This window comes from Ptychodera flava, chromosome 21 (assembly GCF_041260155.1).
Source record: "Ptychodera flava strain L36383 chromosome 21, AS_Pfla_20210202, whole genome shotgun sequence".
NCBI classification, from domain to species: domain Eukaryota; kingdom Metazoa; phylum Hemichordata; class Enteropneusta; family Ptychoderidae; genus Ptychodera; species Ptychodera flava.
Genome location: NC_091948.1, coordinates 20,579,245 through 20,651,333, shown reverse-complemented (window position 1 = coordinate 20,651,333; position 72,089 = coordinate 20,579,245). Strand labels below are relative to the sequence as shown.

General features: G+C 38.5%; 3 protein-coding genes across 4 annotated transcripts; all 3 read left to right on the top strand.

Moving 5' to 3' along the window:
• Window positions 1-37,423: 37,423 nt before the first annotated feature.
• Window positions 37,424-51,347, top strand: LOC139121691 (CUB domain-containing protein 2-like). 2 transcript variants are annotated; one of them, XM_070686775.1, is made up of 12 exons: window positions 37,424-37,560; window positions 40,988-41,002; window positions 41,768-42,121; window positions 42,785-42,901; window positions 43,588-43,938; window positions 45,696-45,812; window positions 46,090-46,443; window positions 47,176-47,289; window positions 49,296-49,645; window positions 50,116-50,460; window positions 50,860-50,908; window positions 51,195-51,347. In XM_070686775.1, the coding sequence occupies exons 1-9, from the start codon at window positions 37,500-37,502 to the stop codon at window positions 49,583-49,585; spliced, it is 1,773 nt and encodes a 590-aa protein (XP_070542876.1). In that variant the 5' UTR covers window positions 37,424-37,499; the 3' UTR covers window positions 49,586-49,645; window positions 50,116-50,460; window positions 50,860-50,908; window positions 51,195-51,347. The 2 variants fall into 2 exon arrangements, with proteins under 2 accessions (XP_070542876.1, XP_070542877.1); XM_070686776.1 differs by having other exon boundaries at window positions 50,860-50,916.
• Window positions 50,049-50,465, top strand: LOC139122243 (bone morphogenetic protein 1 homolog). The gene has a single exon (XM_070687671.1). It carries the CDS (start codon window positions 50,049-50,051, stop codon window positions 50,463-50,465), a length of 417 nt encoding a protein of 138 aa, XP_070543772.1.
• A 7,020-nt stretch (window positions 51,348-58,367) lies between the features above and the next one.
• LOC139121690 (tolloid-like protein 1) lies at window positions 58,368-71,776 on the top strand. The gene is made up of 12 exons (XM_070686774.1): window positions 58,368-58,507; window positions 60,461-60,481; window positions 61,014-61,361; window positions 62,299-62,415; window positions 62,963-63,313; window positions 63,906-64,022; window positions 64,590-64,940; window positions 66,200-66,313; window positions 66,892-67,239; window positions 68,617-68,961; window positions 69,911-69,960; window positions 71,565-71,776. The coding sequence occupies exons 1-11, from the start codon at window positions 58,438-58,440 to the stop codon at window positions 69,922-69,924; spliced, it is 2,196 nt and encodes a 731-aa protein (XP_070542875.1). The 5' UTR covers window positions 58,368-58,437; the 3' UTR covers window positions 69,925-69,960; window positions 71,565-71,776.
• The last annotated feature ends 313 nt before the right edge of the window (window positions 71,777-72,089 follow it).

Sequence of the window (72,089 nt, the reverse complement as noted above, 5' to 3'; positions counted from 1 at the left end):
ACAAGTTGACGTACATCTGTACATGGACTTTAATCTCCCAGCGCTTAACAAAAGCCATGCAAAGAACGAACTTCGAACAAAGCCAGTCGTACGAACTATTCCCATTCGCATAGAATTAAATTGCAGGCAAAATAGATCTTTTTCTACCGTAGACTACGTTATAAATTCAAAGTTGGATTGTTATGTTCCACGTCACACAAAGTGAGTAAAATTAGATCCTCTTTCGCCGCGTGCAAGCACGTTTAATGCAATTATGCCTACAATAGTGCAGACGTCGTGCGTATGTAAAGCGCATTCAAACTAACTTACAATTTTCTCAAGGAAAATTGAAGACCTTTCGCTGAGTCGCAGAATTAGACTTTCTGTACATGCTGCTATGCATACATCGCTACTAGTAAGATTAATCAAAGATGCGGTCATGATCCATGTGTATTTAAGCTTTCGGCACTGACAACGTCGCTCAAGGGCCATCTTTCCTTTGAAAATCTAGGACAAATGCACGAGTAGAACCAGGTTCTTGATAGTTGAGTCACACATTTCATAAAAAACTACGTGATGATTCGGTAGTTTGAGTTTTTATTACGCCACATGGTGATATCATTTTGGCGCTGCAGGGGCTGATACATGCAGAGAAAGGTGACGGGTCAACAGTTTTGAAATTTCTACACCGACCAGGTAAGGGACCGTTCAGTTTTTACGGCCGGGGGGGGGGGCCGGCAAAATCCGGGGGGGTCATCATAATTTTGGAATCCGCAAAGGAGGGGGTCATCGCTTTTCACAGGTAGGAAAGGGGGGTCACCACATTTTCAAAAACATAATACCAACAATAAAGTTCACTTTATGCCATTGCCATGATCGACCCTCTTTTACGGCGGGCCGCCTTCGGCGGCCCACTACAATAAATATACATTATGTATTACCCATGACCCTCTCAACGGGCAGACGCCTTTGGCGGCCCACTCCAATTAGGTTTACTTCATGCAATGGCCATGATCGACCCTCTTTACCGGCGGGCTGCCTGCGGCGGCCACTACAATAAATTGACTTTATGTAATACCCCACAGCAATCTTACCGTGAAATTCCCAATTGAAGCCGCGGCTTGTATTAGAAACATTTTTGAGGGACCCCTGGGATCACGCACTGAATAATGGTAATGGCCGCGCACTTCAGCGGCCCTGTCCAGTAAAGTCTATTTTATGCAATAGCCATGATCGACCCTCTTTACCGGCGGGCCACCTTTGGTGGCCCACTAGAATAAGTTGACTTGACCCTCTTAACCGGAGGGCTGCCTTTGGCGAACCACTCCAATAAAGTTTACTTTATACAATGTCCATGGACATGAGTTGTCTATGGAAATGAAGTTAAAATTGCCTTACAGTCGTCCTAATTAACAGACGTTTCAATGGATGTGGCTGAGAACTTTGTGCACTGGCATCTCTGCTACACGAATAAAGTGCGCCGCGTACCGGAGTTCAAATCCAAACCATGCGGGTAAACTGGACATCATATGGGTTTTGGTTATTTTTCAGGGGGGGGTTCATCAATTTTTTTCGTCTGACAAAGGGGGGGTCATCTTTTTTTCACAAAAAATGCAGGGGGGGTCTATATTTTTTTGAACACCGGCGACAAGATTTTGCCGCCCCCCCCCCCCAGGCCGTAAAAACTGAACGCTCCCTAATAATTCAGACAACTGATTTCTTGAAAAAGAGAAAACGCTATTTAAGCATGCACATATTATAGAAAACATAAAGCAAAGCTCGTGGTGTCATATGCGACCGAGAAAAACGATACGGAGAATTCCCCGCTTCTTCGGTGAGGACAGTGGTTAGAGTGTTCCGGAAATCATGCATTGGAACAAATATTAAAAAGTCCAGAAAGTTACTCGTGTAATTAAGATAGTACGTACCTCGAAATCGAAAGACTTGAAGTTTTGCTCAAATTTCTCGTTTCAACCAGTCTCTTTCGAAATCAGGAATAACAATCGGGGGTCACCGAGCAAACTTTGGTACTATCATGGAAATACATGACCTTGAATTTATCGATATTTGAAATTCAAAATGACCGCCATACCTGTGTTAACTCTATGGGAAAAAATTAAAAACAGACCGGTAAATACTTCAGTTACTTCAGGAGCTTAAAAATGAGACTCCTCAAGTGGCAGGCAAAATAGCATGATCGTAATGTTTGTTTGCAGTAGGTACATCAAATAGCACGTGGATTATTATTAATGACATATTGCCTGACCTTTGTTCATGATATAACGGTCGTTTTTTACCTCTCGTGGTGGTGAATTACCAGAAACACACTGGTATATTCCGAGGTCAATGCATTTATGGTAACTCACAGTCTCTCGGGGTATTTGGCAGGTGCCAGGGCTCTCATAACCAGATAATATGTGTCCGCAAAAAGTGTATTAAGGAAGTAAAGGCCTCGAAAGTTAAAGCCTTAAACTGTTGCTCAAACTTTCCTCAAAGAATCTGTCAACCATAAATTTCTTTAAAATCATGAATAAAAATCAGGGATCACCGTGCAAAGTTTGGTACCAGAGAAACAAAACACCTTAAATCGACCTATATTTATAATTCAAAATGGCCGCCATCCTTGTCCTAACTCCACAGGACAAACATCAGTTTTCCATTTCCACAAAAAAAGACGATGAAACTTTTATTTACTCTTTAACAGCTTCAAAATGAGCCCAACCAAGCGGTAGCTCAGAAAAGTATTGAGTCCGAATATTTGTCCTATAGAGGCGCATTCTCCCTTAATAGCTGCCTGGCATATCGGTGGTACCTGCAATGTTTTGTGGTTTAATGCTCGGAAGCAGAAGACTATCTAACGGTCACGACGTGAACCTATGCTATGAGATTTATTGTGTTACGATAAGCTGCATTCCGCTTATTTGCGAATCGCATAAGCTTGAAAGGTTGTCGGTAAACAATTTCCTTTCCATATCCCTGTCATGGCTGGAATTACTGTTATCCAGATGCAAATTCGGAAAACGGACCCTTCACTTAAAAGCGCTGGAAAAATTCATTTTAAGGTTTATAGCTCAAGGCATGAGGAAAATTTCAGATGGTACATGTCTTAAATGTTGACATTGCCAGGTACACGTGCCCTGCAAGTGAACTATGGACGAAGGAGAGAGTTTTTAGTAATGGCAAAGCGATGAAAAGTTAGAAATTGTCTTTCTTATTGGGTGTTCTTGCAAGTGCTACTCAGGGTTGTTGAGCTTTTATGTAAAAAGCCTATCTCCCTATTATCAGTGCCTTCAAAGGGAGTCAAGTGAAAAGCAATCTTGCAAATAGCTCATGTCAAAAATATGCATTCTTACAAGTCGCTTTAAAGATAACAGAGACCTACGTAAATTTCGATGACCTGATCACGAATTTATCAAATGTTGAAGTCCATCTGTTGGTCACGGAGGGACAGCGTGTGACTATGGTAAGTATATTAAATAACAATCACAAAAAGGAAAATACCGCCTCATGTTTGCTAGTGTTACACTTTAAAGCCAGTACGCTGACAAATTAAGAATCAAAGTTTATGTTTATGTCGTCTTGACACTAACTATAGCTATACAATATATATAATATAATATATATATATATATATATATGTATATATATATATATATATATATATGGCGACAGCGATTATCAATCCATCTAATTATCTTTCTGTTATATATATGTCTGTGATCCCGTGTATATGTATGTATGTATGTATGGCGACATAGGAATTATATAAATATATATATATATATATATATATATATATATATATATATATATATATATATATATATATATATATGACATGATTTACTTCAAGTACAAAGTAATAGTATTTGTATAATAACATTTACAACGCTCTGTTTTTAACACCATGCACTGTAATTTCCCACGAGCAGATCTGTATACTTTGATATATATATATATGTGTATGTATAATCAAAGTTGTGTTCATTTGCCATAGAAATACGATGTACTATGTACAGAATGTCAAGAATGGTGTAATATTTTTAAAAAATATACAAAAAATGTAATAGTGACATTTCTGCAGAAAATATATTGCTATACAATTATTGGAATGTGATCTATGGCTGGAAAACAGGAAAAGCTTAAGTTTAGCTTGCATTATCTGTTTCCCATTTAACTATACAGAAAGTAACCAATCGCAAACTACAGGGGTTTTTTACAATAAGTAAACGAAGTAAACTTGTAAATTAACGCACGGTTAAATACACAGTGTTGTACTGACTAAAACAGATTAATGGGAAGGAATGAGGCGAAAAATGAGCTATTAGAAAGAACAAAAAACACTTAACAAAGAGAAAAAGAATAAAATGTAGCAAGGTGAATTTGGTTGATCACTGATTGATAATGAAGTAGTTACTCAAGGAGCGAATATTCAGATGAATTAATGATAAGGCAAACCAATACAAAGCACATTGGAAGCATTGATGCATGAACCGGGTTTCCTGTAAATAATCCCTAAAGTAAATTTTCCAGAACTCAAGTGAAATTCTAACCAAATAAATTCACTGAAAGGTAAATCAACCCCGTTTAAAACTGTGAAATTTAATTTGTTCCAATGCGATGAGTTACATCGATGCCACTCATTGATATGTTAATATATATTGCTCCGGAATGCCATGTATTTCCAGGTTGTCTCTTCGTATGTACTGGTCGAGGTCATCTTTGTCAATTTCTAGCTTTTCTACTCTTTCTTTTAACTCTTCATCGAACATTGAATTCATAAAGTCAACGGAGACCTTGACCGCTTCTGTGTTTTCATCGACATGTTCAATTTTCTCGTGTATATTCTCCAGTTTTTGAAGTCTTGTATTGATTTCGTTTAGTTGTAATAAGAAATCGGCAGTGAGCGGCGTATCAATATTTTGACTTACACGAGATGTTTCACCAGCAGCTTCAGATGCAACAGAAGGTGGCGGAGTCTGAAGTAGAAAATCTCTTCCTCTTGCAAGATTTACACAACATCAGGTCTCCCTAGGGCACCATTTTACAAGTGGTATAGCCACAAACTGATGACGTCAAAATCGCCGTACACAAAACACAGACGCTCCGTAATTGCGGCACCGACTAACTTATAAGGTTAAAATAATATAAATTTGCACTTTCTTCAAATCACTGTCACAATCTCCGACTGCTTAGTTTTTGTATTGGGTGAAGTACAGTGGGGGCCAAGAAATGGGGTTAGCTGACCAAATTGTCGGAACGGAGCGAGCGAAGCGAGCTGAGTTCCGACAATTTGGTCAGCTAACCCCAATTTCTTGCTCCCACTGTGCTTCACCCAACACAAAATCAAGCAAATGAAGACCATCACAGACTTTTTAGGGTTAGGTTAGTTAGTTCATGTGATCGCGGCAATAATTCCGTCTCATTCCGGGTACAATATGTCCCCTCTCACGTTTTATTCATCAAATATGTTGTCATGTACAAACTGACCCCGACGGCAATGGCCATATTGACCCCTTTTCAATATAGCCGTTGCCAAAGTCGGCACATAGTTACATAACAGAATTCAGTGTACATTCAAATGCAAATAATAATCGATATGACGGCCAAAAAGTCTTTGTATGTTTCATTTGCATTACTTCTTCTACAGACGGAAAATCACACCTGTACATTAGTTCAAACTCTGTTATTGATTGGTTTAATCTTTTGTCCACAAATTTGTTTCCTTTATCTTTGCGATCATGCCTCCAAATAGATTTTTAGCCCGGCTGTATTATGGAAATTTATGAATACACGGATGTAAACAAAAAAATCATCTATAATGAATTCAAGTTCCGGAAGTCCAAATACAGCTTGAGTCGACACAGTGAGAGACATGTGGTGATTGGAGTCATTGGTCGCGATATTTGTGCTTGCTTTTTAATTTCTGTTGACCGGCGTACATAAAGCCAATGCTTTATCGATTTGTTCCTACAGGTTTCAATATTATTCCGAAGAATGGTAGGGGGCTTATTCTTCGTTGTCCAAGTCTCCTCAGTTCTCTCATTTCACCGCTAATCATTGTCTTCATTTTGTGGATCCTCAAACCTTCGCCCACACCAACACCTTTGAAGGCATGTGGATGCATGCCATGCGAACTTGGATTGGCTTCACACCTTCAGACTTATTTCCAACTTGTCTTTATAGACTATTATGAGTTCATGTAGCGGAGGCGTTTCGGCGATAAAGCTAAGGCGTGGATTTTACTTGTTCAACATATTTCAATTCTCTGTCCTTCAAGTTTACAGTCTCCTTCATCGATTCATTGCAACTGTGCACATAACACCATATTGTGCCAAATGTTTTGAGACGGTCTAAAAACTAATATCACGCCTAAGTTTACAACTCATGAGGCCACTGCCGCTGATGTGTGACACTAGGAATGCACAAACAAGACGAAGTTCGTGCTAGTGACAATATTTGCACCCCAAATCATTATATTGGCAGCGAATTTCGTTTGCTTCTGTACTTAATTCACTTCGTCGATGGGTTGAATTTTTATGTTATTTCCGTGGCATATCCAACGAATTGTTGTTCACGTTTTCATCTACAATAGCAATGAAATATTGCATTTCATACATGTTGAGTGATGAACCACTTTTATATAAAAGTGTATCCTGTCAAAAACGGAACACACACCTTTCGTATTGTAAAAAAGGCAGCAAATGACAAATTCAATAATAAATGTCAAAACAAAGTTTTCAACATATAAAACATCCTAAACAAGTGACAATTTTATACTTTAACTGTGCAAATACAACAAATAATATGAAAAATATTCAAACAATAACAAATCTGCACAACAAACACGACAATGCAGAGAAAAAATAAAGACAGGCAATAAAGCAATCAATGCAGAGGCATAAATTCAATAAAAGAAGGAAAATGTGTAAAAGACTTTCAAATCATTACAAGTGAACATTATAAATTAATCAGTTCCTGCTTAGCATTATCATCCTAACGTTATATGAAACATTGCATCCCTTTCTCGCAACTTGTTCTCGTGGAGCAGAGGTTATAGGTAGTTGCTGGAGGTTCTGGGTTTCGACCCCCGGCAGCGGTAATTGTTGTGTGTAAAAAAACGTAACTAAAAAAAACGTTTCTCTCTCTCCCTTGTCATTAAACATCCGTTGCTTCCACATAGATATCAGCTGGCTGAAGAAGACGCGGATAGAGTTATAGGGTACTACAAAAAGAGGGAAAGGAGTGAAGATGGTAAAAATTGGGACCCTTCTTTTCAATCATTTCCCCCTAAGTTTCCAAGCCCCCATTCCTAACTCTTACCCCAAAATAATTTATCGCCCCTTTTAGAACATAACCTTTGACCTCATTTCCATAAGTATTCACATCTTTGACGTCATCATTTTGTGGCTATACCACTTGTAAAATGTTGCCCTCCCTGGCAAAGCTTTACACCCCTGTTACCTTCACAGTCCTCACACCGTGGCCTAGACATAGTTTGTATCTAGATTTGTGGAAAAATTTTGAGTTTTCCAAGGGCCGACGCGGTCGAGTTGCTCCATTGAAAGCGCCCTCTATCCATATAATATATATATATATATATATATATATATATATATATATATATATATATATATATATATATATATATATATATATATATATACATTTGTATATATATATAGTGTGTGTGTGTGTGTGTGTGTGTATTGATAATATGGCGACATTGGGAATATATATATATATATATATATATATATATATATATATATATATATATATGTATAGTGTGTGTGTATTGATAATATGGCGACATTGGGAATATATATATATATATATATATATATATATATATATATATATATATATATATATATATATATATATATACACGATAACGAATATTTATACGTGTTTCTTCCCACATTATTCGCGTCTATTATGCAAATTGGTCCTCTTCCTTGATCCCCTGCTAAAATTGCTAGCAGCCCTTGTTTCCATGCCGTTGTCACGTTCCTTCAATGTATATTATGCAACACTATCCGGCATACCTATCGAGTTCAGTCTTAGGCCACATAAACTCGAGACCCCTATTCAATAATTGCCTGGTGTATCGTACGTGAGAACACATACATGTGCAAAATTGTTTTAATGAGTAAAATCGGTAGTTCGCTTAGTTGGCAAGGTGATGCAAATGAACAAGCAGTGACACGCATGTCGACTTACGTGGTGCTTGTCGTTTCGACGTGCTGTTGGGGACATGAATCGCGGTGCATAAAGAGCAAGGTTATGATGAAAAATGTCATGCTTACATAGCACTCCCCGCATTGTCTTATCTATAATGTTCGTGTCGATAAAAGTACAATGCATATGCGAAGTCATGTAATGGGACATGGTTTATGCTGTGTATCAACCAATTAATATTACATACTTAGAATGTAACTAGACGGGGTCCAGATCGATTTTTGCGATAGGATGATTTCGTGTAATGTAGTGAAGTGGCTGAGATAGCTGAAGTATCTTGTGTCGACTGGAGGTTATGCCCTATCGGTGCTTCGGACATGCTGTTCATACGCACGTACCTGATGCTGCTTATCTCCTATATATTAATACTATGCATAGAGGTGCTTTATCGAACGTGACTAAATGAGAAATTATTAACCCATTTCATGTTGAAAAGGAAGCTTATAATCTTACATGAAACGTGCAGTGACTAATAGAATCTCACACCCCAAGGACCTGGGATCAGATTTCTCACACGAGTTGGGGACATTTTGTCTCACACGAGCCTGCGGCTCGTGTGAGACAAAAAATCCAAAACGAGTGTGAGAAATCTGATCCCAGGTCCTTGGTGTGTGAGATTCTTTTTCTCATATGACCACAAAATGCTTTAAATTCACATTGGACACGTACAACATTATCCAAAATCGTGACAAGTCTGTCGTCTGCCACTGTACTTTGACCTGCTTACTTTGTAGTTCTGGTCTGTGTGGTACTCGTCGTGCCATTGGATAACATTTTGCGCGTGGAACAAACAGACTGTATATCATCCAATCAGAGCTCGTGTAATATTTACTGCAGAGTGTGGGACGGTTTCTGAGAGTGTGGGATCGATTTTTCTCACATTCCTGGCCGCTGGGAGTGCGGGATCGACAGTGTGGGAAAAATCGATCCCACACTCTCAGAAACCGTCCCACACTCTGCAGTAAATATTACACGAGCTCTGATTGGATGATAAACAGTCTTTTTGTTCCACGCGCAAAATGTTATCCAATGGTACGGCGAGTAACACACAGACCAGAACTACAAAGTAAGCAGGTCAAAGTACAGTGGCAGACGACAGACTTTCCACGATTTTGGATAATGTTGTACGTGTCCAATGTGAATTTAACGCATTTTGTAGTCATGTGAGAAAAAGAATCTCACACACCAAGGACCTGGGATCAGATTTCTCACACTCGTTGGGGATATTTTGTCTCACACTCGCCTGCGGCTCGTGTGAGACAAAATATCCCCAACTCGTGTGAGAAATCTGATCCCAGGTCCTTGGGGGTGTGAGATTCTATTATTCCCACACCGTCGATCCCGCACTCCTAGCGGCCAGGAATGTAAGTAAAAAATCACTGTCGTCAAAGCGAAAGCGAGAGAGAATAACACATTGGATTTCTAAGAAAAGCATTAGAGTCTACTGTGGTTGATGGGAGTTGTAACATCTTGCTGTACTAGCTAGATTAACTATGTTGAGAAAATGGTACTGGAGGCCCTTGCACGGAAATGTTATATAGGGCCGTTCACAGTTTACGTCTCTGTTCTCTCATTAATATGCAAAAATAAATATTTGTCAGCATTTTTAGATTACGCTTTTGAAAATTACGCATGCAAGAACGACGAAAATACATCTCAGTGGGCGACTGCTAGTGTAACAGTGAATACTAAAAACATATTCACGACTCAGAGTACAAGCTGCAAAAACAGCCACGCATGCAACATTGATAAAATTTGTCCGCATTTCAAGCTGCGTGTCCGATGTCGCGCGCGTACAGCTATATTTAGTAACAAACCTATAACCGTGAACAAGGCTATTCTAGGGTAACTTGAACTTGGAGAGCGAAATGAAAATGCCTTCCCGCTGCCCGGTATTCCCATATCGTCACAGACAACTGAGAAAACGCCTTGACAACGCTCTACCCCGGCATTACAAAAGCTCTCTATAAATCTCTCTCAGTCACATAATTTTGTCCCATACCATTCGTAAACTACCGGAGATAACCAAATGCAATTATCTGCCTTTCCTCAATTTTCCGAGAAGCTTACTGAGAAAAGAATAGAACTTCCCAGCTCCCACTTACCCTCCTATTAACACGAGTAAAAAAAAACTTTCTTTTCGCCCGCAAAGAACAAGGAGATCGCTTTTGACGAACAAAGCGCTGTTGGCCGCCTTGACAGGCGCTGTTTCAATACACTACTCTGGATACCATATCTCTGAAATGGATGTGGGACATCAGAGAGAGAGAGAGAGAGAGAGAGAGAGAGAGAGAGAGAGAGAGAGAGAGAGAGAGAGAGAGAGAGAGAGAGAGAGAGAGAGAGAGAGAGAGAGAGACAACAGACAGACAGACAGACAGACAGACAGACAGAGAGCAGTTTGCGTCGATGGCTGAATCAACCTTAATACACCGGTGGAGTCAACCCTCTCTCCAATGACGAAAAGCTCTAAACATTAAAATATTTATAGTGGCATTTGAGTCACCAATCCCCAGCAGATCAGTTGTAAACAAGGAAAGCTGGCTTCAGATCACCGCGTTTTACAGGTTTACTGTAGTTTAATAATGTTCTAATATTGAATCTGTACTTATTATTTCAGAAATCTCAAAGCGAAGCAACGACACTCGACACATATTATACTTAATACTTTTAGCCGTCCGGAAGAGGAAATAAGGAAGATGAAAATCAAAATTTGATTGGCAAATTTACTGCGGCAGGAGTACAAGAAGAAGGCATCGAACCACTTTTCAAATCAGTGTGGTATTCATATGAACACTTTATGTCGGCAACATCAGGACCATGAAAGAGTTAGAGAGACGACGGGAAATTACTCTCATGAGACTCGACGAAACAATACGCACAGTAGCTGTAGGCGCAGTAGAATTTGAACGATCACAATATTGACGATTTTACGCCCTTATTGGCATCTAGGATAATGTATCCTTTACGGATGTGTGTTTTTGTACACGTGTCTCTCTCCGTTTATCTGCGGTAAACTGGGTTTATTTTCGATCAAAAATTTTCTGATCTGAGATTTTTGAATATCGGGCCTAAATATTTACGATATGTATAAGATGTCTACGTTTTAATGATTATTTTCGTTCACATAGAATGAAAAGACTAGTTAATGTTACCTGGTCTGATAATGTATGAATAAAAAATAGAAGTATCGTATGACATTGATTTCTGCGGTCTATACATTTAGATTTCTAATTTATTATCACATGTGCATTTGGGGTCAACATGTTCTTATCGGGAAAAATGCCATGTGTCTGAATGGATCAGTTTTTTTTGTCAGCGGATATTTCTAACAGAATGTACGAATAAACCTAATATGCTATTTATTTGTATCAGTGTATTGTCATTTACAAATACTTCAAACAAACCATTTTATATTGTCGTTTCTTAAACTGACGAGTTCATAAATGGTTAGGGAATGCCGTGGTCTGTTGATAAAGTTTTAAATTAAAACCAGTCTTTAAGGTAGAAGGCGTCTCAGGGACAGATATTAGGACTCACAAAATTTTACAACTCTTTTCTGATCTGGCGCTTTTTGGGGTTCATTTTAAAGCTCTTTGTGTAACAACACTTTTAACCGTCTTAATTTTTCGAAAATCGACGATTGTATTTTTATCAATAGTTAACACAGGGGTGGCGGCCATTTTGAATTTCAGATATCGGTAAATCTTTGGTCATTTGTTTTTCTCTGACCAAAATGTCTATAATGACCTCCAATTTTTATTTGTGATTTTGAAAAAGGAAAGTTGGAAGATTTTCTTTAGGAAAGTTTAAGTCTTTCACTTTCGAGACGTATGCCACCTTCAGAAGGGGGGAATATTAAAACCTTTTCCACTGGTCACCCTTGCGAAGACAGCACTTCTTGAACGTGGTCGCCCTGTGCCAGTCACGTTATATTTTACATTTTAAAGGCCTTCAACAGAACAGCCACCACTCCCGTAGCATGTGGTCAGTGGTCACATGTAATTGCAAGCACCAATTTGCTACAAAACCTATCTGCAGTGGTATGGTCAACATATCTGACTCTGATAAAAACCTTTGTCAAGAAGTGCTTAGATTGAAAGACTATAAGCTTATCGACTTTATATTGTGCATCACATTGTTTTAGAAATTAAAGGCATTTATCATGATTTTTCACGAGATTTATGTTAATCAGCTTAATCATTACAGTTATCTTTTCCTAAATTCACCATTCAGCATACCACCCACGTCGAAAGTAATGTCACACCCATCATCCGGAGCTATAAAAAATGTCATCTTCAAATATTGTCGCCTCTTCTTGGTCTCGTTTGGGACACTGTATATAGATTCGACCTTGTACTGACTTGCGACATTTTGTATTAAAGTCTACACGAGCAACACGTAGGCTACCTATAAATGCTTTTATTTGCATTTTATCGTTATCGAGGGTCAACGATAGAAATGTACCCGTCTTAAATTCGATGAAAAGAAACCAGAGATACCGTGAAAGACATTGATTGAGTTTTGAAAGCAAGTCTATTATATGAATCTGCTCGGAATCGAGTTTCACATCGTGAAAGTTGTGCAGTCACGTGACCATAGTTTGCTAAATTTTGTCAATGGGGGACGTGTTTTCCAGAAAGCGCCCACTTAAAGTCCGTGTAAATAATTTATGACAACAACTAAGCAAACCCGATACCTCACACTGAACTTCGTACTTGAGATACCTGCAACCTGGGGGTAGTTAAAATGATCATACAATCCGACCTATTTGGTGAATTTCACGGGCGGAGTATCTCGGTTTGCGCTTTGTAACGATTAATGAGGCTTTCCAGTCAATTCCATGGAGCCATCTCTCGCATTCAAAATATCAAATGGCGGCATCAAGGTGCCTAGTGTCAAATGTCTTCACCTTGAATTTACCACAACCACCTATTTACTGATGATGTTCCATCTGCGAACAAAAATTTCCCGAAGATGAGTTAATGGCACATGATCAGATTTTTTTTCTTTGCTGCCAAATAAAGACTAGACTCCCACTCTGATATCCGTAAGAAAATTGGATGCCCTACCACGGGTGCAGTTTTGTAAAGGCCACACGATTGCAGTGGAATAATATGTAAATGCGTGTATTCTAACTGTACTTCTTTCAAAGAGAGCTTTTAAACAAGAACGTTCAATAAATTCTTACTATCATTGTTATATTTCTGCGTCACAGACAGTGTGCCTTTCACATATGCTGTCCTATCCCCTCTTGATGACCAACAACAAATGGAATGCATAGTGTTACTTTCACGGATGCTGTCCTATCCCCTCCGGAGGACCAACAGCAAATGGATGCACAGTTTGCCTTTCACGTATGTTGTCCTAATCCCTCTGGAGGACCAACGGCGAATGGTTGCACAGTGTGACTTCCATGTACGCTCTCCTATACCCTCTTGAGGACTATCAGCAAATGGGTGCGCCGGACAAGGGAGCAGTAGAGCGACGGGCCACTCTCAACATATTAGGGAGCGTTCGGTAATTAAGGCCGGGGGTTGGCTGGCAAAATCAATGGGGTCAGCTTATATTTGAAAACTGCACAGGGCGATCATGTATTTTTCGAACAGCACAGGGGGTCACTTGATTTTCAGAAGTATCCATCCCGTCAGAAAACAGTTTCAGTGACTCTGTACAAAAATATTCTGGGTAAAATAATTGTCTAAAAATAATTAAAAAAATAATTGCCTGCATGATAAAGTCGTTTCACTTTAATCCAAATAAAAGTATATGTATTATCTGTCACAAAAACATTTTGCCATAACAACTCTGTACAGGCTTGTCTTCTTCTAAAATGAGCTCGCTGAGGGCAAATGAGCAATTCCTATAAGCCTTTGGCTGGGGTGAGACAATGATTAGCTATATGTTAAACAGAAACCTGGTTTACATTGAAAGGTTCCCCTTGCGCTGTAGCATGTAGGGGAAAGCAACTCCACACATCGTTCATATCTTGCTTGTTTGCGTTGTGTGCATGATAGTGCGTATACTATCAGTGTATATTCCCCATGGCGGAGACGTACCCATAATCTGCGTGTCTTGCACAGACCCCGCACTGGAGTGGAGAGGCTGTACGACACTGCGATCCTTTGACGCTACGTTTCGAAAACAGAGTTTTCTTCATCAGTCGCTTAAAATTCAGTTTTAGTTGGTGAATCGTATGGAATGACCGATTGCATGAGTTGCCATGTTGTTCCACTGAAGTTTGTTCTTCAAGCAGGAAAGCTAGAATGTCTATGGAACGGTCATACTTTGTTGTCATTTAAAATTGGATCACCATTTACTCAAGCAATTTGAAGGGGGTCATCAATTTTGGGGAAGGGAAATGGATGGGGGTACCTATTTTGACTGATGTAAAAGAAGAATTTACCAGCCATAATAACTGAACACTCCCTTATTATAATCAAATACTTAGTTATCATTCACTTCAAATTGTATGCTTCTTGCTCCGGTAAATTTTCCTTTCCGGTTTTTACCGCTTTCCTATTTACTCTCTCGCTGATTTACGCACATCTGAAATGCTGGGTTTTCATCATTCGATAGAACCCGAATCATCACCTGGGATTATTTGTAATCGCCATTGTCTTTGGCACTGCAAGAGAACTCTGGTATTGCACTCGTATTTTCACGGTAAATAATACACACTGCTTATTTACAGTAGCTGCGACTGTAGAAAAGTCACTTATAACAGTGATGATAATAACAGTGCTGCCAAATGGCAATCACATTCTCTTACAATACCTTGACTTGCTTATCTTTACTTACAACCCCAGGGAACATCATGAGTGCTGCAACGTGTAAGTCTCGCGAGATCCCGTCTCAAGCAGAATCGTCTGGTAGTATTCGAGACTTATTATCCGAAGCAACTTTTGCAAGGCGTTACGTCGTATGATATTTCAGTGAATTTCAGAGACCTTAGCATACAACATTACGAAGTTATTCATTGTTATTTTATTGATCATTCTGAGTAAGCTAGACGTTTCACTTTTTTGAGCAATTTCGACTGTAATCTTGTAACCACTTAGATTGCTTGGCACTATCCCTACTCTACGTTGCTCCGGGGTTTGACGTCTGCTATGACGACCAGTAAAAAATTACCTAGCGCTTGGAAATCATGATTTATGTGGTCACTTCCTCTAGGCTTTCTATCAGTCTATTTATATCCAGTTGAATACATTCTTAAGCCTCTCTCTCATCGCCCTCACGTCGGCATAGATGCACAGTTAAATTCCACTATGTAGTAACTTTTACTAATCGCCCATATACTTTGGATACAGTGTTTATATTAGTCGTATGAATCCCATGTGACCTTTCAGCGCAGTTCCGACGATCCCCAGCAGATTCGCACCAAATAGAATGAGCTGAAGGCGTGTAACTTTCAGAGAGATATTTGCTTTTAAGCATGCGCAGAACGATATTTGTCAATAGAAATAAGCAAGCTCCCGACGGGCTTGTATCACCCTGTCGGGGCACAGCAGTGCCCATTAATCGGTTTCAAATGCTTTTACAGTGCAGATTTGAAGTCCTTGATCATATCGCATGACGTCATCAGTGGAGCATCAGTGAATTGAGAGTTCCAGAATTGATCTCGCCGTCGCAAGAGATTCTACTGAAGTCTCCAGTGTGATAATGCGTTTGAACTCCAATGTCTATCAAATACAGTTTTCCGCTTGTGGGAAGGGGGACGGGGGAAAGAGGAGGGAGACTCGTTTTAGAGTGACAGAAAGAGACTGAGACAGAGGCAAACAAGCAAACAAGAAAGAGACAGACAGAAAGAGGTGGACAGGAAAACGAAGCTCGGAAGATAGAAAGAGACGAGAGGGAGATTGTTCAGGACTAGAAGCAGGCGTTGATAAGCAAACGTCCTCTGAAGTCAACAGTAGACTTAACGTGAATTACTGTCGGATTTTTATTTTTGACACATACATTTTACGTCGACAGTATTCGAGTAGATGGGTGGGTCCAAAAACTAGTATGTAATTTGTTTCATAGACTGAAAATAACGTCATAAAGTAGTGATTGTGTCTCTTAAAATGCTACGAGGTGACCGACGAGGCATGTATATGACCTTTCCTGATAGAATGTGCCATCTGATGGTGCTGACTTGATGATCTGAGTATGATGACCCCAATTTAAAAAACACAAGCAGTTCCTTTACGTCGTCACTCTTCCTTTTCGAGGAGACTTTGACGTAAGGTATGGTGAAAGAGGTGTGCAGATAGAAAGTAAGAGACTTAGCTTCACAGACTGTTAGACAGATATTTGGACAGACAGAAGCACGGACAGTAATTATAACTCTCGACACAGTAGCCTAAACTCTTTAGAAAGAATGTGTTTCAATGTTTTCAATCGCAAGAGAAAAGAAAAAATGGTGCTAATTTTCAGTTGCTTGAAATAAATTATTTTATACCGTTGCTAAAACTAAAAGCGTTGTTTTCGAAGTCAGTGTGCGTATTTTCTCTGTTTACCAGTAATAAACATCCACATTATTCGCTTTTGCCCGTTTACTGCCGTTATTTACCAGTTATGTACTTAAGGGGGCCAGTTGGTGTTACTTTTGACGGGTTTTTTCACTGGTTTTGTCGGGTTTCTTATGTCAAGTGCAAGTTCATGGTCTACTTCTCAAAGCATGTCAAAATAAATACTATTTTGTTTGGAAACACAGCGTCTATACGTGTGGAATGCACTGTTCTTGTTTACATTTGAATTCTAGTCCGGACCAGAATAAACCTGTAAACAATGGCAATGTACAGACCGAATTTACAAGCTGAACACTGTGTATCTCAGTCAACATGCTTTTTGGAATAAACAAGAAACTGTAGCTGACATTAAAAACAAAAAAATTTAAAATATCGTCAAAGGTTATAGCCATTAAAAGAAAGAAAGTCATTTGAAGTTCGACTACGACGGTTGAAACAGAGTATCATGGCAAACCATAGCCTGTAGGAAAAAATGGATGCAGTAGGTTTTTTAAAGGAGTGCTTTTGACGTAGTTGGAATAATTCTGTGCCATCTACACTTCACCGGCCGTTATGTGAATCACATCGTGTAGTGTTATCACCTTCTGCTATTATCATTTAAATGGAATCTGACGTCAGCTTCGCTCAGGACAATTAACGTCGGGAGAGGTGGTCGGAATTTTATCATCTTCGAACATTTGAAACATATTTTCATAGTTGTATAAAATGACGCAGGAGGATGCATATTTTCAGACTTCCACGTTTTGCACTTTCCGTTCCCATTATGCGAATGTTTCTTTGTTTCAGGAAAGCTTCGGGTCTGAAATTGTCAAACAATTTACAGTCCGTATATTTGTCTGTGTTTGCACCCTCTCGTCTAATTTTCCCACGCACAACCTTTTCCGCTTTGTACGACAGCTAATTTCGTGACGTTGCAGAGTTACTGAACCTCGCAGGGAGGTCTAATAACGTTTACCGTCACATGCCTGAAAGCTTGCCCGTTTTGTTGCACCTGAGACGGCGTCACCTGATACGTCTTTGCAGTTTACTATGACAACCTAGAGATGGGATGGTATCATCTTCGTCCGATATCAAAGTGTAAACTTGTCCGGTAATACCCAAAAAGACAATTTAGAACTTTACGGTTTCATTGACAGTGGACACGTTACATTCCCTGGCAACTTTACGAAATTGTCATTTTTAATCTATAACACCCCCTGGTTCTGTCGACTTGAAGCTTCAGGCGACCATTTTGATGATTGAATTTCGCTCCGTTACTAAAATATACGACGAGCTCCTCCTGATGATACAGGATATGCCTGCAAAAACACACGTACAAAGATAATTAAATATTCAAATGCAGTTATCAGGCACAGTTTTACATCCTTTTTATCTCATGTCAGTTTGACATATCAGCATTGCAGCTTAATCTTTTGACAATGAAATAAGTGTCAAACCATATCTGAAGCCATGAAAGAGTGCGTTACGGTAAAAAAACTATTACAAAGGTTATTTTCAGGAAACGAATGAACTTACATTTTGAAATGTAATCGTATTAAATATGAGTGTCTTTCTTTGAGTGATTTGCGCATGTGCGGACTGAGGAGTAATGCGATTACAAGAAAGGTATTTCAATATATTTTCAGTTTATCTCTGCTTTCAGGTTCCATAATTAAAGTAATTAAAGTCATTCCCACTTACTGCATAATTCAAATGCCTGCAAAAAATACGCCATCATTACGATCAATGTCCAAATTAACTCAATATCGAAGCGTGACATGTAATGAAATATGTACTTTCAGTTGACTATCTATGTCATATTGATGTCATATCCAAACTGGTCGGCTATCCAATTTCTTTCATTGCCTGTCACTGCCACGGGATTTTCAGGTATGTCATTCTGCAAATTATCTCATTCAAGGAGTCTTTCGAGGGCCTGCCATTTAAAAGCGCTCTGTATATTCCATGGCACTGCAATCCATTATCTCTCAAGCAAATTACTTGGTAAGAGCAAAATGTAAATTCATTGTAACGATTTTTGAATTAGCGATAAGGACAATTTTGAAGACAAGCGGGCAATAAGAAGTACGTGGAAGTTCAGTATTGTTACCTAATATTTGAGATAGTACCAACAGTTATACAGTCGGGAGGCTGGCTTTCAGGGGCAACCTAGATGTCTTCGTCATAGAATAGCGTCATCTGCACTCTGAAATTGTCATAAAATGTACAGGTATCAATTGGGATTTTATCCTTTAAGAAACTTTTTGAGTAATTGAATTCTGTAGCCAAATTTGGTGAAATAAGCGTATCAAAATGATCTTAGTCAAAAATGTCATAATAAAATGTATGCGTGCGCTTTGAGTATGTCCTGTAATAATACTGAATAAACATTATATCTAACCACAGACAAATAGAAACAGACTGGCAACGAGTATTGTTCAAGGCGTGAAGCGGTTACGTAAGTCATCCATGTTCGCCTCGCCTCAGGTAGCTCTCGCCTCGCTTTTCCGAAGAATGCCGACCATGCACTCTTCGGTAGTTTCCCGATTTTCGCCAATTTTTAAGCGAAAATATGTTCGGCAAAGTTTGTGCTATTGTTGTCATGTGGTGCTGAGTGGAATCGGCATGCTGGCGAAAACAGGAAGTTTTGAGCTTCGGGAAAGTGAGTTTTACCATTTTAAAAATTCCTCTCACATTTTTATGAATATATAATGAGTGCGTTTCAATCAAATTTGAAAATCTTCTATCGATACTGTCTGGTTTTACTCAATGGTTTACGGTCAGTCATATCGTCTATTAAAAGTTGGTCATTGAAGGACGTGTTTATGAAACTGCGGGCGTGTTATGTTTTGATTGGCGTGAAGCAGTGTTTCTACCCTGAGAGCTCACAAAGTAAGTATGGTTGCTACGCGACTGGCAGCACGATGCCATCTCGTCGTACTTTTTGCATAATCTCGTGCAATTATCAACCACGAAGAAGCTCATTTTAATATGAAAAGGCCATAGTCTACCGGGACGACCATGAACAAAAGTCATGCCGCGTTGCTAGTCTGTTTCTTCTATTTGTCTGTGATCTAACCAGAGGCCTTCATTGAACCACCTACGACAGCTAAGTAAAATATTTGCGATGGTTTAAAATTCCTGATCTTATCATCGGCTTATGACTTTATTATCATACACTAGATGATTTCAACTCGCCTGGGAAACAAGAACGAAATATGAGCGAAAGCTAACAAACGAAAACATGATCTTAAGGGACTGGACAGAAATTACAGGGGGATGGGCCGGTGTAATTTTGGGTGGGTCGCCATTTTTCGCGCAAGCATTTTTGAAGGGTCATAAAATTTTGTGTAAGCCTGTTGGGGAGGGTCACCTTTTTTCATGCATCAAAGCCGAACTTGCATGTGCACGTATTGAAGAATATGGAATACTGAAAATAAGAAAATAAGAAAAAATACCTTCTGGCACTTTCATTTTCTGCCATTTCCACTTTTGGCACGCCCTTCGGCCCAAGTTTTAGGATATATTAAGCAATTTGTTGATGATCCAAGCAGCCATATTAAGGCAAAAGATTTAGTTTGTCATGGTTTCTACTTACCCAACTCCTCTGTTGTGCATAACTGTCCCCTATAAAGACTAAAAGTTCCAACTTAACCTTTAAATAACAATTTGGGAGATCACTTATTTGATATCATAGGTCGGTGTCAAACATTCATGTCGCTGTATGTATATTTTTATTTATTTTGGGGGGACTTTGACAAAATACAAACTGTTTAGAATAGTGCATAGTGTCATCAATAACAACTAGAAGCTTCAGGTCAAACAACAATTTGGGAGCAGATAACCTATGTGTTATTTGTAGTTCTTCATAGCCTGCAATGTATAGTGAATCAACATTTCAGTGAAATTCCAAAATCATATTTCTTGCGTACACATGGACTTGTAACCACCCTAGTCTAATCAAGTACGTTAACATCAACAACCAAGCATACATAATTACACAGATTTACAGAGTTTTGTATTTTTTAAAATATTATTCATAGTTTCCTAAAAGACTACAATGTATAGTGGATCAACATTTTCAGCGAAATTCCAAAATCAAATTTCTTGTACACAAATTCACATGTAACACCCTCTTCTAATCAAGTACAATTATGCCAATTATTCAGGGTCCATATATGCACAAATAGTGCATGTTTTGTATTTTAAAAAAAATATTTACAGTTTTGTCATAGACTCCCATGTATAGTGAATCTACATAATTGATGAAATCTAAAAAATATATTTTTTGTACACACATGCACTTTTTACCTGCCACTTCAAGCAAAGTACATTTACATGAATTATCACACACATATGATTTGATATTTTGGACAAAGCATTATATCGGCCACATTTTGCCTTCCTTTTGGGAGGGGGACTTCAAAAGTATAGCAAGTTAGAAGGGGGACTTGAACACATTGCGGGTTTGTTAGTCGGGTATTGAGTAACAGAGGAGGGTCACTTATTTTCATGCACGGATAAGGGGGAGGGTCACTAATATTTGTGCAAGAACTTTCGAAGGGTCATGATTTTTGATGCAGCGGTGTTTCGAAAAACACCGCCCCACCCCCCTGTAATTTCTGTCCAGTCCCTAACATACATATAACATTCGACAGCGAAGAAAGCCGACTAGAATATTCTACCGGGCAGTCCCACTCTGAGAACATGCACAGACTGGTTTTCTGAGAGGGGTGGGTTTAAGGGACGTCAATCGCAATATGCAAAGTGGTATATCCGCTTAACGGAAGACGAAGGAAGCCTTTGGTGGCTCGTTGATTCCTATTTCCAATCTCCGACATTTGATTCAACACAGACCAAGACATTGGTGTCTCTCTTGACTTTATAGCGACGACAGTTTTGTAAACTGTGTAGTGTTGTGCCAATAACATTGGTTGAACTACAAGCAGAAATCGTGAACTATAAAGCGCTCGAGGCTCACGGCACGCTCGTTATATGTTTTTAAAACAGCATGGCCGTGGAAGATGATATTTTCATTGCGTGCTTTAAGCACCTCGAAGCTAACGCAAATCAGAGTTAATCAAGAATAAAAGCGACTGAAAAAATCAGGGGAGTGCAAACTTGCGACAAAGCGTGACACAGTGGAATGATGCTCATTATCGCCGCATAGCTAAAAGCAGGAAAAAGAGCTGAGACTATTACCAAAACTATCATCTGCCGAAGGAAAATAGGCTTCTCGGGTTAATGTTATATTCTTGTTTGCTCACAAGAACCATCCAAGTGAATTTTTATCCACAGACCCAGTTCGAACACTTATCTCAAAAATTTTAGATCGAAAATGATTAAATATCACTCATCATGTACGTGTGTTAGGGGGTAAGAGCGATTAAACACTGTGGAAACTGTAATATAATGGGCTATAGTTTTGGTCCGTGTGTAAAATAAACACCCTGTATCTGCAAGGTGGTTGCTGACGTTGTGTCCTGCCGGTGACGGGCGTAGCTCTCTCTCTCTCTCTAATTGTGAAAACTGGCAAAGAATGTCTTTTCCGAAACATCCAGTAAGCTTACGTGTATTTTGAAATTTTTGAGTCTTCCATAGTTTGTTTGGAACTAATGATGAGGGCGTACTCTGTCTGCATAAATCCTCAGTGCGTGCCTCTGAGTGTGAATTGCAAAGATTTTACTTAGAAATGTCAGAACGACAACGTGACATGTTGCCTACTAACTGCATGTTTTTTGTATATTCTGACATGCTCTACATACACTCTGAAGTTGGAAGATAGTCACGAAAACCCTTCTTTACGTCTTTAGACAAATTACCAACTCGGTTGTCTTAAGGTAGTATGCGCCTCGAAAGTGAAAGACTTAAACTTTTGCTCAAACTTTCCTCAAAGAATCTTTCAACCATTCTCTTTCAAAATCAAGACTAAAAATCGGGGGTTACCGTGCAAATTTTGGTACTAAAGAAACAAATTACCCGAGATTTAGCGATATCTGAAATTCAAAATGGCCGCCATCTCTGTGTTAACTCTATGGACAAAAATAAAATTTTTGATTTTCAAAAAACTAAGACGGTGACTTCAAAGTAAGGCCCCACAAGTGGTAGATTTGAAAAGCATTGTAAAAGTTTGAGCGTGAAGATATCTGTCTCCGAGGTGCATTCTACCTTAAAATCGACGTTGTGTATAGCGGTTTCTTCTATCAGTAAATCTCTGATTTGAGGTTAGGACTTCATGGAATTTTTGGAAGAGAAGGCGAACTATCTATTTAGTAATTTTGTTGATTGCGCGTTAGTTTAAAACAAGATGCCGAAAAGTTTTATGTTTCCTAGAGAGAGTGCAGGGGAGAATAGAGGAAAGACGCAGACTGACACGCTCAGACAGACAGACAGACAGACAGACAGACAGACAGACAGACAGACAGAGACATAGTGACAGAAAGACATCCAGAGATCACACAAATGAGGAGACTAAGATAAAGACAGAGACATGGGCAGATAGACAGATAGAGAGAGTGAGAGACACATAGACAAATACATAAACTAAGACAGAGGGAAATAGATAACTGAAAGAAGTAACAGACGTACCAAGGGACGGACGTGGAAACAGGGAGCAGGCAAGGAGACAGATGGAAACAGACAGGGCAGATACTTTATTTGTTTATTTATTTGTTTGTTTATTGGTTGATTTATTTGTTTGTTTATTTATTTATTTATTTTATTGGTTGATTTATTTATTTATTTATTTATTTATTCACTATGAAGGATTTCCCATTTACAAGCAAAAATCGGTAGAAATGACACAATAACGTTGTAATCTTGCATGGGTCCTCTACACAATTAAAGAAAAATATAAAAGTTAAAGTGTTAAACCTGTAAAGACTATGAATAATACAAATGCGGAAAAAGAAAAGTACTATAAGGTTCTTTTTCTACATCAGCCACGATAAAAGTTTTCAATTGGCCTTTAAAAACATTGACATGAGCGCTACATTTCATGGTGTCCCGTGATGAATTCCAGTGTTCTGCAGCACGCAAAGCAAACGTTCTCTGTCCACGCCGTGCGGAATTTCGGAAGAAGCAATTTCGATGTGAAGGCTGCACGTGTGTGATAGCTATGAACATTTCTTAGAGGAACGATTGTTTCTGTAAGATAAGACATGGACTGAACAGACAAAATTTTACAGAAATGCAAACAGGAGATCGCAAGAAATCAGGCGAAGGGACAGTCCAAAAATTTTCTCAAGCATGTGTCAGGTAGATAGAAAGGTAAAGAGACGAAAAACAGACACAAAATGGAGTATATAAAGACAGACGGAGAAACGAGAGAGTTGTAACCTCCATAAATGTAACAATCTCCATAAATGTAATATCAACCATAACTGTGATAAAGTGCACTCATAAATGCAGTATCGCCCATAAATGTTGTAATAAATGGTTACTATAAATGTAATAAAAAAAACCAATGAATTTAATATTTTGCAATCATAAATGTAATAAATCTATATTGTCATAGCAATTGAAGAATTAACCGTTTTTATGTCAGTTTTATCTGGGTACAGGAACGTTATACATATGGCCATTGAGTGCTTATGGAATTACAGATAAACAATATATTTGCTTGCGTGCAAAGACGTCCAATTAAGGTGGCCCAAAAGTACGTGTTCTTCGTATCTAATAATTTCTCCCCGACTTAGAATTTATCCCCGACTTATGTGTCAGCATTCAATGTTAGCGTCGCATTCAATTGTTTCTCTCCGACATATATGTTCGCAATCAATTGTTTCTCTCCGAGATATGTGTCCGCATTCAATGTCTGTGTCACAGTCAATTGTTTCTCTCCGACATATGTGTCTGCATTCAATTGTTTCTCCTCGATATATGTGTATGAATTCAATGTTAGCGTCAATTGTTTCTCTCCGACATATGTGTTCGCATTCAATTGTTTCTCGCCGAGATATAAGTCCGCATGTAAAACGGCAGCCCGTCCCACAGCTGCCAATACATCCAGGGCTAGACGGTGGCTAGATCATTAACCCCATAAGCTTACAATACAATGAATAACTTTGTCACTTACCTTCAAAATCAATGAGCTTTTCGCGATCACGAACACTGAAAGAGTGATACTTTTTCCGGATGCAATCATGGGTCATGGAGCGAGGGTCACGCTCATCAAAACTTGCCAGCACCCTCATGTGTTGGTGACAAAAATCATTGACTGCGACGCCCATGTAGGAGAGAAACAATTGACTGCGACGCAGACTTTAAATGCCGACACATAAGCTTATGTCGGAGAGAAACAATTGACTGCGACGCAGACTTTGAATGCGGACACATATGTCGGAGAGAAACAATTGACTGCGACGCAGACTTTGAATGCGGTCACATACGTCGGAGAGAAACAATTGACTGCAACGCAGACTTTGAATGCGGACACATATGTCTAAGAGAAACAATTGACTGCGACGCAGACTTCGAATGCGGACACATATGTCGGAGAGAAACAATTGACTGCGACGCAGACTTCGAATGCGGACACATAGGTCGGAGAGAAACAATTGAATGCGACGCTAACATTGAATTCAGACTCATATTTCGTAGAGAAACAATTAAATGCGAACACATATGTCGGAGAGAAAAAATTGACCGTGACGCAGACATTGAAGGCGAACACATATGTCGGAGAGAAACAATTGAATGCGACGCTAACATTGAATGCTGACACATAAGTCGGGGAGAAATTACTAGATACGAAGAACTCGCACTTTTGGGCCACTGTCTCCAATGTAACATGTTTGTTGGAGGATAGAATTTCCAACACATACATTTTTGACGGTTTTCCAGATATGTCTAGCAAATCACAAAAACCCCGATTAGGTACAAGGTTGATTCATGAGGCGATAGATTTGTAACCTACAGTTCATCATGAAAAGCAAGGTCCATCAAATCAAATATAGCAGTTTAATTGTGTTAGCTCAACGGAAACACGTTAAAGTACCGAGCTTTCAGTCTAATATCCGTTAACATCAGTTTCAATTTCACGGAAAGTAGCCGCCCTACAAGATGTGCGTTTATTGTATCTTTTTCCCGCGTAAAACTTTTCCCACGTGATATAACAGTTTTCATTTCGTGACGTGGAAGAGTTATGTACTGAATCTCAATAACAAGTCTACAAATTTAACGTTTATCGTCACATGCCTGAAATAATCTTTACGGCCCTGATACGGCTTTTGCGGCCCGAGGTCGTACGGCGGAAGGGCCCGAGCGTGCGTTGGCCCGTACGCCGTACGACCAAGGACCGCAAAAGCCGTATCAGGGCCGTAAAGGTTTTATCATATACCTTATGGAATGATAAATATGTAGTTTACATAATATTCAACATTGTTCAGGAGATAAAAATGCGTGCGACATCAAAAATTCATCGCCATTTGTGTCGGTTTTTCATAAACACGATGGCCGTTTCCCGTCGCGGATTGACATACATAATGACGTCATTGTTTCCCTGCAGAATTTTAGAACGCGCAAAGCAACATGCGTACTATTACGTGACCAACAGAGATCCAGGCTGAAATCGAGGTGTAAGGGACTGGACACAAATTACAGGGGGGTGGGCCGGTGTTTTTTGGGGGTGGGTCGCCATTTTTCGCGCCAGCATTTTTGAAGGGTCATAAAATTTTGTGCAAGCCAAACGGGAGGGTCACCTTTTTTATGCATCAAAGCTGAAATTGCATGTGCAAGTATTAAAGAATATGGAATACTGAAAAAAGGAAAAATGCCTCCTGGCACTTTCATTTTCTGTCATTTCCATTTTCGGCGCGCCCTTCGGGCGCAAGTTAAGGGTATAATAAACGATGTATTGATGATTCAAGCAGCCACATTGATTTAAGTTGTCATGATTTCTACTTATCCAACTCCTCTATTGTACATATAAACTGTCCCCTATAATGATGCTTTCAATAAAAATTTGGGAGATCACTTATTTGATATCATTGTCCCATTGACAATACATTGGGTATAGGTCGGTATCAAATGTTCATAAAGTTGTATGTACATTTTTCATTTTTTGAGGACATTGAAAGAATACAAACTATTCAGAATAGTGCAAAATGTCATCAATAACAACTGGAAGCTTCAGGTCGAACAGCTTTTGAATAACAATTTAGGATCAGATAACCTATGAGTTATTTTTAGCTCCTCATAGCCTACAATGTATAGTGAATCAACATTCGGTGAAATTCCAAAATCAAATTTCTTGCACAACCATTGACTTGAAATCACTGTAGTCTAGTCATGAACATTAATACTAATAATTAGGTGTACATAAATGCACAGATTTTCCTAGTTTTGTATTGGAAAAAACATATCCATAGTTTCATCATAGGCTGCCATGCATAGTGAATCGACATTATCGATGAAATCTAAAAATTACATTTTTTGTACATGCATGCACTTTTTACCTGCCACTTCAAGCAAAGTACATTTACATGAATTATCACACACATATGATTTGATATTATTTGGACAAAGCGTTATATCGGCCGCATTTTGCCTTCCTTTTGGGAGGGGACTTCAAAAAGTATAGCAAGTCAGAAGGAGGTCTTGAACACATTGTGGGTTTGTTGGGGGGTATTGAGTAACAGGGGAGGGTCACTTATTTTCATGCACGGATAAGGGGGAGGGTCACTAATTTTTGTACATGAACTTTTGAAGGGTCACTATTTTTGACGGAGCGGTGCTTCGAAAAACACCGGCCCACCCCCCCTGTAATTTATGTCCAGTCTATAAGAAGGATAAAAGCGTGATGTCTATTTCTCGTAATTTGTACTGAACAGGCACGCACTTAGTATACACAGGATTTCACTAGAATTTAGAAATATAAGCTGATGTCACCGTGGCGGCTCCACTGTCACCACGCGCAAAATACGATCTGAGCGAGCAGACGTTTTCCTAATCTCGTGGTGGCTTTGTATACGAATGGAACGTTTGCCGATAGCAACGCGCGTAGTAACCAGAATCGAGGTAAGTCAGAAATGCACGCGATTGCCCATATTTAATCACTCGGCCGGGGCGTGATACGTGAAAAAATGCACGGATCTGAGGGCGCTTTCTCCCATAGCTTTACACGACACGTTAATGTAGGTATATGATAAGGTTGCTTAGGCCAGTGTAAGTTAAATTCTGTTTTGCGTCCACTCAAAATTCTCATAGGTAGGCGGGTAATATGACTGCCCATTCGAGAATCAGAGCAGAAGTCTTTTTTTTCACCTCTATAATTTAAACTAAAATGTGACATTCTGCAAGAATTCTTGCAGAATATCAAACACAAGCGGCGATTTTGAACTTTACCCAGGTAAATTTACAGCAGGCACGCCTTCCAGAAACATTAAGAAATCGTAATTTTGAGTCAATAACACTCCCTGGTTCTCTCTGGACTCCATAATAATAATGTTTCTGGACTTTAAGCTTTAGGCGGCCATTTTAATGATTAAATTTCTCTCCATTACTAAATGTATAGCTGGCCCTTCGATGCAGGCTATCCCTGCCAATATTTACCTATCAAGACAGTTATTCAAATGAAATTGTCGACGATAGTTTTTTAGTCATTTTTATCTCTTGTCAGTCTGAAAAATCAGCGTTACTACTAAATGTTTATTCTACAATTAACTAAATTAATGTCAAGCTCGGATTTCTTTTGTCGATATTTTGTAAACTTTTAAACGATGATAAGATGAGACATATTAAAAACAAAAGATTAAAAAGGTCAAGTTCAGGAAAAACGACAAAATAGCTTGCTTTCATGATGAAGTGTAAATTTGTTCATTGTCTCGTTATTTTTAAAGAGAGGCATATATTTGCGCATGCGGGGAGAGGGGAATTGTACGATTTACAAGAAAGGCCCGGCCTTTCATATTTTATTCTACTCATGATTCCAGGTTCCTTACTAACGCCAGTTGATTATTCAAAGTCATTCCCATTTTCTGCATAATTCGAAATTATTAAATCCCGCCATAAACGCCAGCAATAAATATTCAATATTAGAGAAATGAAAAACTTCATTACCTCGCTACCATCACTATCGAACCGTGGCATATGAAGTACGTACTTTGAGATAACTATTTATGTTATATTGATGTTATATCCAACCTAGTCGGCTATCAAAAATCGCCTCAATTTTCGTTGACTGTCACTGCCACGGGGTTTTCAGATATGTCATTCCGCAAATTATCTCATTCGGGAAACTTCCGAGATATCTACTTCGAAGCTGATAGCCTGCCATTTAAAAGCACGCTGTGTGTATTTCACATAGGGTTCATTATTTAAAATGGTGTGGTATCGGTACATTAAGGTCTTTCCCAGGGAACATTTTTTGGTAAAACTTGGAAAAACATGCAGTGTGACCAGAAAACTGTTTTGATGTATAGTCATAATCAAACTCTGTGCCCTAAAGCTATCGTACTTTTTTGAGATCCATTTGAGTGCGCTTATTTTGATCTTGCTGAGCCGTTTCTCTACCTCGGGAAAGTAGTTATGGTAAACTCAATCAAGAGTTTGATTTACACAGGATGCGCCGAGCCAACGAAAAATATTCTGGAGCAGCAAAATCGTACAGCTGGTCTACAGCTTGTGTGGGCTTAAAATTGGAAAATGCAGAGAAAGATACAGTTTTCGCAATCTCGTTTTATGAGAAATGCAAATGAGTTAACAAAAAGAATGGAAGCAGTTTCAAAATTCAAACATCATTCTGCACATTTTAGATCTTACCAAAATTATTCAAATTTTTTTTTGATTTTCATTATGATAATGGCCTGCCAATAGTTGAAGTTATTTGTGTAAAGTTTGAGTAATCACCCCAGAGAATGATTCGAGGAGTTAGAAACGTTGTATTATCGGTGTTTGGCACGAGAGACGAGTGGAAGCAAAGCGGTGACAATGAAGTGAAATGATTCACTAGGGACCTCTAGCTGTGTATTGTATCACTAACCCTAGCGACTCCCTATGTTACTAGTGATTAATGTGAAATGCTGTGTGCACCAATCTTCGCTTTGCCAGGTGTTTATTGTGTCAATTTTTATTTTCCGTGAATGAATGGCTAAGCGACTGTTCCTCACACTGACTCGTGTAACATCTTGAGTTAGATTGATTAATCGATTGATCGATCGATTGATCGATTACATCTCTCAGTGTAGCTTTTGTGCAAGTTAACGATATCAAGCTGTATTTAACCGTAGCGTTGCTGGCAGGTGACAAAATTTCCTTCAGCAGGAGTGCAATTCATGTTAGCGTTTGATGACGCGACCGGAATTGCTGTGTGCTCCGAGCGACCCAATCAACAGGTCGCCCACACAACAGCCAGGTCGGTTTTTCCAAGCGACGTGCCGTAAAATTGCGAATATACTGTTCGCCGAAAATGATCTTGGCTAGTTGGACTGTCTATCGAGTTGCTAATATAGTTTATAACGCGTACCGAAACGCCTCAGACGATGATGCCATTGGACTTTGGCCATGACCGTGAGACTTTGTAGCTAATGCGTTCATTTCCAACCTAACTATATTTTCTAATTGCTCCATAAAATGTTACTTCAGAGGGTGATAAAGTGGTCCCAATTAAAAAGTGTCTGGCGTCGAATCCGTTTTTGAACGAAATGTGCTTCTCACTTTTATGTGATGGACGACGTGTCTTTTCTCCAACGCAAACATCTGTCATTGCATGCGCACTGAGACGTTGAGAGTAGATACCATCATTCAACCTTAAACAGCGTGTCAGCACCAAAGACAGTATTCAGTCACACAAGTATACTTCACTTCAGAGGCTTTTGAGTCCTATCATCTAAATAATAGTTTAGGGAAATGCTTTTATATGCGAACGTTGTATTGCGTTCGATAACAAGCGTTACACAATGCTTTTTAACTGGTCAGTAGATGTAACTCTTGATGATTTTTTTGCATGTCAATTGCACAATTGCAAGTTCTTGTTCTATTTCCCAAAGCTTATTGGTGCACTTAATATTTAGCTTGTCAACACAGTGTCTATACGTGTATAATACACTGTTATTATTTACACTTGAATTCTAGTCCAGAATTCACTTATCAATAATAACGGTAGCAATGCAGTTGACACATAAACAGACTATAGGTTTGCAGCGGAATACTGTCTCAACATGCTTTGGGAAGAAGAACGAGAAACGTAAGTTGACTTTAAAAAAGAGAATAAGAAAAGAATTATCAAAAGTTACAGTTACTGGTCCTTTAAGGCAAACTGCTGTGTTGTTATTATTTAATATGGCGGGGTTTTTTCATATTTGTTTCAGGGCAAACAGCTGGTGTGGACACTGCAAGATTCTCTTATATCATTTGAATTTATTATCTTATTGGATGTGCCCTGTTTGACTGTGGCAATCAACAACGCATGCATACACTGTCTGACCCGTGAAGTGGTAGACAAGAGTCTAGTGCAAAGGCGATCATGACTCTTCTCAGTCCAAGATGACTTCAAGAAAGTGTCCGGTGTTGTTAGCATTCTCCAGAAGGTTCAGAATGGTATACTGTTAATGTTCTCCCGCACCAGTCTGTACCGGAAACATAAAAGTGTAACACCTGTTAACATAAAACTCTGACAGCGCTACCTCGTATTAAAATATCCAGATGACGAGATTGTTCATGGGGTGAAAATTGGCATGATAGAAATTTATATCGATAAGATAACGTCTTTCATGACAAGCATGTAATATCATTTAACAGTGCAAACAAGTACACACACAATCATCAATAGTTATAGTAACCATCGACCATCGTCGTATCACATCCGAGGCCTGAAAAGAAAATAGGGTGTCTGCCGCTCTTTTTGCAAATCATTACAAATGTGATTTTTTCGGTGGATACAGCGGCCATTGCTAGACAATAATTTCCTATGCTTTGCTTTGCTTTGATATGTACATTTAAGTGTTCGACATTTTGCTTCTCAGCTAGGCCCGGGATCAGAAAACGCAGCAATCATTAAAGAAATCTGGGCTTAAAAGCGGCGTCCCTCCCTAACCTTCTTATTGTCAACTTTTCAGCCCATGCATTTGCTTCGTGTTTGCACGTGTTCATAGTTAGGTTCAGTCATGTTGAAAGCATGATGCGTCTTATCTCATTTGAACATTTGAACAGGTTTTGTAATTCAGGGCCATAGTTCACAACTGTGTATATTGAATTTGAGCGGACGTCAGAAGCAGACGCAGATTTCAGTTATATTTCTTTTTCACTGATCAGAAAGTTGAACTTGATGTAGCATACTTACCAGAACTCACTTGAATATTCAGTGATCATTATAATGAGACTATATTTGAAAACTATCCGCACAAAAGTTAATGGGGAGGTCAGGGGGTAGAGTGGTCGTAGCCAATTTTAGTTGTGCTGAGAATTTGATGCCGATTATTATATCATTTGTATACTTAACGAATTATTGTCATTAGCCCTTATATATAATTATTTTGGACTTCAACAGTCCCTTTATCATTGCTTCAGCTGTGATGATGTTTACTGGAAGTGGCATGAATCCATGATAAATTGCGTCCACCCCTTCTGATGTCGTGATTCTTGATATATCATATTCTAAAACTCTTATTTTGACATTTTCGATTTGAAATTTCGATGATCTAAGTCGTGACAATGTCCCAGTCCTCAAATGTTCACAGTGAATAAAACAGAAGGCAGATGCAAGACATCCTTCTTTTTATATATTTATATCAATACAACGGCACCAGACTTTAAATTAAATAAGTCAAAACTCGTTTTAGCATGACCAATCGCGTCCGGATTGCACGACAGATTGGCATGCCTATAAGGATTGTATTTACATATTACATGAAATACTCATCTATATATCATGGTTGATAGCGATAAGGTTATTCTATATAAATTAGCGATCCCTAGCTTGATTTTCGCTGACAGTTTGATATGTGTGGTACGAAATGTAAAGTAAAATCTATATTTACATGTAACGAATTGAGAGGAATTAGACCATGGTAATAACTTCACTGCTTTTTACAGGAATTCAGAGGTTTTTTGACCACAGGGAAGTTGAGAAGTACCGGCAATTTTTTGAGTGAGCAATATAGTTAATATTATTTCACTGTCTTCGTAGAGAAATCGTTGTAATGAGCATATAGGGAATAAATTACTTCACGTCTTCTCGTTAATTACACAGCACCCTAGGGCACGTTCCGGTATATCATATATTTTAAGAAATATGCACTTTTGTCTATGCACACTTTTCTGAAAAACGGCAAATGACTTAGATAGTAACTAGGTAATGTCATACTGTTTACTTTTCGAGATGGCATGAACTCGTTTCTACCCATATCAACTGCCTCAACAGAAATTAATCGGCCACACTACAAGTTTTGTCGTCTCTCACAAAACGTTAGTGGTATAACTAGAATTCTCTTCATCAAACGTTGCATCTGAGAAACTTCCCGATGATGATGATGACAATCATAATCATCATCATCATCATCATCATCATCATCATCATCATTATCATCATCAACATCATCGGCATCATCATCATCATCATCATCATCATCATCATCATGAAAACTCTCCGATGATGATGATGGTGGTGATGATGATGATGATGATGATGATGATCATCATCATCATCATCATCATCAACAACAACAACAACAACAACAACAACAACATCATCAACAACAACAACAACAACAACAACAACAACAACAACAACAACAACAACATAATACGGATACAGAATAAGCACTTTGTGTTTGCTTGACATTTCCCTGCAGGTAAAGGATCGTGTTTAGATGCCTGTGGTACGTACAGTTTCCAGTTTCAATGCAGCTGCTACCGTAATTGTATCTACGATTCCCCGATCATTATGAACTATGCGCAGGTGAGCGAGAGTCGCCTTTCAAACATCTTATAGGAAAAACATATAATTCCTTTTGAAGAATTCATTTTTGTTTTCTAATAAATTTTCTGATAAATAAATGTAAATTTTGCAAAATGACCAGCATGACAAGACAGAAAATGGACATACTGTACAATGACGTGAGTGTACACATGTGGTATGCTCATCGTACAATTACACAGTGTAGTAGACACCAATTTTCAATTTGTTCTTGTACTACACTCTTTGGTCCAACAACATCAAGTGACCGAGAAATTGAGGGAAAACGAACCTCAGGGACAGATATTCGGACTCTCTCGACCTCTTTACAAACATTTTCGCTTTGGGGGCTCATTTTGAAGGTCATAGAGTAAATAAAGTTTTAACTGGCCTAGTTTTGTGAAAATCGATAATATTATTTTCCTAATACTGTTAACATAGGGATAGCGTCCATTTTGAATTTTTAGTGTTGATAAATATTGGGTATTTTGTTGCTGTAGTCATAGAACCTCGAGGGTCTATGCTGTAGTACCATACTTTTCATATATAGTATACATTCTTGACTTCAAAAGAAAATGGTTTACAGTTCAAAGTTTCTTACGAAAAGTTTGAGCAAAAGTTTAGTCTTTCAATTTCGAGTCGCGCACTATGACTGATTGCCTCTATTATGTGTCATATGGCATGGTTTGGCCAATTGAAGTTTCTCAACATCGAGCATAGTACTATAGTGTCATTTTTTGACACATCCAATATTCGAGAAACATCAACAAATTTCAGGAAATGTTTAAACGTCCTAATTATTCTTTGAGAAAATGTCATCCGTATCAAGTCACGGTACAATCTCGACAAGGTCATGCTTGCAAGTTCTTCATGCCGTGGTGTATGTAACTCCCACAACTCAGAAAATCAGTGCAGTTATTACGACGACTGTTGATACTTTGGGATTGTTGTCCAGGAAACTTGCTGAAGTAGGTTCATATGTATGATAATTGCGTTGACAGGTTTGAAGCTGTGATCTTTATGCTGCGCGACAAGAAGACAGAAGACTGGTCATTTAGAGGTACATATTGTTAATATTTTCGCTATTAGCACAATGCTCTCTTGGTATACGTGAGCCTGAGGCAGAATAAAAAAATAAGAAACTATCGAAAATCGTGACATTTTGTCGAAGACTTGAACTGAAATGTCAAGTCTTGATATGTGGCGCAGGTCAACGGCCCAAAGGTACACCGACCATGTAAACAGTAGGGTGAACGCCTGCATAAATGGCGTGTGCGCAGTTGGCATACTGTGTATGTATATTCATTCGTAAACGTTTCGCAAATGTCGAATGCATTGTACTTTTCCAATACTCCCCAATGCAAACGGCGCACAGCGAATCATAACACCATGAACTCTTCTTTTAAAGGATGTTATTGCGCATGTCACGTGGGTAAATGTTCCACATCCGATTTCATTTCCGATGTCGCGTGAAGTTGTATTCAATTATAGGGAGGAGAAAGTCAATTATATAATGCAGACTACTTTGTAAAATCGACCTTTCAACCCAACTCGACTAGCACATTTTATTCAAAAGGAAATTGTTCTTTTTATCCTGCAGGAACAACAATGAACAACTCCAGGGGCTGTTGAGAACAACTGAATGAAATGATATGGTCTTGAAGATTTTCAGTGAATCAGAGCCCTAGGTAATTTTTTTTCGCGCAGTAAACATGATTTTCTGAAAAATTTAACATATGGTTCTCATTTCCTTTAATTTGTCTAAATTGCAGCTAAGTGATTATTTCCTGGTGATGCTTCAAAGACGAGTTCAGGGTCGGATTTCAATGTCAAACAAATCCACTTACCTTTATTTGTTAGTTTTGTTCTGCAAATTTTCTGAGCAAGGTCGGAGGTCTTCGACACGTCTTAGGCCGCCTGCATTGTGAAAGGATGTCCCTTCTGCAGAGTTCAGGCTTCAAAGAGTCCAAAACCAAACAGACATTTCATATTTAAACGATGTGACGTCACATAAAATATGAAATTTACAATTCTTTGAAACACGAATGACGCAATCTAAAACGGCCAAGTAGGTTTACAGGATAGCGTGTCCAAGACGTTAATCCTGTCCAACACAATTATTTGAACACAGGGGTGTTGACAAGAACACATAATTTTCCAAAAGTTGGAAATCTCTAAATATCTCGCTATGTTTTTTACTAATTGGTTTACAATACAAGTACGTTAGCAGTCTGATCCGACCAGCTACTACAAATAGCTTCACCATAGTCGAATCAACTCCAGTTCATACCTACTCCCAGGATTGGTAGTGCACATGCAGTAAATCATGTTGTGATCAACTTCAATCTAATTGAGTGATAAGTACACTCTTTGCTTTTACATTTAATCCATCCTCTCTCTCCCCGCCGACCCCCACGGTCGTCGAAGCTCCTGACCGGGTCAAAGGAGAGTCTCGTCACGTTGTTTGGTCCCAAACTCCCTTACAGCGTACGAGCTGTTGTATTGTTAGACATATTTTTATCAAAAATGAGGTGGCTTGTAGGTAAGATAAACGTTCAAATGTGTAAGCAAATATGTCTACGTCCAAATGTCTCAAGCCTCTTTCTTCACGGTTTTGAAGAAGCGATGTGTATACCTGAGGAACGGTTTGTACATCTTTGAATTTTGACAATTCGTACCTTGTTCCAAGACGCAACACAATTTCGAGACTCTTATATTTTGTTGTGGACATCTCCATTTTAAGGACTCGACTTTTAAAAGCAAATCACGTGACTGGTAAATATCCGGGTATTAGTGTCATGTTTCTATCTTTTCTCCTGTTGGTATGATGCCTCATTCAAACTTCCTGAAACATGACATCAGCCTGACCACACAGATGTTATTTTCATGTCGGAGGATATACCGCCAATATCTGTCGCTTTCTGCTGAAATGGGTGCCCATCTAACTTCACTTCCTAATGTCCGAATACAACAGATATTAAGCTAACCAGTATAGGTATCATTTGAATGAAATTCTAGGTTAGATAAAACACATAATATGTATGGGTGGCGTCCAGCTGACACTGTTGTGTATAAAACAGCCCACGACATGCATACCGTCTATGATAAAAACATCTTACGGGGAGCGTGGCATTTTACACCTGGTCGCTGAGTGTAAACCTAAAAGAAAACTCTGATAAGCACTTCACAAAAGCTTACTAGAAAAAGAAGGGTTACTGATTCCAGGCAATGAAGATCTTTATAATAAATTTGAGCCTTTTTTACAATAGCACTGGCAAGCGGTTGTGTGTATAGCTTTTGCAACCATCTTTGTCGTAAGAAGGATATTGACATTTTGGCAAAGTTTGCCTGATGATTGATTTTGTAGATAACTGAGGCCTGACCTGTAATACCTATTTATTTATGTATGTACTCTCTTACTTTAAATCTTATAAGACTTTATTTTCCACATCTCATTACGAATATTTCTCTTTCACGCACATACACATATTTGATACATAAAATAACAAGTAATGAGTATATAATATCTTATACACTGTTTTATGAGTGATGCCATCTCCATGATATTCGTTCAACATCAGACTAAAATCGTCCCTTATAAACTGTATCGAATGACTGAATATTGTTAGATAAAACCGGTTAGCACAGAAGATAAAACAAGAATGTACTCATGCGTTTAAAACTGATATCCGACGCCTAACTTGTGCATTCTTGTTTCTTATCATTGGGAATTGAGACGGTGTCACCATATGTCCCAAACTTACTTCAGGCACAAACAGCTTGCCCAGTTTACTTTTTGATGTTACCCGATAGTGTCAAATATTACCATCAGAGACAGGTTGGCACCAGCTATTTTTCAAGCTGTCCGCGACTGAACCGGACGATTCAAAATGTCCTTCTCCTTATCTTTGCTGATTGTCTTGGCGGCAGCGTATGCGGCACAAGTCGATGGTAGGTAACGAACGATGATGATGGCGCATATTTGTCTGTTTGTCTCCTTTCGCTGGATTCGTCGATGAGAGACGACGCTTTCAACAAAAGCTCATTGCCAGTACGTGCACGCTTAAGGTCAAAAGAATGGCAATATTGGTGGGATACAGTCACTCATGTGTTACAAATGTAATGATACCTATATGCTTAATCGTAGGAATTTTCTGGATGGTACCGGACACATTTCTTGACCTACATCGGCAATTACATTCTTCTCAATTACTCTTGAATCACGAACTTCCATGGCGACGCGGGTTAAACGAAATGACGCCATGTTTATTGTAAATTGGTTGTGGTTCCGTTAATCCTTCTTTTGCAAATTCAACGGTACTTTTTACCGAACTACTGAACACAAACAAAGAGAAGTTGTAGGTATATTGTAAACATTTTGATTGGTCGATCTAAAACTAGCACCCTTTATGGTGACGGTTAACCACTTGCATTAAATACATTTATTCGACATTATGGTTATCATGGGCACTACTCGATCAATTTAGAGGAATTGTGGCTAGAGAACCTGTAAATACAGCATTTTCGTGGTAGTCTGAAGATGAACTTAACTACAGAGGGAGGATTTGAAATTTGACGACCAGTACTCCCCCATCTCTGACTTGAAATATCCTGGCAGCCCGAAAGAAGCTACATTTGCGTCATCAAGCATAATTTCGGGTCAAAATGAGATTCTTCAAAAAGTTCTGCTTACTCAACCATCCCCCACGTTTGTTTGCTTTATTTGACAAAGAACACCGTGGTTTTGTAGCCTACCTCTATCTGCACATATTCGAGAGCCGTTTGTATATGAACGTTTTTAGAAATACGTGCCTAAGGAAACTAACAATATTTCGGTTTTTATCAGCCAGTTCTTCGAATGTATAAATGTGTGGTAGTTTTACGAGCCACATAAAATAATTTATTTTTATTCTGTCAATATTAAGATAGAATCACTATTTGCTTTCATTGATTTCTCGTCTTCAGATTTCTAACAGCAACTTCGCAACTGTTATAAAATGTATAACAGTATTCTTCATTTTGTCCGTCTCCATTTCAAACGTTTTATTTGCCTCGGATGACGTACGAGAGGTCAAGTGATGGCGCTGTGCATCCAAACTCATGTCAACTACTGTTGCGATAAAGGTGTAATAATCAGCGAACCAGATGTCATATGGGTTTATATTGCCTTCTGTAATCTACAGGAAATATTTCAGACTTAATAACTTTATGGCGGATGTGTTTGACTCATAAATGGCCACATTAATAACTGTTTCATTAGTTTCGGTATTTATTACTCAAGAGATGCAAGCAAGTTTATAAAACTTCGTCACAAATTCGCCTTGGGACAAGCCTTGATAAAATATCGGAATATAATTAAGCCAAACAAATAGCCGTGAAGACTGTTGCAGTCGGGTATTGTTAGAATTAAGCTAGAATAAGATTCGTTTGAAATTGTTCAGAAGGGAGTTTTAAAAAAAAAAAAACGGTAAAAAGCGTACATAAAAATAAACAACATTTTCACAGTTCTCTGTGAGATGCTTGATGATTTTGAAACATATCTGTGGAACCTGAGTTACTACTCCGCTTTAACCTAGTCCGCAGACTATCAAGCAAATTCTGACAAAGACCTGACATATGACCAGAACTACACTAGCTTGGTGTACTGGTGACCATAGCGAAACAAATATACAGGCAACATATCATAACACTGATAGATTAAAGCTGCAAGCAGCATTGGCGGGGCCCAAGCAGTTAACATTGTTTCAAAATCTTGCACTGATGATATTATGTGCAAAATTTGAGCTTGGAAAAGTCTTTTGTATCTTTTACCAAAAGAAGGATTTTGAACATCATCTCATAGTTACTGTAGATTTCATTGGTAAGCATATATTTTATGCAAAATCAAATATGGCGGCCAAACTACTTGACCGATAGAAATGTTTCTTGCAAACTTGAAGAGATCACTCTAAGGATGACATGAGTAAAATTTCACTTCAATCGGTGTTTTAGTTCTGGAGAATAAGATTTTTAAAGATTAAATCGGAATTTTTCAAAAATCCAATATGGCGGCCAAATTCCGTGACCGATCCAAATGTCTTTTAAAAACTTGAAAGCGATCACTCTAAGGATGACATGAGTAAAATTTCAGCTCAATCGGTGTTTTAGTTCTGGAGAGGAAGATTTTTTAAGATTAAATTGTATTTTTCGAAAATCCAAAATGGCGACCAAATCACGTGACCGATCAAAATGTCGTTTGCAAACTTGAAAAGGATCACTCTAAGGATGACATGAGTAAAATTTCAGTTCAATCTGTGTTTTAGTTCTGGAGAAGAAGATTTTTGAATATTAAATTGGTATTTTCTGAAAATCCAATATGGCGGCCAAGTCACATGACCGATCAAAATGTCTTTTGCAAACTTTAAAGAGATCACTCTACGGATGACATGAGTAAAATTTCAGCTCAATCGGCGTGTTAGTGAAGAAGATTAGTGAAGAAGATTTTTGAAGATTAAATTGGTATTTTTTGAAAATCCAATATGGCGGCCAAATCACTGGAGCGATCCAAATGTCTTTTAAAAACTTTAAAGAGATCACACTTGGGATGACATGAGTAAATTTTCAGCTCAATCAGTGTGTTGGTTCTGAAGAAGAAGATTTTTAAAGATTAAATTGGTATTTTTAGAAAATCTAATATGGCGGCCAAAGTCACGTGACCGCACGCGATTTTATTTGCAAATTCTAAAGACCTTAGATCGGGTTTGCTATATGAAAAAATTCAAATTGACCAGACCCCTGAATCACCAGAAGAAGCCGTTTTTATGTTTTTGGAAAATCCAATATGGCCGCCAGGTCACGTGACCAATCGAAATTTGTATACCCAGGCGCATGAGATCTCATAGGTACCTATTAGCCATGCAAATTTTAGAACTTTGTGGTAAGCGGTGTTTGAGTTTCAGGTCGACAAAAAAAGAGCAGAAGAACCAGAAGAAGAAAGTTGAACTCCTGTAAAATCAATAGGGGCCCAGCCCATAGGCTTGGGCCCCTAAATATTGTTTCAGTACTGACTACAGAGACATCAGTGGCCAACAAGCACATGTCTTCCTTAGCCCTTTATTCTAATTTAGTGCCTTGCTCTCAACGAGTCCTTATATATCAGAATACATGCAAACTTAATGCTGATGGTTGGTGCTTTGCTGACAAGCAACAGGTGCCCCTCTAAATATATGTAGATCAGAATCAGATACCAGTTATAATATGCATATGTTTACCCAGAGATAATTATTCGATAAAACCAAACATTTACGAACTACGTCATCAGACTTTTCGCAAACTTATTCGCCAAAAAAATGTTCCATGACAATGTTTTAATACGAGATGTGTTTTATCTTTTTTACAGGTCAAACAACACCCCGTAAGTACAGCATACATGTGTTTACATTCTTTGTTAATCTTCAGACAATCTCGTGACCCATTCTAGATGATACCATATTATTGATAGGCGCGGCCTTTCTGTTACCTCTCTCACATTATTTATTTTATTTATTTATTTATTCATTCATCACTTATTAATTTATTTTTAATTTATTTTTTTATTTATTTTATTTTATTTATTTATTTATATAATAATATATTTATTACTTATTTTTTGTTTTTATTATATTTATGTGTATGTGCGTGTATGTGTGCGTATTTCGTGACGGCAAACGTGCCCTAGAAGCATAGGCAATATAACACCAAATTTACTAGCCTTCCACAACGCATTACGAACGATATTTTCTACGAACGATATTTCCTACGACATGGCAAAGTAGTTTATTGAGCTACTACACAGTTTTGACTCTTATAAAACCAAAGTACCAATGCTGAAATGATTTAATAGATTTTGTAGAAAAGATTCCTCAAGGATGAGTGTCATATTTGCCGAACATTACAAACCTCTAGGATTGACACTTGCTAGAGTCGTTAGCTTGAAGTATGCATGTGTGGAGGGCGGGCAGATTGACCGATAGATGGATAGATTGGCACACTAACGGTTGACTAGTTGGACTATATGAATAGACCGCTGGAAACAGAGTTTTAAAACACACAGAGGGATAAATTGCTTGCAGGGACAGTGGATCAACTATTCCAAGGAATAATTAACGTATTTTATGATTCCTTTTTTTCGCAAAAAAAGTTCCAGTTAACTGTCGCGAGAGTGTGCAGATTCCGAAGGGAAGGTATGTCGATATCACCTCACCCAACTACCCAGAAAATTATCCGTACAATGCCGACTGCGAATGGATAATTTCAACGGAGAACAACACAAAGATTTACGTCGAGCACTTCGACTTCTTCACGGAAGCAGACTTCGATTTTTACTCGGCCGGCAACGGAAAGACCCCTAGCCAGAACTCGAGTGTTATTTGGCAATTCTCCGGTAGTTTTCCTCCGGAAGATTTCATGTCAACTGATATTACTGTCTGGATTACGTTCACGTCTGACCATATCATCAGTTATCGGGGATTCCACACAAGAGTCCATGACACAGGTAGTGCCATACTTTCTGTACATCTGTTTGGGGAATGGCGTACAGGTATTCTAGCGTGCCTATACTAACGATCCCGAGATTTTCGAGGGTTGTATCTTGCTATTTTTATTCATTTATTGTGGATAACTGTTCAACTCGTGGCTAACGTAATTTAATGGGCGACATAAAAATAGCGAACCGAAAACGAACAAATGTGAACAGGGCCGTGAAAATTTTACAACTCTGCCATGAAAGTCCTTCATACGATCATGTCATCGACTACCTACCTCCCAACACCACAGCTCGCGTGACAGCTCGGAGTCAAGACCGATGAATCTGGCCCGTTCAGTGACACTAGAGCAAGTTTAGCAAATTCGTAGACATAGAAGTTGGGTATTTCAGATTAATATACAGAAGCTTATTCTCTGTGACCACTATGCGCATACACCCTTCAGAGATATGATTTGAAGCAGATGAACAGTTGTGGAGAGGTCATTACCGCGAATGCCACGTTGGCAAATTTTCGAATTCTTTCTTCAGCAAGGTCTACTTCACAGTAATGGAATTTTGATTTTCGGGAAACTTAACGTCAGATCTTCTTCGAAATCATTACTTAAAGTCGTGTACGTTGTGATATTTAAACCAGTTTTCATCAAGTATCACTTTAAATTCGTTCGTTTGTAGGATTGAGCAGTTGCAGTAATCTCTGTGGCCTTGACAATCCAGCCCAGGGATGTAACTGTGAAAAGACCTGCGTGCTGACTGAAACGTGTTGCAGTGACTATTTTGAAGTGTGTGCTGGTAAGTAAAAGTTTTCGTCAGAGCCATCTAATGGAACTGAATTTGGCAAGTGTGCAACCCAAAGTCAAATTACACGGTGTGGCGTGCGTGGCAGCTACGAAAACGTCTTGCCCTGTGCATAAGATACATTCTAAGGTTTGTATCGCTTAATCAGTATATGAAGACCAGTGGTCATTCGCAAATTAATCAGTCACCGTCATCTCTGCAAATAGACTTCTTCGATCTAATTACAAAATTCTGCTTCACGTACCACGGAGTAACCGCAAAATCTATGGCAATCGTGATTTCTGACGCACTGCTCCCCTCACCTGGAAGAATGTCCCATCAGAAGTGCGCAAGTCACCCACTCTTGAGAAAAACATCAAAACTTTTCTGTTCAGTAGAGCATCACATACCTAACAGCCCTGACTCTGTTAAGCGCCATTTACACTAGTGCGTTTCGGAGTTTGGCGCAATAGAAATATGATTGATTGATTGATTGATTGATTGATTGATTGATTGATTGATTGATTGATTGATTGATTGATTGATTGATTGATTGATTGATTCATTCATTCATTCATTCATTCATTCATTGATTGATTGATTGATTGATTGATTGATTGATTGATTGATTGATTGATTGATTGATAGTGAAAGAGAAAAAGACGTCAGAAATTTGCTCACGATACGATTCTTTGTGGTAGGTGACTGCAATGAAGTCGTCACTGTTCCTGAGGGAGGTCAAGTGACGATAACCTCTCCAAACTATCCCGAAAATTATCCCGACGACGCCTTGTGTCAATGGATTGTTTCATCCGAGAGACGTTCCATAATGCAAGTCAGATTTACCGAGTTTTACACCCAGCCAGGTAAAGATTTCTTTTTCGCCGGCAACGGAGACGATCCCTCGGAGGAAAATAGCGTCATCTGGATGCACTCGGGTTTTGTCGCCCCACCAGATTTCCTGTCCTCCGATTCAACTGTGTGGATGAGATTCAGTTCAGACTATGCCGGGACGGAGAAAGGTTTCCATGTTGAAGTGGAGGACATGTACGGTAAGAAAGTATAGTTTACCTACTTTATAGTATGGAAAAATACAAACAAAGTTTTGCAAAAGTTTATATCAAAATGCTACTTCAATATTGTCAGTCGATCGGCAGGCCATTTGAAGAGCAACAGTGAGACGAACAGACCTACATATCATGACGTCGATTGTTAAGTTGTGAAAATGCAAATTTCGAGGTTATCAGTCAGGGTTAACATCGTTCTCGAGAGATCTCGCTATCTAACTTTGATAATTTTGATCTTTGACAATGATTTGTTTCACCAGAAAGAATGTGCATTACATTACTGGTGGGTACCAGGGAAGTAGTTCTAGTGGAACTAATCAAGTCCCTAGCCCTGAAGTCATTGAGATCATGAAATCAAAGTGATATAGTTAGCCCTATTTTTCAATAAGTATATTTTACATTTCAACAGCGAAGTTAAATTACATAAAAAGAAACAAAAATACAGAGATTTCACTATTCTGTGTTCCAAAGAATTTTTTTTTTAAGTTAAGTTTTAATATCTTGATTGACTGTACAGATTTTTTCTTCATTGGAATTTCGTTCCAATGCTTAGCAGGAAGGAAATATATATTATTGAGTTAATATTAAATTCACCTATGGAATAAGAAAATTGTCGCCAGTAGCTATATGCGTGTTTCATATGAATGTGACACTGAAATTCCAATGAAGAAAAAATCTGTATGAGCTGGCTCTCGAAATAAATAAATAAATAAAATAAAAAATAAATTGATGTAGCTTAATGATCTGCTGAATGGCCATAATGACCAGTTTTTAAGTCGAAAGCAAATACACAGGTCTTAAACTTACAAAATTTACAAACATTCAGAATGCTAAGTTGCTGAATTAATGTGTAATGTGACATGATTGTTTTGAGGGTCAAACATTTTTCCATCTTTTAACGTTATCCAAGAGTTTTGTGTTTAATTGGCATAATGCTCGTTTGTTGAACAACCATCTTCGAATCAATAGAATTCGATTCGGCTTTCTGTATTACTTGTATCTAATTATTAATTTTCACCTTTTGGCCTTCCTGGGAAAGTGCTGCACCAAAACTGTCTAGTGCACTGGTGAAAGTGACATTCCAGGAGTGAATGTCGTAGACACGCCTATTTTTGCCGTATATATGGATATATGCAAATTTGCGGCGATCGCTCTGCTTCAGTCACGTGTATACGACGATGTGTCAAATGTAGTGGTATTAACTGAAAAATTGAGGCAAGAAAAACATTCTTTTGCGAATCGAAATTATATGCCGATAACACTATGTACCGATAAAACTGGTATTGCAAATGGAAAGATCGCCAGATTAAGAAGAGACCATCAAAGTACTTTTTCCGTGTCCGTTGAGAATAGTTCATTTCAGTCATCATCCCTTGTGACCTTTACAACCCGGCATTACTCCTATGTTTGAGTTTTATAAGTTGCTTTCGAATTTTTGATGCCCAACGGAATCATCCACAGTGGAATTATCTAGTTTAAAGCAAAGAGTAATATCATAGACAGTCTATGATATTACTCTGTGTTTAAAGCAATGACAACAAGTATCGCATGCTGTTCAATGTTGAATGCTGGAGAGAATGTTTTTAATATCTCGTGAAATTGAATTGCCTCTGTTGTGTTATCAAGATATTTTTTCTCCCATCTTAAGTTTAACATAAGCAAATTCCCTTGTACATCGAATAAATCATCTTGTTTTACTGGTGAAGACTTCACTTGTTTGTTTGTTGTTTGTTTTCTCTCAGGGAAAGGTTCTTGCTTGGACGCATGTGATACATTCGACACGCAATTCCAGTGTAGCTGTCAGCGAGACTGTGTCTTTGATGCCAACTGTTGTCCCGATTACTTTGAGCTCTGTGCGGGTAAGACTATTTTAACATCCAAACGAATTGGGATTTCTGACGGAAATTTTGTGCTGTCCAGCATTTATTTTCTACCGATATTAGAGGTGTGCGATATGTTTGCAGTTTTATTTTGAATGCTCACATGCATGGTGTTTTGTTTCCTATCGTTGTTCGTTGATCTTTCCGTTTAACGTTTCCAGATGAAGTTGATTTTATATAGGTATTCGTATTCTTTCGGGTAACAGTGTATCGGTTCCCAGATATTGGTTATTTATAAGCTTTTGTATTTTCTCAGGTAACTGCATAGAAACTTTGTACGTCAATTCTGAGGAAAAGATCGACGTCTATTCTCCCAACTATCCCGCTAACTACCCGAACAACGCCCGTTGCGAGTATATCATTTACAGCAACGGCTCAACCAGCCAGCTGTTGGTCGATTTCGTGGACTTTTCGACTGAGCTCAACTACGACCACTTCTTCGCCGGCTACGGTGACCAGCCGAATGTGAACGCTACGACGGAGATCTGGGCTCACTCAGGGTCATCTTTGCCGCCAAGCTATTCAACCTCCTACGAGTCCGTCTGGTTTAGGTTATTCACAGACAGCAGTGGAACAGACCGTGGGTTTCATGCAACTGTTGAAAGCTTAGGCGAGTTTATGCTCGATTATTTCCTTTATGAACCCAACACCCCCCCCCCCCGATATTGGTACATTCCTATTGTTTCCACTTGAGTTCAATAGTGGACCAATATACAGAAAATAGGGTATGAAAGGGTCGAGAGTTGTCCATTGTGCGGGCAATAAGATTCAATAACCACAAAGCTATACAAAGCCATGCACGCCTTTACATGCCCACAGGTGTCGATTCTTCCCTGGAAATTTCCAAAATGAGATACAGCCGCAAGTGGAGGCGAAATATCATAAACATCTTTATTTTTGAACTTCAATGAAACTAATTATTTGCTTTCATTACTGCTTATAAAGTTAATACTCTTTAAATGCGATATATGAGGCATGTGATTGTGTACGAAGAGAAATTATTATGAGCGCGAGCGAGCGAGCGAGAGAGAGAGAGAGAGAGAGAGAGAGAGAGAGAGAGAGAGAGAGAGAGAGAGAGATTTTGTAACACGATTGGAACTAATTTGGGATAATTGGATTGTGAAGTAATGTCTTTAAAATCTGCAAAGGTAAGCCCATCTGCTTTTCTTTTTACATTACACACTTGTTTTTATGAGTAAATTGTAATATTGAGACATTCAGCTGTAGGGCACCCAACGTTTTTGAGAAATTTGAAAAATGCGAAGATCCAATTATCCCAAATTAGATCCAGATCGTGTTTCATTGTAGACAATCATATTTATCCTAAGTCTGACTTCTGCAGGTGCCACGTGTCATGGAATGTGCGGCACCTTCAACTCAGCGTTTCAGTGTAGTTGTTACAACGACTGCGGTTACGACGGAAATTGTTGTCCAGACTTCGCCGAAGCCTGCGGAAGTAAGATCTTTGCATCACTGTCCTTATGGGTGTAAGCCTGCCCTTTAAATACATATATGTATAGGCATGCATATGCATACCTGCCTACCTACATACCGACCTACCTACCTGTCTACCTACCTACCTACACACTCACAAGTACAAACATACATACATACATACATACATACATACATACATACATACATACATACATACATACATACATACATACATACATACATACATACATACATACATACATACATACATACATACATACATACATACATACATACATACACATGCAGAGGTAACTCTGTTTTTACACGATTTAAAAGCGAATTGGCAAATGTCCAAAGTTTATCAGTTGGAGGGCAAAAACAGTGCAGTGGTACAGAAAGTAGTTAGTCTGGTACACTTTGTAACCTCCACAAATGTAATAATCACCACAAATGTAATATCAACCACAATTGTAATAAAATGCACCCATAAATGTAATATCGCCCATAAATGTAACAAAAATCAACCATAAATGTAATAAAAACACCAACCACAAATGTAATAAATGGTAACCGTAAATGTAATAAAAAAATCACCCATAAATGTAATACTTATCAACCATAAATGTAATAAATCTATTTTGTCGTTCCAATTGAGGAATTAGCCCTTAAATATTGATCTATGTAATAAGGAAGGCAACTCCACATATTATTCATATCTTAATTGTTTGCGTTTAGTGTGTTTTGCATATTTGAAAGTGTATTTTACGTTTCCCTGTTTTGTGTACAGAACTGATTGGTCATGGCGAGACACAACTGTCATCTGAACGTCAGTGCAGTCTCTACTCCAGAGTGGGGAAGACTGTATAACACTACGATCCTTTAACGCCGTTTTTTCGAAAATTGCCGTACTTTCTTAATCATCGTCAGTGCAGTCTCTACTCCAGAGTGGGGAAGACTGTATAACACTACGATCCTTTAACGCCGTTTTTTTCGAAAGATTCTAGGCTATGCTTTCTTAATCAATTGCATCAAATTCGTCTTCAGTGGATAAATTGTGTGGAATAATCGATAGATTGTCTGTATTCCTATGTTGTCCCACTTGAAGTTTGTTCCTTCACTAGGGATGCCAGGATGTCTAATTTTGTTCTACTGTGTTCAAGGTAGTGTTCGTATTGTTTTTTACTAGATTGAAATATATGTTCTCGTCAACATGTTTGTGTCGTAAGTTTCTGTCATAAGGTTTTATATTTCTCTGTTATTTGTTCTGAGTCATCTGTCATAAACTTTGTGTGGTATCACTGGTTGACGAGTTATTTTGACGCTTCCCTATTATGTAATTATCAGTGTCTAGAACTGCTGTTCTACTTCCATTATCTAACGGTTTGATCAGTACCTCGCCGTTTTCTGATAGCGTTCTCAAAGTATTCTATTCTGTGTTTCGGAGAGGAAACCTAGTTTCAGGAAAGTATGCAATAACATTACACTAGTCTTATTAAAGTTATTATTTACTCAGGGCATTGATAAACAAATGATCACATATGCAAGTTCAAGTTTATTACATTTATGGTTGAGTTTATTACATTTATGGTTAATTTGTTTATTACATTTGTGGTTGCCGGTTGTTACATTTATGGTTGACTATTTTATTACATTTGTGGTTGATTTTATTACAATTGTGGTTGATATTACATTTGTGGAGATTATTACATTTGTGGAGGTTACACACTTCAACTATTCTAAAAATAACCTTCACATGACGTGAAACTGCTGCGGTGAGAGGAGAATGTATAGTGAGAATACCGACCGGATAGTCGGCTTTTGGAACGGCATTTTCCCCAAGACTATCTTTTGGGGGATTTGACAAGCAACTCGTGTCTCACGTCCAAATTCTAAACACCTGCCCATATATATTAAGTAGCGATATCGAGCGATGTAGAAAACACGTGAAGGAACATTAAGTTGAGTTGTGCATTGCCTTCATTCATTCACAATGCTTTACCTTCTTTGTGTATTTTATCGCAGCCGAGGGATGTGTAGAAGATTTCATCCTCGAACAGGGAGGCAGCGTCATCATTACGTCACCCAATTACCCCGGCACTTACCCGAATGACGCGCTTTGCAGATGGACTGTCAACCCCCCGAAGGAACCGTTTTGTCCGTCACCTTTCAGGATTTCGAACTCGAAGGCTGCTGCGACTATTTCTCGACCGGGAATGGATTACAACCGAGTGAGGAAACCAGCGTTGTCTGGCGCCTTTCTGGAACCACGGCACCAGACGATTTCATGGCCGACAATCGCACCTTGTGGGTAACTTTCACATCAGACTTCAGCATTGTGTACAGGGGTTTCCACATGACGGTAACAGATTTAGGTAACGTTAAAGGGCTTGTTAAATTCTCTGCCCGTTTATTTGTATCAATTTTCCATTTGTCTTCCATCATAGACCCTACTCTAAGCATTACTATAGGACGAATGTTGTCATGGAAATGCCCAAGAACCTTGTACCCATTTAGATTAATGAAGGGCACACTTCACTGTACTTGGTGAAGGAAAGTGGTCTGATATAAGTTGAATGATCAATGCATTATACTCTTCAATTCGACTACGATATAATGCATACGTAGAAATGCCTGTCAACATTTAAAAACGTCAATTCACTCCATCAATCTAAGAATCCTCAATAGTGAGGTTGGCCGGTACGGCGTCATAATCATGCTAATCATATTTTAACTCACTTTTCTGTTATCAACGAAACAAATGAAAATTCCGAGAAGATGTGCATACTCAAACTCACTCATGTTTTCCGACTGATGCAACAGTATCCATTGCATCTTTTCCCAGTGTGCGGAGATACCCTGACCGTACCAACAGACGGAAAGATCACAGTCACCTCTCCAAACTACCCTGATGACTACCCCGATAACATGGACTGCGTGTGGTACATCAGCAGCGAAAGCGGCAACGCCATCCTTGCCGAGTATCAAAGCTTCAACTTGGAAGAATGCTGCGATTTCTACTCGGCGGGAAATGGTGCCGTTCCAGGAGAGGCCAGCAGCTTGATATGGCAACACTCTGGCACCTTACTACCTGCAGACTTCACTTCAACTGGTCCATCGATTTGGATGACCATGACATCGGACGCTTCCGTTTCAGCCCGTGGATTCCGTGTCATTCTTACCGACACTGGTTAGTATGCATATACCGTTAATTTTCACTCATAATTACATTGTCGTACGATTGAAGTCCATGTCACGCAAGTGCATAAAAGTCGATCTTTTTCCTTGTGTTTAGTTACAATTTACAAGGACATAGTTCTTGTCTACTGAAATTTTGTCAGTACTATGTGATTGTGTCTGGTCTAAAATAAACCACAATGAAATGTCCAATACAATGGCACATTTCAATCATATATATATATATATATATATATATATATATATATATATTATATATATATATATATATATATATATATATATATATATATATATATATATATATATATAAAACAATCACGGTTTACCTCTATCTCATCCAACTAACCATTCTGTCGTCTGCTATTTTTTGTTTCTTTTTTGCCTGTAGGAGTTAAAGGTTAACGAAGATTCGAAGATTCACGTTTGAAAGCGCGCAGGTAGTCAGGTATTTAGTTCGCTGGGACTATGATGGTAGCTAGCTGTTGTATGTGGGCATACAACTGAATACACAGCTTATGAATTTCCTGACAACCGACATTATGTCACAGTTGAACGTATATGACTGCATGCATTAATATAACGATCAAGTCCTTTGGTCAGCTCTTGTAAAGTCTTCTTCCTACTTACGAATCACTCCTTACGAATAAGTGTGTTACATAGTCATTGCCCACATTTGGACGAACGATTAAGTTCATTTCATTCACAGTTTTTCGTTTCTTTCAGGAACGCCGCAACAAGTGATCTTTACAAACTTTCAACCACGCTAGAAGCAAATCGCATCCCATAGCAGATGAATGAAAATATAAGAGATCAAATTAATCATTTGTGTCTTGTTGTGTCGAAATAAAAAAGAATAATAAAGAATAATAAAAATAATTGTAGTTTTGCATTTCCATTATATTCCGTTTACATTTCAAAGCGGGTTAGTTTTTCTGTAGAGATTTCGAAATGTAGGCCGGCCACAAATGTTTACAATATGACCAAATGTGCCTCAGTTGTTTAGAAAGGACAAGACTGTGTATGATTTCTGGTGAAAAATTTCGATGTAGTATTCACCTTAATTCTTTCTTACATTTGACCCAATTTGCAAATATTTCTACTATTCTCAGTCTTCTACAGAAGTTTTCTTATCAAAAGGTTGATCTGTACTATGCTTTCGCCAAAAATAACTATCGACTTGCTACAACTTGTAAGATATAAAAATTCGTGTGGTGCACCTATTATGTAATATATATATATATATATATATATATATATATATATATATATATATATATATATATATATATATATATATATATATATATATATATCCGCGTCTATTTAAGGGTAGTGTATCAGAAAAACGGATACAACCTGGCGGAATATTTTCATCTATCGACATAATCAGAAAGTTTGCAATTGAGATTGAGATTTAGAAAATAAGGACAGTGATTTTGAACTTATTCCCTAAGCAGATAAAGTCTACATGTATTCATGGTATTTTCCAATTTTCTTATACAAGTTATTCGGCAAGCTGCTGCATTCCAATTTGACTGATGTCTTTTCGTTTGATATCCCTGAATTCCGCATACAACAACTGCATTAATGATGTCTACAAGGCATGCACCGGATTGGTTTTTCTGACGTCCTCTGTAAAGCGAAAGAAGCTGATCAGTATTTTCATTAAGCCAAAAAAATCAATTGCACAAAACGAAATACCTGATGCCTGCTGTTGCAAACAATTTAAAACGGATGGAGCATTCAACACTTGTACGGTAGCATAAAACCTGATAACAAATTTTTGGAAACCCTGATAATATAACTGCGGCTACACAGTAGTTCATTTGCATGAGTCTCAAATGACTAACAATGTTTACCTATTCGAAAGAAAATGTTTGAATATTACACAAGGATAGGATAAAAGTAGAATGGGTAATGAGAACTTTAAACCCCAATTGAATTTCCACCATCATTAAGAGGGGCAGTCCTCAATCCCTGGTTCTCGCATTAGTGGTTGACATTGACTGTTTATGTGATTTCAGTCCTTTGTTCTCCTTTAAAAGTTTTGCACAGATAGTCAATTTGCTTAGATATAAAGCTGATAAAAAACCTGCCCCTTGAAGAATTCGTCAATAGTGTGACATAATTGTGTGTTTCCATATACCATGTTGTTGTACAGGTATGGTTATTCTAGGAGCCTCCATGATCGAGCCAAACATGCGTAACTCATGCTTATATATGAACGTTTGCTAAGCAAAACTCTCCAAGTTTTAGTTGTTTTCAAAATTTATTATGTCTGAAAACAAAAATTACGCTGACTAAGTTTGATTTACAATATCTCGCGACATCATGAACGGACGAACGACAATATGATACACGTGCATTGACAGAACACCATTGTTAAAAGGGTAGTAAGACACATCAACCATTTCCAAACCTAACTGACACAGTATTAGTTATCCCTGCAAAAAAGTTAATTGCCTACAAAATCCCTGAATAGCGAAATGACGATTTGGTGAAGTAAAAGCTTTACATAATTCTTGAAATATTAAAAAGTAGAAAATAGAAAGCTAAAGCGTCATGTATTCGGCTTGTATGCATGAATCAATATGGTGTGAACAGATTTTGCTGCATGTTAAAATAGCTAACCTGTCAAAGGTCAAAAAGTCTTGTCGAGTAGAACAAACCTAAGGGAGCGTTCAGTTATTACGGCCGGGTGTGGGCCGGCAAAATCCAGAGGGGTGTCACCTTAAATTTGAAAACTGCAAAGGGGGTCATGTATTTTTCAAACAGCTCGGGGGGGCGTCACTTAATTTTTATAAGTATCCGTCCCGTCAAAAAGCAGTTTCAGTGTTCAGAAATATTCTGGGAGATAAAAATGATTCGCTGCATGATTTCATTCTCTGAAGTCATTTAACTGTAATTGCCTTGGCAATTCTGAGGCTTGTCTTACTGTAAATTGAGCTCACTGAGGGCAATGAACAATTCCTATCACTTACATATTAGAGATATAGCAAGTTTTGTCTTTGAAATTATTTAATAGTTACCTGAAGTGAAATTATACTTTTAGTTGAAATTCCCATATCAAGATTGTTGTCAACATCTGAAATTTCAAATACCCTATTTGAATCAAGTACATTTGTATTAATGTCAAACACCTATAGAAGCACAAATTAATTTAGTTTAGCATTGTATAAAAAATATTCATAGTTTTCTCATAGACTCCAATGTATAGTGAATCAACATTTCGGTGAAATTCCAAAATTCAACTTCTTGCACACATATCCATTTGTAACTACCCTAGTCTAATCAAGTACATTAATATTAATAATCGAGAGTAGATAAATACACAGATTTACCAATTTTTGTATTGGAAAAAATTATTCATAGTTTCCTCATAGACTCCCATGTACTTGCAGTGTATCTACATTTCGGTGAAATTCCAAAATCCAATTTCTGGCGAAGATATCCATTTGTTACCACCCTAGTCTAATCAAGTACATTAATATTAATAATCGAGAGTACATAAATACACAGATTTACCTTCATTTGTATTCGAAAAAAATTATTCACAGTTTCCTCATAGACTCCAATGTATAGTGGATGAACGTTTTCGGTGAAATTCCATAATCAGATTTCTTGTTCACATAATATGCACATTTAACCATCATATTCTAATCAAGTACAATTATGTTAATTATTCAACGTCTGTATGTGCACAAGCATAGCAAGTTTTTCATTAGAAAAAATTATTCACAATTTTATCATAGCCTCTCATGTGTAGTGGATAAACATTTTTGGTGAAATTCTAAAGTCAAATTTTTGCCCACATACCAGTTGTAACAACCTTATTCCAATTAAGTACATTTATGTCAATTATCAAATATCTATAAATGCATAGATATAGTTTTGTATTGAAAAAATATTACATAGTGTTCTCATAGATTACCATGCATAGGGAATCAACATTATCAACATCTGATTATCAATTAAAGGCAAATATCAAAATTTTGTACACACACGCTTGCGCAAAAATATTGCAATCCACCTGTAATTTCTGTCCAATCCTTTGAGGAGTAATTTCAAAATTATAGCAAGTCAGAAGGGGAAATTTGAACATTAACACCTTGTGAGTTTGTAAGGGCGGGTATTTGAATAAATCTGATTTTTTTTTTTATTCTATCCGCCCCCCCCCCCTCCAGATGTGTTTATGTGTGCAGCTTTACTCGAACAATGTGGGGAGGGGTTCATGTAATTTTTGTCATCTTAAAAGGGGGGTCATCAATTTTTTCGTGCAATGGGTAGGGGGGTTCACTTATTTTGACTGATGCGAAGGAAGAATTTGCTGCCCCACCCCAGGCCATAATAACTGAACGCTCCCTAACAGTGAAATTTGTCTTATTACCATGTTCACTCTACAGAGTTTAGGTCGCCTCTGAATCAACCCTGATTTTACAAAACCGATGTCCACGTGCTATGTCAGCCATTGGCCGGCCTACTTTATCAAGGGTTGATTCAGAGTCGGCAAAAATTTGCGACCGGGCCCCAATTGTGTGACTGTGTGGGCGGTTTAGGGCGGCCTCAAGACCAGTTTACGCCCTAACATTTAGTCTAAAGCAAGGTCGACAAGTGGATGAGAGACGGAAGATCCAACTCCAGTGTGAACGTGGACTAAAATTTGTTTATTCTACCAAAATCTTCCGCCAGGCTCAGAGGCAGCCTTGGGCCAGAGTACGAACCTAGTATTAGTCAGTCAGAATTCTTGAAAGATTGAGAATAACACTTGCTGCAAAATTGCGATAAGATATAGCTCTGGACAGCTCTCTTTATCTTGAAGCTTCACTTTGACGTTATGATTCAGGATGGAGAATGGTCTTAGATCAAATAGTGCCTGTGATTATTTCACCAAATAACATCTGTGATTAGGGACTCGTTAAAGCAACGGACGCCTAGGGGATAAACTTTCCAACAGACGAGCCTGTCGAAAATCTGACACTCTAACCGCCATACATCAGCTATGTAGACTCATTGTGAAAAGCTGAAGTAAAAATTAAGTTTTCGTCTTATCGCTTTCGCGAAATTGACAATTTCAGTTGCCCTACAAATGGAGTTTACACGGTGGATGACCTCAATTTTCCCACCCCAAAAAGTCAATTTTATGAATTATGTTTCTGTCTAATTTAAAAGCGTCGCAAAACCTCAATTTTTGTTTTCCAGTCGGGATTTTTAATATGATTTGAATATGGTTTCCTTGGCGCCTTCTATGGAAAAATAATTGAACACTCAATTTTGAGGCGCGAATTACTGCGGTATTTTCTATTTCTCAATAAGTCAATCTTAAATTAACTTTCAATCCTATATAGCGATTCGTTACGTAGCTTTCACACCTCGCCTGATTTACGTCATAACACTGCGACCAGATGCCAAATAATTTTCAAACGTGAGAAGGTGAGGAAAGTTTTATAGAACTTGTGAAGCTGACTCAGAGGCAATTTACATATGTCATAACTACAACACCAGTCCAGATGTCTGAAATTGATAAGAGAATACGTCGACCAATAAAATCATCTTTACAGTGTTTTGTGTTGTGTACCACGTATCTTTCAAGGGGCAAAGTCACTTTCTTGGACACTACTTTGACAAATTCGCTCAATTTTACAAGTAATTTCTATCGGTCAGAGCCTTTGCACTTTCTGGAGACGTGTTACTTGAAATCTAAATGTCACCCTTGCAGACAAGGTAGAGAAAACACTGACATCGTTTTAGGGGGACTTGAATTGAAAGACATAGCAGTGTAATCTGGCTAATGGTTTGTACATGCGTGTGTACTTTTCAAGAATGTCAAACAGTTATAATTAGCCCGACGGTGACTTCAGAGAAGTGAATGCAACTAAAAGTCTCCGAATGTAATTTAAATGGTTAAATTACGCCCTACAAGCATACAGACTGTGGTTATTAAGCGTACTTGTTGCTATGGAAATATGTCATCGTGTTGACAGGACTAGATATCAGCGTTCTTCAGCTTGGACAACAGTACAATACCTATCCGAATGTGATACCAGCATCCTTACGTCACTACGGAGTAGAGTAGCGAATTAGAGCATGCAGTTCTCCAGCCTTTTTTCTCAAATCAATGACAGTCACTGTGTTCGATGTCTGTGACGAGAACGAGCCAACTCCTGATGTAGCATAGATAAAATTTGTAAAACTTTGTGTCTGTAAGACTCGCTTCATACGAAGACGCTGTTACTCCACATGTATGTATGTATGTATGTATGTATGTATGTATGTATGTATGTATGTATGTATGTATGTATGTATGTATGTATGTATGTATGTATGTATGTATGTATGTATGTATATATTATATATATATATATATATATATACATATATATATGTAATTTTCTATGAGCCACGTTTTATAAAATTGGTTTAGTGTAACGTATGACTCTATGCGATCCTAAGATTTCAAATTCTGTGAGCGTCAGTGAGGATAATTACTGACCCTATTATCGTGAAAAGTCGGTCAGATACTGACTGCATCACAGAATGAGGAGCCCATGTCTACTTGCTTTGCAATTCCAGTATCTGCATGCGCGTTTGTACAGCTGATAAGAGCCTAGTCATCTCTCTTATGATATCTTTCTAATTTGTCCTATATTCGGGGACACACTTATCAGTCTAAATTATCAGAACAGCTTTCCACAATCGCACAAGTCTGATAGAAGTCGGATCGGTATACATCAGCCGTATAGCGGCAGCCTTTTGCGATCCTGGCATTGAAAGAGACTGGCAGTAATATGAGAAAAGTGCAGTACGCCCTCTTTCTCCAAAGGATAATCTGACCATTTATCAATCTTATACTAATAATACGGATACGGATAAACTCGTTTCATATGTCTGATGCCTATATCTTATATGCACATGCTACATACGTGCCATTAATTGAAATATTCTACTCTGAACTGTGAAGAGCTTGGCGATTTTGATCGTTCTGAACAGGCATTATTTGAAATTACGAAAGACTATTTGTTCGACAATTATGACGAGTGTTATGGAAATTAGGCCAAGAGGAATTACGTTGTAATCATTGAAATTGAAAAAAAATAAAATCTCAAACTCCACCCACAAACTGCAGCGCAAACAGATAAATATTTTCCAAATAACCATTGGCAATATTGCGATCGTCTTAAATTTATTATTGCTATCACGTTGTACACAATAGTTTGAAACTGTGCATGAATTGAATATACGTAATGTATTTTGCACTGTTAGTATATGCAAATGATGTGTGTTCATTAGGCCCTCTATCTCCGTATAGCAACACCACTGTATCAGAATGTTTGCTTTATTCCATTATAAAGTGAATTTCATCTTTGACTTTGAACTTTTTTGAGCGAGCAGTGACAAACTTCAACGTGACATAGGAATAGTAAATTATTTTCGCGGTTGATAGAACGTAACGAAATCGATATTTGTCGCGCCGCCTTAAAGTTCTCGGACTACAGTAATATTTTGATAGTGGGCTTTTCTATCAGAACGTTAATTCTCACATATAAAATTCGACGACCAGCATTCCCTAGATTTCTAAACAGACGATGAGATCCGTAGATAAATAATGTCCACACTGTCTTTGTTAATTTGATAGTGTGATAATTAATTTTGACTATTTTGTTTGTTTACATTTACTTCACCCGAGTGACCTTGCGTTTAACTAGGCTACTTGGTGTCGTTAACAGAAAGCTGTTTTTTTTTCATACGACACAGCATGTACTGATGGGCTAAAACGATAACAATACATCTCTTGCACGCTTATCATTGGGAAATTTATACATAAAGTCCATCTGGACTGATTTAGGAAAGATAGTAGTGCATTTTGAGGTTAATTTTGGAACTTATAAGTGTTCGTGATATAAAATTGTCATTTTGTTCGCTGTGCACAGCATTGAAAGGCTCTGCTGGTAGACAGGACACTCAAAAGATGGCGTCTCTTTGGATATTTATCGCCGTTGCTTTAAGCACTCAGTCGTCATGCCTTTTCCGTGTGTATGGTAAGTTTGGTGGGACATCTCTCTCTCTCTCTCTCTCTCTCTCTCTCTCTCTCTCTCTCTCTCTCTCTCTCTTCTCTCTCTCTCTCTCTCTCTCTCTCTCTCTCTCTCTCTCTCTCTCTCTCTCTCTCTCTCTCAATACGTAGAATTAGAGTGTTCAAATGGCCGAGTTCTGAGATGTCACAAATATCTGAGGACAGTCATGTCTAACCTTACGATCTGTTTATGCTAGAATATCTGGTCCAAAATGTTCCTGGAGCTTGTACTGTTGGTGATTCTCGAAGTAAATTGAAATATTATCAAGTTGTGTGGTTTGAAAAGCAGCGTACTTTTTTCTTCGTTTTGTTCGTAGGTCTTATATTTGAAGATGTGCCATCCATGCATCTTAGACGTTCCGACAAAATACAAATAACTTCCTTAACTAACCAGTCAGCGCGCTTGAAAGACTACTTGTACATTCTGTATTTAGTACCGCTGCCGACATTTGCGAAAAAACATAATATAAGTCCATGTGTTTGAGTCTCCTTCCTAGAAAATGGGACAACCATTATAGTTCTAGTTACCTGGCTATTTTGTTCACGAACAAGTTTCCTTTCATCCGGGTAATTAATTCTTAAGTACATTTGACTGTCAAATATTGATATTGGTCAGTTCCCCGATGTCAGCTAGAGCACAACTAGTTGAACAGCCCTATAAACATTCTTTTCATAGTTTCACATAGTTGCTTACAGGCTGCTCCTTTAATATGTCACTACCTGCTCATAAAAAGTACGTTTAACAATTAAATCCTTCAACGGGTGATGATAATGGTGTTCCGTTAAATGAATTTACGGTTCGAAAAACTTCCTGTCACATTGTATTGCCCCGTAATCATACATTTATTTAATAATCTATTTATTTATCATTTATTTATTATTTATTAAAATCTGCAACCAGAGTCTATAGTAAGTACAGACAGGTTGAATTCTTACAGTTAAAAATTCACAAGATATAAAAAGTATATGAAAGTTTCTACCTAAACTATTTCGCTTTTGTTGTGAAATTTGACAATACTCATATTGACCGTACGTAATTTGGCAAATAAGACAAACACGAACTTACGTGTTTCTAATTTTAAAATAGATTCTTCTGATAAAATCAGTGATATCGTAGCTTTCTCTGTCATGTAAGGTGGAGGTTATCGTTACACTGACTTTGAACTTGTAGCGGACGAATTCCTTCAATCTAAATCATCCAACCTGTAGGTGGACTTAAGGTACAATGAGTCTTGGAGACAGGTACTCGGACTCTCAAAGTTTTACAATTCCTCTCTGATCTATAACTTGTGGGCGTTCATTTTAAACCTCTTGGTGTATAAAAACTTCTCACCGTCTTTGTTTTTTCGAAAATCGATTTTTTTTCTCTATTGAGTTAACACAGAGTTGGCGGCCAGTTTAAATTTAAAATATCGGTAAATCTTTAGTAACTTGTTTCTCTAGTACCAATTTTTGCACGGTGACCTCCGATTTTTATTGTTGATTTTGAAAGAGAACGACTGAAATATTCCTGGAGTAAAGTTTGATCAAAAGTTTAATTCTTTCACTTTTGAGGCGCATACTACCTTAAAGACACCCTCGCTTTTCAACTTTATAGCTTGCAGTTTCTCATGAATACAATTTTCTCTGATATTTCACTGAGGACAATTATTGCAGCTTATCACAAGTTTTACTCTCAGTGCAAGCATTCTAACAGTTTGAAATTTAGCTTTACTAAATTAGCCAGGGTTTCAAAACTAAACACATTTTCCTTCAGTAAGTGGATCACACAGTCTTTTTATTTTAAAATGTCTTATTAATATCGCCTACTGTACTGAATTCGATGTCATATATTGGCTTTAGTGTTGCAGCTACAGAATGCTTCCAACGATTGACCGGACTTCAGGATCTTTGACGAAATCTGTTTCCTCTTTTGTTTCAGGTCAAGTCACACAAGATCCTGGTTGAGTATTTTTGGTTATTTGTTCAATATTTAGTTGTCACAAATGATAACAAGTAATGACTAATGATAGTTTTGGTCAAACAAAATTGCCATCTTGTTTATCTCGAAAAGTCGCCGGGGTGGTTGAGGATCATGAAAGACGGTTCCCTTCTCGTGTGTGTGTGTGTAAGACGGCGATGATGATGATGATGATGATGATGATGATGATGACGACGACGACGAAGACGACGATGGTGGTGACGGTGGTGCTTGTGGTGGTGGTGGTGCTGGGAGGCGGTAGCAGTGGTTGTGATGGTGGTTTTGGTGGCGGTGGTGGTGGTGGTAATGATCATGGTGGCGGCACCGGCGCCGTATAGTAATGACAGGTTACTTAATGCAATATCCTATCAGCAATTCTCCTGGTTCTGCTAAGAACTGTGCTTGGAATGAAACTAGAACTTGCGTTCTCCACATAAAACTTCAGTCATGAATTAACAAAGTTCGAATTCATCAAATGAACGTCAGCGTACACGGACACATCTCTCCCATACAGGCGCATGCGGTGGGACACTGATCATACCTGATGGGGGCCACGTCGACGTCATGTCCCCGAACTACCCTGATGACTATCCTATGAACGCGGACTGCGAATGGCATATTTCAACCAACATGAATACTAAGATCTTCGTTGAGCACTGGGACTTTCAAACAGAAACGGGCTACGATTTCTACTCTGCTGGGAATGGCAAAGATTCAAGTGAGAGTTCCAGCGTCATCTGGATGCACTCAGGTCCTAATCTCCCGCCAGATTTTACGTCTACTGGTATAAGCGTGTGGATCAACTTTACATCCGACCATATCATCGCAGATAGGGGTTTCCGCAATAGATTGTACGATACAGGTAGGTGAACTGACGTTTAACGGAACGTCTTTGTCATTTCTTTGTATGTAAATATATCTGCAAGCATCTTGAAATTTATTCTCTATATCTCGGCAGACACCCACAGACAAGAAGGCGATTTTTTTTACAAAATTGCTCTCTAGAATACTTAAGATGTCTGTTCATCTATACGTACATTATTTCAGACTACCAGAAAATGTCTGGAGGGTTTTGCTCATAAACATATTTTCATAACCCCAAGTGTCCGCGATGAAAAAATTATAGATAATTAATATAATCAATTATACTTGAGCAAGGTTCCAGAAAGCAGAACAACACTTAGGCTAAATTTAAACGACTAGAATAATTTTTGATACATGTTAATATCTCGGAAATAGTGATTTTATCAGTTCCGACTACCGTTACTTAATAAAGTGGCCGTATATCCAATGCAAAAGGAAATAAGCCTAATATACATGTATACGTATGATAAATCCATATTTCCACGAAGCCGTATGGATTTACGGTCTAAACTAGGCAACATAAAATGACACAACCCTGTATTTCTCAACATTAGTTGTCACACCCTATTCAAGGGTGCAGCTGCGACAATCGTGTGGAGGCACCGTGGCCCAGTGGTTAGGGTAACGGACTCACTGTCAGAGGGTGGTGAGTTCGAGACCCGGTTCAAGACCCGGTAGGTCCAGAGTAACGGATTCACTGTCGGAGGATGGTGAGTTCGAGACTCCAGCACGGTGTTGTGCCCTTGAGCAAGGCACTTTACTCCTCAGTGCTCCATTGGGGGTTAGTGGGTTATTACCTCATCCTGTAATTGGGCTAACGCCTGTTGGATGATGGACTGAATAAAAAAAAAAAAAGTTGTCGCAAAATACCCCTAACAAAGGGAATCGCCTGACAAGTATCACAAAATATTATCATTTGTAAAACCATTTTGCAGGTTTGACAAGCTGTGATGGACTGTGCGGTTTTGATAACCCGGCCCAAGGGTGCAGCTGCGACAAATCATGCACCATAAACGACAACTGTTGTTCCGATTACTTCGACGTTTGTGCAGGTATGAAGAAAACACATCTTATTCTGATGATATTAGGGACTGCCATATTGATAACGGCCGGTGGTTTTGTGTTAAGTATTGGAGTATTGTGAACACGTGGGCGTGTGATGTAAGGACAGCTATAGTGAGTCAGTACTGGTATTAATGTAGTACGAACCTCGAAATTGCAAGACTATTCCCTTTCGAAATCGAGATAAAAAATCTAGGGTCAATTTGCAAAATATGGTATTAGAGAAATAAATCACTCAATAGATCGGAGACTGGAAATTCAAAATAGCCAAAAATAAAGTTAACACATCCTTATATTGACTCCATGGGGAAACTTAAAAACTGTATTTACCCTATAAGGTTCAAAATGAGCCCACACAAATGGCAGACCAAAACAGTAATGTAAAAGTTTGAGAGTCTGAATATCTGTCCCCGAGGCACATTCTAACTCTACAAGAGTAGTAGTCCATAAGACATTCCGATATAGACGTTGAATCATTGCGGTACGTGGTAGAGAGCATCATAAAAGTCCTATGTCAACTTTCTTCCGTGTATTAAGGTGACTGCGTTGAGCATATCACGGTTCCTGAGGCAGGCGAAGTAATCATCACGTCCCCGAACTATCCAGACAACTACCCCAACGACGCCCAGTGCCAGTGGATTATCACCACCCAGAGACACTCCCTCATGCAAGTCAGGTTCACTGAGTTCTACACCCAACCAGGCAAGGACTTATACTTCGCCGGCAACGGGGACGAGCCCTCGCAGGATAACAGCGTGGTCTGGGCGCACTCGGGTTACTCCGCCCCAGAGGATTTCCTGTCCACCGACTACACGATATGGATGAGATTCGTCTCAGATTATGACGTAACAGAGAAGGGTTTCCACATTGTCGTCGAAGACATGTACCGTAAGATTTATCTCTGCCTTTATACACCTTCGTCTTGAAACTCTTTCAGTCTACTTGTTGTCTCTCCCGCACTGCATCCGTGCTCTTTGAAATCCGTAACATAATGCAATTATAACATTTGCGTCCGATTTCGAGTTTTTTTCGGAGAAACAGCAGTAACTAAAGTAAAACTTTCAATTTTGTGTTCTAGAAAACGAGAATCTTATCTTCTCCTTCCCCCACAGTAAACCAGTAAGCAAACACAATGGATTGTGAACAATATCCGATATCAGTTTCAACAAGTGAATTCTAGTCCAGACTCAAATACAGCTCTCAATGATAGCATCTAACATTACAAACATACAGGCTGTATGCAAAAGTTCGAGAGGAAGCATCTTGATGTAGGTTTTGAGCGGAATAAGAAACGTTAACCACAAATAACACATGTACAACAATGACAATAAACGAGTTTCTGACGTCATACTCTGTGACATAGCCAAGAACTCAGACAGCTAGAACCTTATGAATGCTTTTTAGTGTGAAAAAAAGTTCAGTCGACCGAGAAACAAGCAAGTATAGTTTACATTTTTCATTGGGTTCTCTTTTCTTTCAGGTAAGGGTACGTGCGCAAATGCCTGTGATACTTTCGACGCTGAGCATCAATGCAGCTGTTTCCGTAATTGTATCTATGACAACAACTGTTGCGTTGACTACTTCGAGCACTGTGGAGGTGAGAGTGGCAAATTGCAATAACCCTTAATAATGCTAGTTTTACAACTGTGATCACTGCTTCCTTGAAAATACGAAATATTGGTTGCTGGGTTCGCGGAACAAGGCCTTGGGTGACTGCGTGATGTGCCTTACTGACCGGTACCCGTAAAGAATTTTTAATGCTAGGCGCATGTGGCACATAGGCGCAAAACGTCACAGGCCTCCGTCTTCATGTGGATCAGAGAATAGTTTGCACTCTGAGAAACACTCAGTTGATCAGTTTATGTGGGAAGCATAAAAGGTTGTACATTGTCCATGTACCTGCGATTTTTGGTAGTTTCCGGCTTCTGGCGAAATGATGTCATGGCCTTTGTGTTTGCGATGTACCTTTTAAAACTTTTATATTTTCAGGATAATTTCACAAGAAACTAAGAAATAGCTAGATTGAATCGTTTGGACAATGAGTGCTTGTCTGAGTTTAGGTAATCCATCGCGGTAAGGGTACCGGTGGCTCTACATAGAGAAACTAGTTTTAAAACTTAAGGTTTGGGAAAATTTCATTTATAACGGGTTATTTCCTCTTCAGGTAACTGTTCGGAGACAATCTACGTCGATACTTCCACTTCTGTGGATGTGACGTCACCAAACTACCCCGCTAATTACCCTAACGATGTCCGATGCGAGTGGATTATCCGCCAGAACGGACCGGGCAAGCTCTTCGTCGACTACGTGGATTTTGCAACGGAGGCCGGCTACGATCACTACTTCGCCGGGCACGGCGATCAACCCAGCGTGAACAGCACGGTGGAGGTCTGGGCCCATTCCGGACAGAACCTGCCGCAGAGCTTTATATCCGATGATGACTCCGTGTGGATGAGGTTTGTCAGTGACAGCAGTACGACGGATAGAGGATTCCACGCAGTTGTGGAAAATTTAGGTTGGTGAGAATCTTGCGTAACCCTAAAAAGCGTTTCTGACGGACGAATGCGGTCAGCTACATAGTTCATCACGACCCAAGGTACCTAGTACCGTAGCCATATCTCTCAAACAGTAATCATATCAACCTTATACCATTGGTTAAAGTTTGGTTAACTTTAAAAGTTTGGTTAACTTTTCCATGTAAGTTTATCATTAAAATGTAAATAATGGAAAGGGAAAGCAATTTATTCGCAAATTTCGAAAAACTGAAATCGAAAACAGCTTTCCGAAAACTCATATCCTTGAAACGTAATCGTAGTATACATCGAGTCAATACACTTGACGAATAATGAACATTTGCGGGTAAAATGTCAGCCCATACAGCTCGTATCATTAGACATATGCATGTTTTCAAGATACCGACATTCATCTTTGCCAGATTATTAAAAGTTCTTCAATGCAATGGTTGCTTAATGTTTGCACCATGGTCATAAGAACTCGTTTGAGAAAACTTCGAGATTCAAACTTACCTCTAGATAGGACCAAACTTTCAAACTTGTGACCTCAAATTAATCTTTTAGCGGCCAAATATATTGCTTTCGGTGACGCAATCGTTTTAGTAAAGTTGACGTTGTAAATTGAAAAGTTCGAGCGATAATTCAGTCTGTCTGCCTCAGCTGAAGCGAGAGGGAAAATATGTTCCGATAACCCGATCTAAAAAACCTCTGACCTGCCGACTCAAAAATTTGTTTCTTGACTGAAAAGGAAAAGCCAGCGAGATTATGGAAAAATGCCTGAAATCACGTGACTGCGATAACGTCCCGCAATTTTTAACGTCTGTCATTTCTACATGCGAGTTCTCGGTAACACGCTGACATAAAATCAATCACCTTACCGAAAACCACTCCGTGTCGTCACGTTGACGTAAAAGGCAGACGTATGCGAATACTCAAAAACTTCTGAACCTCCCTTACCTTCGATTTATTATTTGTGTTTGTTTGTTTGTTTGTTATTTCGTTAGAATAGCTTAATCAATTAAAATGTATCTCATGAAACAAACTCAGGCAATGTTTAGGAAGTAAGCACCAAAACTGAAAACTGTACAAAGGGGTAACCAACAAGTATTGTCGTGAGTTAAAGATGGCGAACGTTTGCTTGAAGCAAGCAGTTGAAATGAGCAGGTCAGGCGTGACTTTGCCATGGTCAGTGGGTGCTCTACGCTTCGTTATTATTCACTACCTGGTCTATTCAAACCTCTGACGTGACATCTCATTACAGGATCCACTTGTCGTGAAGAATGCAACACCTATAATCAAGAATTCCAGTGTAGCTGTTACACCGATTGTTTCTACTTAGACGAATGCTGCGATGACTACGTTGCCGCATGTGCCGGTAAGTAAAGAGACATCCGCCTGAATTCCTGTTAACTTTCCTGATTTCGAAAAGTTATAAAGCATAACTTATCACACCACAATAATCATGTGGAACCTCATTCTCTGAAAGTAACCTTTGTTTATATATATATATATATATATATATATATATATATATATATATATATATATATATATATATATATATATATATATATATATGTGTGTGTGTGTGTGAGAGAGAGAGAGAGAGAGAGAGAGAGAGAGAGAGAGAGAGAGAGAGAGAGAGACCACGTGTATATTAAAGAGTATAGTACAGCTCATAATTATTCTACTTAGCTAACAAACCGATTTTCAGAAATATTACTGAGAGTTGTTTCACACCATTGTAACATAATCCGAATAAACTTGAATTTTCGGAGGAAAAGCTGAAGCTCTCCGCAACTGCCCTTCCGCTACCACTTGATTTTTTTTTCAACGCTGCGAACGATAACATGCAACCGATTTAGGCAACTGCATTAAGTTTACAACCAGAGTTTGACGCTTCAAACTGACAATGAATTCACATTTCTTGTTTTCACTGCATTTCCATGACAGCCAGCTGTACATACGACTTGACGGTCAATGTCGGCGAGAGCGTCCTCATAGAATCGAACTTGTACCCCGACCTTTACCCGCCAAACCAAGCCTGCAGGTGGATCGTTCGCAACTTGGACAGCACTCTCCTGAAAATCGACTTCAATGATTTCAACACACTCGATTCTTCCGACTTTTCCTTCGGAGACGGCGAGGTTCCAAGTGAGGAGACCAGCGTCGTGTGGAGATACTCAGGAAATTCGGCCCCTGACGATTACATGTCACTCGGCAGCGCTGTTTGGGTGACATTTACCTCTGACAACACACTCCTTACACGTCGTGGATTTTCATTGACTGTCTCTGAATTTTGTGAGTACTTCCTCTTTTAAGGTAGAACGCGCCTCGGGGACAGATATTCGGACTCTCAAACTTTTCCAGTTCCTTGACATACCAAATATGGGGATTCACTTTAAAGCTCTTGGTGTAAGAAAACTTTTCACAGTCTTAGTTTTTCGAAAATCGAAAATGTTATTTTCTCCATAAAGTTAACACAGGGATGGCGGCTATTTTGAATTTCAAATATCGGGAAATCTCAGATAATTTGTCTCTCTTGCACCAAACTTCGGTGACCCCTTATTTTCATTTTTGATTTAGTACGAGATGCTCGAAAGCTTCAATGAGGAAAGTTTGAGAAAAAGTTTAAGTCTTTCATTTTCGAGGTGCGAACTACCTTAAATTATATTTCATCTAAACATATAATTATATTTGGTAGTAACTTTCTTCATCACACTATTTCGCCTTTCTATAGCACTCGACGGAGGTTTCATACCTTTGCATAAAGTTGGTTTCCTCAAAGATTCTTAAAGCCCCATTAGCTGTATCTTATTGCATTTCTTCAGTAGGATGGTGTGAAAATAAAAGCAACTTGTAAGAATGCTTAAGTTGACCACAGAACGGTTTAACACGATTTGAACTAATTTGGGATAATTGGATGGTGAAGTAGTGTGTCGATGTCTTCTACAAATGTAATTTCATCTGCTTTTCCTTTTACGTTACACACTTGATTTTATGAGTAATTTGCGATATTGCAATATTTTTCTATACGGCGCCTAACTCTTTTGAGAAATTTGAAAAATATGAAAATCCAATTATCCCAAATTAGTTCTAATCGTATTGACTTTTCAAACAATGGCGACGAACGTAGAGCTTGGATTCTTAATGACTAATTAATTTTCGACCTGTAAGTCATATCTTGTCGCCGCGAACGAGTACACAAAAAACTTGGAACAGCAAAATCCATCACCAAGGATTTAAACTGTGACATTTTCAGAGACAACGTGGCTTCGTGATGGAAATAAAAAGGATCTCACCAAAGGTCTATTTGATGTATTTATTTTTGGTAAGAAAAATGCAAAGATACAGGTAAAGGGATCTTAAAGCTATTTCCCTAACATGATCAGACACAAAAGTTAGTGATCAACATGATTTTTCTTTTGGATAAGAGATGAAAATTACATAAACTTTTATGTATATTAGAAAGTTTAAATGGCAGCTTACCCTGTCTTATCCCTTGGGGAAAATCACCAAGAAACCTATGAGAAAGCCTACATCATTTCTTTCTTTATTCTTTATGAGCAACCGTAAAAAGTCCATAGTTGCTTCATGTAGTTGATGTTTCCACGCAACTAAGCCCTCGGTAGGTGTGTGATATGACGACGTTCATAGTTTGCTACTTTCCGTTCCCAGCATGCTTTCAGGCCCACATCGTGCCTACTGGTGGAAAGATCACAATCACCTCGCCGAGGTACCCCGAGGACTACCCCAACGACATCGCGTGCCGCTGGGAGATAGACAGCGAGAGCGGGAACACAATGTTGGTAGAGTACCAGGACTTTGTGCTGCAGGATTGCTGCGATTACTATTCGGCGGGAAATGGAAAAGTGCCGAGCCAGGAGACAAGTGTTATATGGGAACACAATGGTATTAATCTGCCACCAGATTTCACTTCAAGCGGCCCATCTGTTTGGATGACACTCACTACAGACTCTGCCGTATCAGCAAGAGGTTTCCGTATAACCGTAACTGATACAGGTAAACTGTTATTTATTTATTTATTTATTTATTTATTTTTCATTTGCTTGTTTGTTTTTATTATTTCTTTATTATTTAATATCATTGAAATCATTGTGTGTAGCTACATTTTCCTTCGTTGTCCGAGATATTCCGATAACAGACGACTGTTAGACATCCGGATTTGTTTTACAGGATATCTATACAAGATATCTATTCGCATTTGAATGACGAATGCCTAACCAAAGGGTCGAGGCGAACTTTTCATTGGTTCAGTTGTGCACATGAGTTCTGAACTACTCTTGCCATGGCAAAAGGAAGTCCCCCCTGCAAAAAAGACAACAGAGATTTTGTCTGTTTTTACTTGTATCAACCAGACAATAAGATCAATGACTCTACAATAAGATTGACATACCACCTTCCCTGTGTCTTCAGTTTTGGGAGTGGATAATTTCAATGTAGTTGGCGCGACTTGAAGTTCATGTAGATTGACATACCACCTTCCCTGTGTCTTCAGTTTTGGGAGTGGATAATTTCAATGTAGTTGGCGCGACTTCAAGTTCATGTCGATGACACCCACTGAGACTTTACCAGTCGCCATAAAATGTGGATCATTGTACACATATGAAATATTATAAGATTAAGGTAGTGTGCGTCTCGACATTATCTTTTCTTCATAGTAAACCGGACCCCCATTGAAATCAATGATAAAAATCAGGAGTCACCGTGCAATATTTGGTACTGGAGAGAGACATTATCCAAATATTTACGGACATCCGAAACTCAAAAAGGCCGCCTAGCTTGTGTTACCTCCAATGAGCAAATTAAATTTTCGATTTTCACAAACCAAAACAAGCCTTCAAAAGTGGCGGACAAAAAGAGTATTGTAAAAGTTCGAAATATTTATCCCCGAGAAGCATTTTATCTTAACTAAATGCCATATTACAATCACTTTTGTTTCTCCCCATAGGCTCTGCTAGCTAGAAACACACATTGGAGAATATTTTGCACGTGACATAGGTAATGTATGAGTCTATTACCAATAGTGATCACTTGTACAATTTTTAAAAGTTACTTGAACTTAACCCTGCACAGAGTACAGTCAAAGGACTGAATAATTAATTTACTATGCCTCCTTCTTATTCAACAATGTCTAAATATTTTATTCTTTTATCTTACATTTCTACTTCTGACTTACCTGCCGTCGGTGTTTTGTTTAATGTTTGATTTAATCGCGTCAGAGCAAGACGGACAAAAAGGTCACTTTTCTTGAAATCACACTCTTCTTCTGAAAATCAGTGGGCTTTCTGTCTCGTATCACTCGCTGTTTACATTTGAGTTTTTACATGGTGTTTATAGTCTGCTACTTTCCCTGGATGTTTGTTGGTTGTATGGGGGTGTTTTTGCGAATTTGGCAATTTGTTTTGAGATGAAACTGAAGGACATTCTGTGCCTGTGATAGAATGCTATTTAGATGGTGACCATAGTTTTACAGGGCTCATTCACTTTGACGAAAACTTTGCTATTATAGCATACGGCCACAGAAAAAATTGTGCTGTTCCGATAACCCGACCTACCCTATTTTTGCCTGCCGAGTGCCGACCCTAAACTTTTTAGAGCTACGTAAATACGGAAGTAAAAAAGAGAGAAAAAACCCGTAAAATAAAGTGTTCGTTACCTGTCATTTGATTTTTGCTTGAACGAGGACGTCTTTTATGTTTTTTATTCCTTTTATATGTATGATACGTTTTTTGGAAATGTTGTTGCCAGTGTTTGATCGCCCAGAACCCCTGAAAAGTGCATGTTTAAAAATATAAATATTTTGGGGGAAAAAATCTTTACCGACCTACCCAACCTATTTTTGAAAATCATGTTATCGGAACAGCACAATTTATTTATTTATTTATTTATTTATTTATTTATTTATTTATTTATTTATTTATTTATTTATTTATTTATTTATTTATTTATTTATTTATTTTGCCTAATACAAACGCTCGTTAACTTTCGCCTACTACACGAGCTACCTTTCGTCTACTGACCAATATGTCAAGAATGTAAACAACACCATAAAATGATAGTGATATTGACGTAGCAGTGTCAGAGGGTCTGATCATGCATCATGATATCCACATGTACAGAGGATGATTGATGAGTTGGCATTTTAATTGCATGTAAATAACCAATGTATATAACAGGTGTATTTACAAATACTGGAAAAGAAGGGACAATATCTGGCAATGTGTAACATCAATGTATAAGAAATAAAAGGAGTTGTCTTTGAAGGGTTTGAACCACCACTCTGTTTACCCGGATTCTCCGCTCATCGTCTCTTTGCTGGGAAGTAGCCAGCGAGAGGATGTTGGGATACAGAAACAGAGTAGTGCCTCAAAGTCTTCAAAGATAACACCGTTTATTCGAAATGATTCGATAGCAAAGCCAGACTACAAAAGTACTTTATGGAGTAAGCTTATTCATTTTCGGAAAGAAATATTCGCACTTGCACTGATGACATTAATGTTCTTAAAAAACATCGCGACAGGGTATGAAGTATATCTGCACTTGTATGATATCTTTTTTGAATGAACACTTCACCAAGATGTTTTATTATGTTTCCCTCACAGGCAGCTGGAAATACAAGTACGCATTTCAAATAACAATTCACACTTACCTCATTCGGCGACAAGTCGCCTGGTTACTCTCCGACAATAACGTGGATTCGTATGCAACGTGCATATGCGAAATCACTGTGTTCCAAGTACAGTCACTTTTGACAGATGTATTACTAAACTTCAAGTTGTCTAGTTTCGAATAAACTGTCACTATTTTTCTGGAATTTTGCCTCCTTCTCTATGTATTACATTATCTTAACTTTGAGCTCAGACAACCCTAATTGAAGTCGCGTGTTTTCTTAGACTTGAAGTTGTATTACACAGGGTGAACCAAGGTATCCAAACTTTTAAATCGTATATTTGGGGAATGGAGAGGAGTAAATACGGGTGGTTAGCCGTCAGAAACCATGACAAATCAAAATAACTAAGCAAATCACGAACTTATCATCACTTTACTTTGGCACACTTTATTGTACACTTTCCTGTCCACCAATTCTATGATGTAGAATCCGGAATATATGACAGACTTAGGTCTCT

Bases quoted from the DNA above. Each gene is read 5' to 3' on its own strand.
- LOC139122243 (XM_070687671.1), top strand. From the start codon at position 50,049: ATGTGCATACTCAAACTCACTCATGTTTTCCGACTGATGCAACAGTAT.
- LOC139121690 (XM_070686774.1), top strand. From the start codon at position 58,438: ATGGCGTCTCTTTGGATATTTATCGCCGTTGCTTTAAGCACTCAGTCG. The intron at 63,314-63,905 runs GTAAGATTTATC...CTTTTCTTTCAG, and splicing joins TGTCGTCGAAGACATGTACC to GTAAGGGTACGTGCGCAAAT. The intron at 64,023-64,589 runs GTGAGAGTGGCA...TTTCCTCTTCAG, and splicing joins CTACTTCGAGCACTGTGGAG to GTAACTGTTCGGAGACAATC.
- LOC139121691 (XM_070686775.1), top strand. From the start codon at position 37,500: ATGTCCTTCTCCTTATCTTTGCTGATTGTCTTGGCGGCAGCGTATGCG. The intron at 42,122-42,784 runs GTAGTGCCATAC...GTTCGTTTGTAG, and splicing joins CACAAGAGTCCATGACACAG to GATTGAGCAGTTGCAGTAAT. The intron at 47,290-49,295 runs GTAAGATCTTTG...ATTTTATCGCAG, and splicing joins CTTCGCCGAAGCCTGCGGAA to CCGAGGGATGTGTAGAAGAT.